The 56,560-nt window shown below is 45.7% G+C and overlaps 1 long non-coding RNA gene across 1 annotated transcript; it reads right to left on the reverse strand.

The window, feature by feature from the left end:
• Nucleotides 1-28,150: 28,150 nt before the first annotated feature.
• Nucleotides 28,151-50,865, reverse strand: LOC137880801 (uncharacterized). The gene is made up of 5 exons (XR_011103832.1): nucleotides 50,774-50,865; nucleotides 49,388-49,466; nucleotides 46,760-46,916; nucleotides 35,845-35,906; nucleotides 28,151-28,590 (listed from the first exon to the last, which is right to left on the reverse strand). It is a non-coding gene; the product is annotated as an uncharacterized lncRNA (long non-coding RNA).
• Between the last annotated feature and the right edge of the window lie 5,695 nt (nucleotides 50,866-56,560).

A 56,560-nucleotide genomic window follows, 5' to 3' on the forward strand; every position in this document is an offset into this window, starting at 1 on the left:
CAGAACCGTGTGTGTGTGTGTGTGTGTGTGTGTGTGTGTGTGTGTGTGTTGTATTCTTCTGGTTCCCATGAAGAACACAACAGTGTTTTTATATAAAACATGTTTTTTAGATGTTTTCCTTATAGTTGATAGTGAAAAAAGAATGGATGACATGCAAGGAATGTCCCTCGCCAGAATATATATATATGTATATATATACATATATATATATATATATATATATATATACGTATATATATATATATATATATGTATATATATATATATATATATATATATATATATATATACATATATATATATATATATATATACGTATATATATATATATATATATATATATATATATACATATATATATATATACATATATATATATATATATATATGTATGTATACATATATATATATATTTTTGCATACAAGTGTGAACTTTGTTGTGAGACCCGGCTCTCGTACGGAACGTGTGTGTAGGTGTGTGTGTGTGTGTGTGTAGGGGTGTGTGTGTGTGTGTGTGTGTGTGTGTGTGTGTGTAGGTGTGTGTGTGTAGGTGTGTGTGTGTGTGTGTGTGTGTGTGTGTGTGTGTGTGTGTGTGTGTAGGTGTGTGTGTAGGTGTGTGTGTGTGTGTGTGTTTATAAATGTGTCTGCCAGAAGGAAAAACTGTAGGTGGTTCTGATCACCGCCTTGACAGCCTGATTTACAAGATTTAAACAAGCGTACATCCTTGTGACCACAGTCTCTCACACACACACACACACACACACACACACACACATACGGAGAAACACACACACACCTGCACACACACACCTGCACACACACATTCCACAATGAGCACACTGGTCTGAAACACTGCCAGGCCCCAATCATACACACTATGCAAACACACACTGTACACACACACACACTGCCCTTCTCTCATATTGTTGTCTCTCTCTCACACACACACACACACACACACACACACACACACACACACACACACACACACACACACACACACACACACACACACACACAGTCCCTTGGTTTCCCTGGGAACGCTGTTTATCCCGTCCATTTAGTCCATTTAGCCGTGTGTCCCATTAGCGCCAACCTCCATCTGTCTACCGGGCCCCCAGAGGAGCTCCAGTGTGTGTGTGTGTGTGTGTGTCTGCTTGCACAAGTGTGAGTAACTGCACTGGTGTTTATGAACGTGTGTGTGTGTGTGTGTGTGTGTGTGTGTGTGTGTGTGTGTGTGTGTGTGCTTTATGCTCCCCTCCCCAAACTAATCAAACATCAGATTAACGTTCATCAATCCCCACCTGCAGCAGCGACGCCGCGCATAATCATCCCGTCTGACCTCTCTCTGGTTGGCTGGCCGGCAGCCTCCCCTACCCACCAATCACACCCCCGCGGCCCGACAGGCCCGGCCGACTCGCCGCTTCCCGCCCCAGCGTCCAATTAGATCGCGTCGACGAAGCGACCCCGAAGGTGGAGGAGAGCGGCTCCCGATTGGACGTTTAGCGAGCCGGCTAAACGGCGCAGGCAAACCTTTGGTTAATGAGATCATTACGTCTTTGTAACGCGGTAATGTGAGGAGATGTGTAATCATTCTGGGCCTCGCTCGCTGTCAACCGGATTTCATTCACTACGAAACAACTTGAGAGGGAGACGGGTCGCCACAGTAAACTCAGCAGAGGTGTCTGTGAGCGCTGGAATGTTTCTGGCTTCTAGGCACAAAATGGCTGGAGACCAACAATGTGAACGTCTGCTGTTCATACCAGCTGTGGCGTTAGTATTGATTGTACCTTGTGAGTCAATGTGTCATCATGGTGCAATGTGGTCCGGAGACCTCGACTGTATAGCGGGAAGCTACCGGAGAACCGTCTTTAGGTCTAGAGGTCGTCACGCCGCAGCATCACAAGGGTTCAAGATGCGGTCAGGAGTCTTTACAGGAGAGTAGAGGAGACCAACATGAAGGTTGAGTTTCAACATGGGTGTGGCAAGGGTGCCAGAAGTAGGGCCTAGGAGGTTTTTGTTACTCGTGCGTCATCATGATCTCTTCATCTCTTTTTCCTCACCATCTGTCCTTCACTCTTCTTTCGTGTATCCTTGCCTCCTTCCTTCCTTCCTCCCTCCCTCTCTCTGTGCCGGTGAAACCCGGGTGTAGAGCTGCAGAGCTGCTCAACGAGGCCCCATCTCATTAACAACGGCCTCAGCTCGCCAATACACACAACTCATCAACTGAGAGCGTGTGTGTGTGTGTGTGTGTGTGTGTGTGTGTGGTGCGTGTGTGTGTGTGTGTGCGTGTGTGTGTGTGTGCGAGGAAACTAACACCGTGTTCGTGCGTGACAGGGGAGTCAGCAACTTTAGCGCCAAGCCCTGCAGGCCTCATCTCGAGATCTTTTTTTAACAAGGAGCCGCTCAATCAATCTCGGATCGATAACTATCTGGAGCGCGCCAACATTCAGTGTGTGTGTGTGTGTGTGTGTGTGTGTGTGTGTGTGTGTGTGTGTGTGTGTGTGTGTGTGTGTGTGTGTGTGTGTGTGTGCGCCACGCCGACTAATTCAGACATCTAGGCGTAGCGCTGATCCTGTCGGGGCCTCGGTTCTGTGCGGTTTGCCAGCTGTGGAAATGAAGAACCAGCGGCGTCTTTGGCTGAGCTATCGCCGTCCAGGAGGGAACGCTGGCAGAGACGGAGAAGTCAATAATATTGGGATAAACAAATATTCTGAGACGGAGAGAGAGAGAGAGAGAGAGAGAGAGAGAGAGAGAGAGAGAGAGAGAGAGAGAGAGAGAGAGAGAGAGAAGAGGGGAATTCAAGAGCAGAGTGAAGGAAGCCAACGGTTTTGCCAATAAACAAGCCAGCGCAGCACTATTGCAGATTGCCGTAGAGCTTAAGTATACGGGATAGAGGCATTAGAGAGTCGGCCCCATCAGAGCAATGCAACAAGAGCTGATCGTGCATCTGTGTAGGTGTGTGTAGGTGTGTGTGTGTGTGTGTGTGTGTGTGTGTGTGTGTGTGTGTGTGTGTGTGTGCGCAAGGATGTGTTGAAAAAGATGTGCGTTCACATTTAAATGCTCAATAAGCTGGTCTGAGTGTCAAATGGTTTCTCTATTATTCATTGGATTGTGTCGGCGGACATGTCCATCATTCAACACACTATAAGAGCAAACGTCTGGTTTCCAGATGTGCTGGATGGGACTGAAGGGGCGTCCACAACGTAGCGTATTGACCAACATGCTGATGGGGGAGAATGGATTTTATCCCTCAACTTTCTAGACATATTGTACAAGCAGCACAGTTCCATAGACAGACAGTAAAATAAAACACATACGTCTTCGTCCTTTGCATTGAGCCTGGTTCTCGTCTCGTTAGCGTTTGTATTATTTGTTTGTTTACTTGTTTGTCTTTTGTAACTCGACAGCATTATTAATGAGAACCCCTCCAGGTGAAATAACGCTTGATGAGGAGATGAAAGCATCCGAATGAACGCCTGCACATCAGTTGTCCTCGTGTAATCCCTTTATGTTCACTTCATTTCAGCCGCGTATGCTCGTGTGTGTGTGTGTGTGTGTGTGTGTGTGTGTGTGTGTGTGTGTGTGTGTGTGTGTGCGCATTGTAATTTGTTGCCCTGCAGCTTTGAGTAGCGGCTCATTATCTGAGCTGATTCCCATCTTCCGTCCCTCAGGGCCGTTACAATCACAAAATCATCGATTCGCTCCGCTCCCCGAAACAATGGATGGTGGATAAAAAACCTTGATGGAATAGATTCCCAACCTGCCTGCTCATAAAACTTAGTTAATGTCTGTGTCAGAGCAGCGGCGTTTGTTCACTTTCTTTCGAATCTCTCGGTCTCCGTCTTAAAGTCGCAGTACGGTACTTTCCCGGTGAGAGAATCCCAACGTGAACTCCGGATCCAGAGTCCTGCCGGGTTCACCAGGTCACCGACTCTCACACAGCTTCTGGGTTTAGATTCGACTACAGCCTCGTCCTTTTTACTGTAAAATATCAAGATTCTGTGTAAAACAAATCTACTCAACGTTGAGACGTTTTGCGCAACTGAACACGTTTTAAACTTTGAAGTGGTTTACCGTACTTCTAAGTCCATGGTTTCCAACATGGTGTTGGGACCGACCCAAAAGATCACAAGTTAAACCTGAAGAGAGAGAAGACCATCAGATGTTCTACCTCGGAAAACTACATTTTTTTAAGACGTGCATGCACGAGTCGTAGATGTGCAAAAAGAGAGAAAGTGTTCCACGAAGATTTAATAAAGGATCACCGGCCCGTAAAAAAAACCTTGAGGTTTAAACATGACTAACCTCCCAGCGAGGTCGAGAGGCCTTAAAGGGTTGTTCTGTTGTCATAGGATCATTCTAATCATCTCTGCGCATGTTTTTATGTTTATAATTTAGTATCGACTGTCTCATTCTGACATCTGACGTCCATTCATCGGGCCGACACACGCAGCGTATCTCCACTTTTATGCCTTTTCTCCGTGGCAATACTTTCCCGGTAAGTGGGGAGGTCACCGGGTTTATGTAGTCTCGGTGCAGGATGTGTGAAGAGTCCCACACTGACTGTGAGACAGTGAGACAGTGAGACGCTGGAAAAAAAGCGGCATTGAAAAGACAGGAAATAGCTGCTGAGCACAGAGGACAGAGGACGCCAGATTCAGAGCAGCGTCTAAAAAGGTAAAGTACCACAAAGCTTTGCTCCTGTGTGTGTGTGTGTGTGTGTGTGTGTGTGTGTGTGTGTGTGTGTGTGTGTGTTGTGTGTGTGTGTGTGTGTGTGTGTGTGTGTGTCCACAAGTCAAACAGAGGTAAGAGGCTCTCAGGCTGGATGTTGTGAGCCAAAGTATCTGGCAGAGTGAAGAAAACCAGCGAGAGAGAGCAGATGATGGATCCACGCTGTGATAACACAACGCTGCTCCACATCACACAGAGTTCAAACAGAGCGTCTACAAGAGGAGAGAGAAGAGGAGCGGGAGGAGGAGGAGGAGGAGAAAGGAACGGCACCGGAGCCAAACTTCTATATTTGACGCTCTGGGAACGGGGTGACGACGGGGGGGGGGGGGGGGGGGGGGGGGGAAGGGGGGAGAGAGGAAGGGAGGCAGCCAGGAGATAGAGATAGAGATAAAGATACGCTAGTCTGAACCGCAGAGGAGACAAAGTGTTGAAGACAAAACACTGTTACTGGAAAGCTGAGAGAGAAAATGGAGAGAGGACGAGAGAGAGGAGAGAGGAGAGAGAGGAGAGCGGAGAGAGAGGGAGAGAGAGAGGAGGAGAGCGTGGAGAGAGGGAGAAAGAGGAGAGAGGAGGAGAGAGGGAGAGAAGGAAGTTAAAGTGGAGAGAGGAGCAGAGCGTGGAGGGAGGAGGAGGAGGAAGTTAAAGTGGAGAGAGGAGGAGGAAGTTAAAGTGGAGAGAGGAGGAGAAGGAAGTTAAAGAGGAGTGATTACTGTTATGTTGTGGAACTTAAAGACCTTTTGAAGTTGTGACAAAAGCGTTTGCCTCCTTGTATATCAAAGTATCCTATTACAATGATATCTAATGAAAGTTCATTTTGTGTTTTTTCCTACGTCCAGTACGATGTTCATGAGCGCACAAAGACACGCTGGCCCTTTAAAACAGGAGACAGTAGCAGATCTATGTGCCGAGGAAAGAAGTAAAAACCCATATTTTTGTGCCGCATAGCGACTTTTCAGCGCTTTTGTTTCCGAACCGTTAATAAACACAGCACTAATGCACCTCCATTCATCTCACTCTGAGCCTGGTGTTCACTAATACCAGAGACATTGTTGGAACAACCTCCTCTACACATCAGAGCTACAGCCTGCAAAGTAACCCATTTCATCACATTATGCTATTTGATCAAAGACTTTTATTGTGACAGCTCAAAGTAGCCCATTTCATTAAGAAAGAAACAGGCCTTTATATATATATATATATATATATACATATATATATATATATATATATATATTAATCTAAACTACAGCAAACCTTTACCACAGAGGTTTCATTTCATCTTCAACCTCTTATCCGTGGATCGGGTCTTGGGGGCAACAGCTCCAGCAGGTGGACCCTAAACTTCCCTTTCCCGGTGCCACATCAGCCAGCTCTGACTGGGGGGATCCCGAGGCGCTCCCAGCACCAGTTTGGAGATATATAGTCCCTCCACCTGGTCCTGGGCCTCCCTCGGGGTCTCCTCCCAGCTGGTCGTGCCTGGAACACCTCCCTAGGAGAGGCGCCCAGGTGGCATCCTCACCAGATGACCAAAACCACCTCGACTGGCTCCTTTCCACTCAAAGGACGACCGAACTTCTCACCCTATCTCTAAGGGAGACGCCAGCCACCCTCCTGAGGAAACACATTTGGGCCACTTGTACCTGTGATCTGATTCTTTCGGTCATGACCCAGTCCACATGACCATAGGTGAGGGTAGGAACCAAGATCGCCCCGGTAGATAGAGAGCTCTGCCTTTGCGGCTCGGCTCTCTTTTCGTCACAACGGTGCGGTAGAGCGACTGCAGTGCCGCCCCCCAGCTGCTCCAATTCTCCGTCCACAGAGGTCACACCTCAGAAAACGATCCTTTGGATCTCTTTTGGTCGTCGGCGGCACTTCAAAACAACGTCATCCTGCGGATCAGGAGTGTTCTGTTGTGAAGGTACTGTACGAGGACCGTGTGTTGTATTTGCATACCACCTCACATGAGCTAGAGTACATGAACGAGATACTGGACACTGGCAGTAATATGCCAAAATGTCCTCTGTTCAACCGGACGTCTCAATCTGTTTTTGTGGTTAATTAGCTGAAGACACAATCAGCTGCGTCTTCACGTCTTGCCCACCGTGGAGAAGCTGACCCGGGATGAGCAGCTGCCCTTGATTGTGTGCAGCTGCCCCCCCCCCCCCCCCCCCCCCCCCCCCCCCCCCCGTGATTGGGTAATTGACTGATGAGGAGCGGTTGTCCTTCCGCATGATTGGGCAATTGACTCAGGAAGAGGACTCGCTCTTGGAGTTTGATTGGCTCCTCTTGAGAAGCCTCCGAGTGTCACTCCAGACCGGACGAGTAGCGGATGTCGGCTCTCTGCTCGGCCGCAATCACCTTCCCCCCTCTCTGTGCAACTCTCTGTGTTTCAGAGCTTTCAGCCATGAGACTTAATATTCTCTTAGATGTTGAATATCGTAATATGGTAATTGTAATAAGTGTTGTCTTTTCCTGGTTTTAAGTGATTTGGTAAAAGATATTGGGATATGAGATGTCGGCCGTGTCGTCCAGCCCGAGGAGAAAGTGAGGCATCTTTGCAGCTTAATTGTTTCACCAAATTTGAAACACGAAAGCTGCATTCGCAAACTGAGATGAGAGTGAATACACAAAACGATGACAAAAACACAACTCCAAATGAATGCAAAGCCAAGTCTGCGACGAAAACAGCAGCGACTTGTTTGAAATCCACAGAGTTAAAGATTTACTCTCTTGCCAAACGAGTCATTGTGCCGGGACCTTCTTCTTCCAGATGCAAAGACATCATCTTCTTCTTCTCCCTCTTCTTTCTGTGTCACACAGAACTCCTCTCACATGACCCACCCGTCTCACCAACCCGCAGCCACTTAGAATAAGTAGACAAATGGATCCTTCCGGAACACCTCACACATCCTGACCAGACTACGATACGGGCCGGTCCCTCCCCTCAGACGCCTCCGCCGATGTTTACGACCTGTCCGCTCTGTCTGGCTGCCAGCGGGGGAGGGAAGGGGGGAGGGGATGGGGGGGGGGGGGGGGGGGGGGGGGGGGGGGGGGGGGATTCCGTCACAGCTCGCCACCCACCGTAGCCCGTTACAAGACAGATAATGGAGCACGGGTCACGGACCACGCCTCTTCGGTCTCGCCTCGCCGCGCCTAGTGAGACGTTTCACAAAGAAACGGCGGAAAGGAACAAGCGCAGTCACAAGCCTCCCGTCCGCACATGTACAGTCGCTACACACACACACACACACACACACACACACACGCCAACACCAACACGGTCCAGTGCTCGCAACCTATAGAGCTCCTTCAGTCAGTAGCTGGCAGGGCGGGAGCGGTGGCCATGGTGGAGTCACTGAGCTCGGAGGAGATGTGATGTGATGAGGTCACAGTGATTACATCACAGAGCTGGCTGGAGCAGGAACAGAGCCGGGTGGTCCGGCAGTGTGGGACCGGGGGACCGTCGGTACATATGACCCGTTATTAGACGGAGCTCCTGGAGGGATTCGTCTAGACCTTATCTGACGACGATAAAAATCACTACTGCGGCGCAAATTGATGGGGCTGACAGGTGTCCTCTGGTCCTCTGTCCTCTGTAAAAAACAAACTGTGTTAAATTGGTGACACCGCCGCTGTCGATCCATACGTGCATCCATTGTCAAGTGCTTCACCCTTGTGCTTGTACAATAATAATAATAATATAAGTAATCATTTTTCATGGATAAATGCATGAAGGGTAAAGGCAAAAAATGAATCCTGCAACAGCGTGAACTCTTGGGATTCCTCTCTCACTAATCTGAGTTCCTACAGTTTGTGGTCTTACTGCTGCAGGACATGGTAATGGATCTGTGTGTGTGTGTGTGTGTGTGTGTGTGAGCATTAACACCTTTGTGGAGATGGATGTGTGTGCCTGTTTCTTTGAGACGTCACCCCACTTATTAATCCAAACAGTGTTTTTTATGGACGGTCTGACCTGCATCTTGTCTTGAACACATGTGAGGTCACTACCATCACCGCGGGGGACATCTGCCCACCTGCCACAAGCATGTGTGTGTGTGTGTGTGTGTGTGTGTGTGTGTGTGTGTGTGTGTGCGTGCAACCCGGTCTCACGGGAATAAGTAAAAAAAAAAAAGGGTCATTACCAGTTAGCGATGCTTTACATGGTGGAAGCCACGAAATGTGTTAAAATGACACCCGTTAAATGTAATTACATCAGGGTCCATGTTTGCACCAGACTCGGCTAACTAACCTCCATCAGAGGAAATACAACACGGAGCCTTATTGCTTAATTATCTTCCATCGTTCAGAAGAGGAATCACTTTGTAAGAGTCCATGTCAAACTTTTAAAAGCTCTCATTTTGCTATCAAAGTCTTCACATTCATTTCATAATAACAATAATAACAATGTCAAACTTTTGAATCATCTTTTTGGATTATTAAATGTCATCATGTCTGCGTGGCAGCTTGGATCTCTGAAAGCCCTGATGGCTAAAATGTTAATAAGCCAGCTAATAAAAGGAGAGCGGCGGTATTTAGGCTGTCACGGCTGGCTTCTCAGCTGCAGGGGTTCCGTTGTTTGTTTTGAAGCACTAATAATGGCGGCGCAGACTTATAATTATGAACTTAGTGAGGTGAGGAAATTACTAGAGATGAATAGACAGCAGGGGACCAGATTGTTTGGAAGGCACATATCAGAGTCTGGTCCTGACGATGACGGGAGGTGGAAATGAACGAGCCTCCTTCCAAAAAAAAACACGGAACCATCTCCTGAAGGATGCATGAAAGGCAAAATACAAGAGGAACAAGCTGGAGTGTGTATCTTGATGAAGTGTTGCACAAACAAGCTAGAAGTAAACAGTAAGGTCATCTGTTCTGGTGGGTAACTTCACTATTACCCAGCAGCTGCACTGAATAGACATGCTTCCCACCCGTTTCCCCCCTCTCCACCTTCCTCCCTCCCTCGTCTCCTTCCTAACAGATGGTTAGACGAGTGCGGGAGAAATTCCCAGAGTGCCGTGGGAGGTGTTTCTCCATCTTAGACCTTTATTTACATCAGCAGCGTGAACCCGGCCGCCGCCGCCGCCGCCGCCGCCGCCGCCTCCCGTAACCCAGAGATCGCCGACCCCGTTCACAGTACATGTGCATGAACATGTTCATGCTACGGTGGTGTTGACTTGTTGGAGTTGGATCTTTGGGGGATTTAAAGCAAGTGTTGTGCGTGTTGCCTTCTACTTAATTTAACCACAACATCTTGATTTAAAGCTTAACTGGGCCGATCGTGTGCTTAATATTGCCGTAAGCCCAGAGTTGAACCTGTTTAATGTGCTAATATGCTAATGTGCTAATGCAGTAATGCTACGCCAAGACAAAACAGGACACTCGAGGAAACTTAGCGAAACATAAATAATAAACGAAATCTAGAACTAGAAATTTAACTAAAACTAAAATTGCCTCTTTGTGGTTGTTTGCCTCAACCAGTGAAGTTGCAGCCAACCGTCCCCGGAATTCATTCACATCAGCAGACATGTGTTCAAAGTGACATACAGTGGTCATTTCGCGACTAGAGACTATTTTTGATGTGAAACCTTCGCCGAGGTCGGCCTCAAGCGAACCCGGCAGTTAACGACCCCAGATTGTGTCCGCGGCAACGCCGCTGACGGTAACCACAACAATAACTATGAGACTAATGAGTCTGTTTTTCATCCCCGGAGTTTTTGTCTCCGAGTGTTTCTGTGGATGTGCGTGCAGATGTGTTGTGCTGACCGATGACTACCGCCGCCAGCTTCATTAAAAAGTTAGATTAGTGCTGTTTTAATGAGAGGCGGCGGCTTGTTAACAAACAGGTCACACAGAGAGAGAGAGAGAGAGAGAGAGAGAGAGAGAGAGAGAGAGAGAGAGAGAGAGAGAGAAAGAGACAGAGACAGAGAGAGACAGACAGAGAGAAAGAGATAGAGAGAAAGAGAGAGACAGAGAGAGAGAGAGAGAGAGAGAGAGAGAGAGAGAGAAAGCTGGAGCTTGCATTCAATTTGTTTTGATGGTGTTCATCTTAAAACTGTGTGTCAGCTAATTTTTTTTTAGCTTTTTGAGCAAATGCCAAGACCGAGAGAACAACCTCTGATGACGTCACAGTGATGTCATCAGAGGTCGCCTGGCGCCGTGTTTCTTAATGCGTTACGATCTAGACATTCCCTCTAATGAACAAGTTGCATGATGGGTAGAGTAGGATCCAGAGTGTTTTATTGGAGTATGGAGTTTGGACCATGCATAGTAGGAAACAACATGTCAGGATATTTCAGCCTCAAAGTCCCCTGAAATCTGATGGAAGTGTGACTCTCCGTCAGTGGAGTAACCTCGCTCATGATGGTGTTACTACTTAAACACTTATGGGTTTATCTCTTCAGCTGAAAGGTGTTTAAAAGGAACGATGGTGAAATACTCCCACTAGCTTTGGAATATCCTGCAGGATCAATAAAATCCTCTCATCATCACTTCACAGACTTTTTCCGTATTCTATCTTCGCCTTGAGACGACACCACACACACAACCACGTGTGACATTTAGCTACACACTGAAGTAAAGCATATCCTGTCAGTAGGATGCTCTGAAGCAACAGGTAGCGTTGTTTTACGACGTTTGGGTGACTTTAGCTGTAAGGCTTCTTCTTCCTCGTTGATTTCAATTTAGACAATATTTATGTGTGTAATAACTCGGTGGGTGATAAACGCGCACGTTTTATTCCACAGGCTGAATGTTACGACGGGCTGATAACACCGTGTGAACCCTGTGGACATGAATCACTTTTATCAATAAAAAAAAAAAAGATCAAAAACATCATGTCACTGCATTCACTGTGATGTACAGTATGTACAGTGTATACAGTATATACAGTATATACAGTATGTACAGTGTGTACATTATGTACAGTATGAGTTTAAAGCATCCAGAAATCACCGGGACACGACCGACACTACAAACTGTCCTCAGAGGTTCATCATGTAGAGGCTTGAGCTGTTTCAATACGTCATTAATCACACTGACAGGTAGTCCTCTGTCTCTCTCTCTCTCTCATACTATGACTCTCTCTCTCTCTCTCACACTATGACTCTCTCTCTCTCTCTCTCTCGCTCTCTCTCTCACATTATGACTCTCTCTCTCTCTCTCTCTGTCTCTCTCTCACACACTATGACTCTCTCTCTCACACACACACACACACACACACTATGACTCTCTCTCTCTCTCACACTATGACTCTCTCTCTCTGTCTCTCTCTCACACACTATGACTCTCTCTCTCTCACACACACTATGACTCTCCCTCTCTCACACTATGACTCTCTCTCTCTCACACTATGACTCTCTCTCTCTCTCTGTCTCTCTCACACACTATGACTCTCTGTCTCTCTCACACACACTATGACTCTCTCTCTTTCTCTCTCACATACTATGACTCTTCTCTCTCACACTATGACTCTCTCTCTCACACTATGACTCTCTCTCTCTCTCTCACACCATGACTCTCTCTCTCTCTCTGTCTCTCTCTCACACACTATGACTCTCTCTCTCTCTCTCACACACACACCATGACTCTCTCTCTCCTACTTAAGTGCAGGTATGAGGTTTGAGTACTTCATTTACCAGAGTGTTTTTATTTATTGAGACTTTTGAACTGGTTGTTTAACAGATTAACAATATGCTTCAACATACATTGGAAAAGATCATGAATTATTACAATTTTAATGTTCTTCTTTCCTTCTTCTCCCTCACCTTGTTTTACTGACTTTTTATTCTACATTATAGTCGACATTGTTTATCCTCCTTTTCCCACTTTCATTCCCTTCTGTCTTGAACTGCTTTGATGAGAATGAAAATCAACTCAAATCTAAGTTGGTATTGCTGCTTTTACTATAAAAGTTTTGAGCTCTTCTTCTTCCACAGTCGAAGAAGAGCTAAAATCTTTTAGAGCACAAAGTACAAACATCTCAATTCAGAATATGTTAAACTTACTGGGGAGCTTAGTCAGGGATTAACTCTGGAAACGTCAAGCTTCTTTCAGCTGTCAAGTCCCCCTCTCATTTTGTGACTGTCCTCTCTCTACCTCCACACCTCTTCATTAAACGTTTGTTAAAAAGTTTGAATAGTTCAACTTGAGAGAGAGAGAGAGAGAGAAAGAGAGAGAGAGTTCTGTTTTAATGAAGACAACAAAGCTCTATGCATCATTAAGTCGCACATAATTAAAGAAAGAAGAAACTCAAGTGTTTGATTAAAAGAGCTTTTGTCTGAAAAACACTCTTGAATGCATCAACACACATGGACGGACACATGTACACAAACAGACAGACACACGGACTCGACAATAAATACACAAACACACACACAGAGTATGAAATAAAAACACGGCCCTCTCTTTTTTTTGAGGTAATGATGCCAAAAGCAACGGATGAGGGCGGTTTAACTTGATCAGAAAGCACTCACTCACTCACACACACACACACACACACACACACACACACACACACACACACACACACACACACACACACACACACACACACACACACACACACACACACACACACACACACACACACACACACACACAGGCCTGGGTCCCGATGGGGGGTTAATGTCATCTCCGTTTGGTTGATTGTAGTGGCTTTTCGCCCCTGGAGACTTTTCCACTAGTCTGCACAGTTACACTCTTTATCTGCTCTTCATCTCCACATGCAGGCAGAATCAAACACGCCGACAAACACAGAGTGGGACAATCCAGACGGAGTGAGAGACAAAAACACTAGAGGCCTCTCTGATTGTTAAATGCCCTTCAAGGAAAAAAAGACACAGGCGTCATAGTTGCAGATATTTGGTGGAAATTACATTCTGTTTCTTACATCGCCTTCGACCAGCTCGGACTAGCGTCCAACAACTCTCCGGCTGTGTTCCATTGACTCTCATGCAGTTGTTTAAGATGTTCTTCATTTTAAGGCCTCATGCTATAGTCATGGTTAAACGTTGCGATGTGATACTCGTCACACAGGGAGGTTGGAAGGACAGGACAGCATTTCTGAAACGTCACATTTCTACGTAAAAACCATATGGAGTGAACACTAGCAGAGTATGTTAGCAGAGCACGTTAGCAGAGCACGTTAGCACATCATATAGCGTTAGTAGAGCACGTTAGCAGAGCACGTTAGCACATCATATAGCGTTAGTAGAGCACGTTAGCAGAGCACGTTAGCACATCATATAGCGTTAGTACAGCACGTTAGCAGAGCACGTTAGCACATCATATAGCGTTAGTACAGCACGTTAGCAGAGCACGTTAGCACATCATATAGCGTTAGTAGAGCATGTTAGCAGAGCACGTTAGCACATCATATAGCGTTAGTAGAGCACGTTAGCAGAGCACGTTAGCACATCATATAGCGTTAGTAGAGCACGTTAGCAGAGCACGTTAGCACATCATATAGCGTTAGCAGAGCACGTTAGCAGAGCACGTTAGCAGAGCACGTTAGCAGAGCACGTTAGCACATCATATAGCGTTAGCAGAGCACGTTAGCAGGGAACGTTAGCAGAGCACGTTAGCACATCGTATAGCGTTAGCACTTCTATGCTACACGAGAGGAGAAAGCAGAATGCTATTCAGGAAGACATGGCTAATGAAGCAGTTTGAGGGTTTACAAGGGCAGTTTAAAGCATGTCAATTACGTGTGTGTGTGTATGTGTGTGTGTGTGTGTGTGTGTGTGTGTGTGTGTGTGTGTGTGTGTGTGTTAAATCTACTGATCATTAAGTCCATCCGCTGCTCCCGTCTTGATTATTCTAAGAGAGACGGTCTGAAGCGTCTGTCTATCACCTGTTTCTCTCTCCACTGCACAACCATAATTACCTCCTCGGGCAATCAAAGAGAAACATGTGGACTCTCACGGCCTGAACAGACCTTCTGTTCTAACCAAGGCTGTCCTTCTTTTAAAAGTACACTATTTTACTTTACACGATTTCTGCTCATCTACATTACCTGACAGATGATTTTCACACCACACTCTAAACTATAATGGACTAAGGAGGACTCTCTGAGGGCAAGACCAGAGTGTTAATCAAATCCTGAATGCCAGACACAGATTGAAAGAGTAACTACCTCGTATGTTTTAAATTGTTGAACATCAAAGAGGATCACAAATGATCCTTTGAAGTTTGAAAAACAGACGTACACAGTAATGTTTTTGGTCAGAAAACATCCACATCACAAATATTCGTGGTTTTGGTTTTAAATAAGACTCCGAAGTCTCTCTGCGCTCTTTCACAGCCCTCAGTGGAGTCTTATTTTCCGCCATATTAAACCAATCACACATGTTCGATTAAGAACCATTAATTTGCCGAACTGCAATCCCACTTAAGCCATCAGAGGGTTTTTAAATCACGGCCAATTACCCTGCCACCACAGCACTCTGCCTACATTACCGAGCAAATCAGTCAGTCGGAGAGAGGCCCTGTCCCATTACAGTCGAGCGGGAGAAGAAGTGAAAACTGTACTCTGCTACGACCTGTCCAAGAGGTGAGCAACAGCATCGGCTGTCATCGTGGCGCGTTGTTCACGATGTCGGCGGTTCTGTCTCACACACCGACATGCCCGGCCAATTTCTACTCATAAATAAAAAGGTGTTTGTATAATAAGTGCATTTTTGTTCTTCAAATGTGTCAGACGTACACATGGAGTGTAGTTCTGATCTTTAAACTACAGCTCCAAATGCGATACCATTGATCTGTGCTGAGCAGAGTGGCATGAGCCTCTGCTCATTGGTTGGAATGACCACAAGAGGAACCAAAGCAAGGAAGTCCTGGGTTTGGACCTTCTGGGCATGTCTACGCATGGACGCTGAATGAGCTACCTACTAACTCAAAATTAGCCTCGTTGTGAGCGCGTCTTTCTATGTTTACGATTCATGTGACTGAGATGTGACCTATCAAGATTTCTCCCCCCTAGAATATATGTCCTTATTTGAGGATTCTGCACTTCCCGTTGGCACGTAACACAACGCCAACTTTCACTGGCAACGGAAGAAAAGAGGGTGCTCTATGTGTTTGTAGCTACTGTAGAAAGTAAGGGTGTGGGGGTCAGGGTGGAGGAAGGGTTGTGAACCCTTGTCTGACTTTCTTGCTGGAGCTCCAACATGTTCCCAATACTAGATTGTCACATCCCAATGTTTTGTCAAACCAGTTAGCGTCTCAATAGAACCCTTAAGGGTACCTTTTCAATGGACTTCTATGGTAACCAATGGACTTCTAAGGCTTTCAATGGACTTCTATGGTAATTCTATGGCAATTTTAAAACAAAGAGCAGGTGCTCGGGTCATCCGATCAAATGTTTAACTACAGCAGCAATATCGGACACTTTGAGCTTTGTGATTCCCGTCAGAGATCCGAGGCACAACACACATATTGGATTCAGTCCACCATCTGAAACATATTTTCTCACTGCCAATTCCATTTCTACGTTTTTGAGGATATTCCCAATATTCATTTCTTTCATAATAAAAAAAAAATTTCACTGAATTTGTGAAAAATCATGTTTTTTTCCATCACTTTTGCATAGCCAAAGGCTCAATAAGATGCTAATCGAAGCTGGGATAACAGAAGCTTATAGCAGTTGTTTCCACACCTCTGCTGGTGTCATCACCAATATTTCACACAAGCTACTGGAGGACGATTAACCGTGTTTTCAAGTTCAACATCTGTCCAGAAGATATCTGTCTCATTACAACTCAACAAGTCCTTACAACTTGTAAAAAAAAATGTAGTGTGTCAAATGCATATTTGAAAATGTACAATACAGACAATACAGAAGTGATGCGCTACAATGTCGATGCATTGCAAGGAACAACAGGGTTTATTTTAGTCAGCAAAAGGACTGCGATCCTTTGAGTGAGATGCTTTTCTTCAATGCTTCAAAGTGGTTAAAAGTGAGAAAAGCCACGCCTTTGATTCACACACGTCGTATGTAGGTGTTGAACATGTTCATGTTCTTTTCCGCCTGTTGTCTCGGTGAAGTTAGAAATGAACAAGGAACCGATAAGTACGCCAGCAGACTGTGAACAGGAACGAGAGAGGAGGAGGAGGAGGCAGAGAGGCAGAGAGGAGGTGGAGACGCTCCGCTCACAGATTCTCTCATTAGAGACGTTAATTGTTTTTTCTGGCGGTGGAGTCACTGAGGACGTTCTATGTGGAGCGAGTGAGCAGTAATGTGCATCTCTCCGCCTGCAGGTCTACGCAGTCAGGTACTTGTTGCCGGTTGCCATAGAAGCGGTTTGTAAGAGTACTATGTGTTGACTCTTCAACCTCAATGCTCTCCTGTCCTCCAACTTTAAACTAAATCCACTTTTAGTTAGTTACAGTTAATCTTGGAACCACTACTCTCATCAGAAAACAGTAAAACACAAATCAAGTCTGGATTTGTAAAGAAGTCGGAGTTTGTGTGTTTGACAAATGCAACAAGTAGTTGTAGTAATAGTGGTTCATAATTAAAAACAATAACTGAAAAATGTGGCTAAAACATGTTTGGTGTAGAATCATAAGTTTAACACGTGATACTAAAACAAGATGACGGATAGAGTTCTGTTCCCGGTTTTGTCATGGCAGGTTTTTCTTTCCATGAAGAACAGTTAGGTCCATGTTTTGTTTGTACATCATGAAGGTTTCCTTTCCAGCCACAGAGTCCAGCAGGTTTGGTTTGACTCATTACGTCCTCCTCTCGTGTTGATGTTGTGTTCATCAGTTCAATTGATGCCTAACTCTAATGTCTTTGGGGACATTACATTGACTTATATTCATTTCCTGGAGACTTAGCCTAACCAGAACTGCTACCAGCCTCATCCTAACCCAGATCATAACCTAAGCCTAATGTACCCTCACCCTGAAACCAAGTCTTCTCCCTAAAAAATTAAGGATTTACATTATGAGGACATGCATTGTGTCCCCATAAGGAAGGTGAGTCCCCACAATGGGAGTGTGTATACCGATTGATGTCCCCACAAGGTCGGTTGAACACAAACAAACAAACAAACAAACACATAGGGAAGGGAAGATGAGGACAGGAGGTTTTGTGAAAGGATACAGAAGGTGAACATGCCTGAGGATCAAATGTGTCTTTCGTTTGCTATTCTCACTCACTCACACACACACACACACACACACACACACACACACACACACACACACACACACACACACACACACACACACACACACACACACACACACACACACACACACACACACACAGATGATGAGCCAGCCCTGGGGACTAAGCTTTGGTTCAGATGTTAAACTTTGAATGAGTACCAGGTCTCAGAGTGGTATCACAGTCGCAGTGAGGACGTATGCCGGCGTTTAGTCACAAAGGACGACTCGGTCGAGTAGAAAAATGCAAATCCGTCTTGGCTTCCTGCAGACGGCCTCAGGAGGAGCCCTCATGAACACAGACGGTGGACAGAGATGCGTTGTAATCTATTCTCCTTCTTAATGGACACAACGTGAGACCATTTGAGGTTTAAGTACAGAAACATGCAGCCACACACACACCTGGCACTAGCATAGTCTACACCGACCATAAATTATGTGAATGCTGTGCGAAAAAAAAAGTGCTTAGTAAGCAGGAACATTACATTACAATTAAAAGGGGAGTCAGCGCCTCGGGAGAAAGATTGTTGATATTTGAACTCCCCCCCCGCCCTTCTCTTTATATATCCGTGGCCTTTCGAACGTCCTGAGCACGAGCACAAACGCCCCCCCGAAGCTGATTGAAATAGCGCCGTGCGGCTCGGTCCGCGGCGCTTTGCTTGTTTAGCATTTACAGAGGCTGTGGTCGGAAAGCGAGCGGACCGCGAGGAGATATTCGCTGAACTTGTATTGGATTAGAATCTCTGGCCGCGCCTTTAAAAAGGATCATTTTGACACAGTGAAACCTGGCAGGGGTTCCAGGATCAGCGAGGCAACGGGGAGCGTAAAGGTCTCTGGACGGACACTAGCTGGGGATCAATACGTCGCACCGCTCGGCGCTACGCAGCCATGTTCAAAAGCTCTTAGCTAAAGGTCAACTTACCGGCTTTTTACAGAGCCTTTTGAGCCAAATGCAAAGGTCTTCATCAGCGGATGGCATTTGCTCAGGTGTCACTGGTGATGAAGACCTTGAGATGCGGTTGAAAGCTCAAAGAAAAAGTAAGTAAGCGGACCCTAAGATGGGATGTATTTGTCAAAATACAATTTCATGGTCAAAAATGAGACTCATTGATTGTATTTGTCTGTTTTTAAAAAGGCAAAGGAATTTAATAGATTTAGTAAAGACTGTTCACCAAGACGTGTTCCTATCATATCCCATTACAACAGCCATGTTAATTCATCCCTCATTCCGCAAAATCACATTTTGAAAGATTAAACTTGAGAGGTGATTAGTCTAATTGCAGATCCTTGATACAACAAACTCACACCAGTAAGACAATTTGCACTCAGAGTTCACTGTGTTATGCACACTGCTCTCTCTCCGCGGACAAACCTCATTACTGTGTGTGTGTGTGTGTGTGTGTGTGTGTGTGTGTGTGTGTGTGTGTGTACAGCATCTCATTTAATCCCCACAAGCTATCTGGCTTCCACTTTGTTCTAAAGCAAAAGGGTTCCCTGACATCCACCCTGGTGTGTGTTGAAGTTTGTTTTCAGTTGAGATACATGATAAATAATGTCTTGCACACTAAAAAGGTAAAGGAATGCTTCTTTATTGACGTTTATTGCTGTTTTTGTAAGTCTGCACTTTTTCTTGCATTTGAACTAAAGAGTTTTAAACTTGATTCACACAATTCAAGGTGATTATATTGAAGAAGAAAAGAGAAAATGGAGACCAAAGGGTTGAAAACCCAATGGACTGAAAAATGCATTAACCTGGATGAGATCTGTTATTGATGCCAAACAAACGTCAGAATATCTTCACATGAATTCAGATCAACCAAACACCGTTTTGTCTTTCTGTAAAGCGACGATCACAGAAAGTCTCTCACCGTACACAACCAGCAGGTCTCGGACTCGAAACGCCGCCGACACCAGTGACAGTTTAATATCTTTAAAACACACATGACTTTTATGTAATGTATACAGTAAACACCTGACATACAAGCTAAGCTAACATCAAAGTGATGCTGAGGCTTTGCTTACAGTATTTTGATGAGATAACACCTGCAGTAAGTCCACCATCACTTTAAAACCCAGATCTAGAATCCAGTATCTATATATATAGCTCTGATCCAGTGTGTGTTCAAAGTTCTGCAGAAGCACCACTGTGTGTGTGTGTGTGTGTGTGTGTGTGTGTGTGTGTGTGTGTGTGTGTGTGTGTGCCTTCAGTTTATGAAAAGCTTCTTAGTGCAGGATTAGGATCATCATTGTTTACTGGTTTATGATAGGACAAGGATTACGTGAGTCCAAAGATACGTTTAGCAACACATAGCAGAACTCACACACCCACACCGGCCCGGTATGCAGGGCGAGGGGGGGGGGGGGGGGGGGGGGGGGGGCTTAAAGACCGCTGCAGCGACTTCTTCTGCACAAGTTGAAGTCAAAAACGTTCGTCGGGGGGGGGGGCACGATTGGGGGCACGATTGAGTGATGAGGTTTGGATACTGGTCTACTCTCGATACTGGTCCACCATGGCTCCCTAACCGGTACCAAGTGTTGTATTAGCCTCAACCTGCCAACATGTCCTCTGCTTTGTCAGGGACGGATTATATTTGGGCCCAAATGGTAATAGTCCAAATTCTGGTAATGAATCACTAGTGGTTTGAGGTGGAGTTGGTGCGAAGTCAATAACTTGAACGAAATGTTTTCGCACAAAACTGATTATTGCGACTATTCCAAACTATCATGCAGCCTAAATGTAGGACTGTGTGTTGGGTTAAAGCGTCAGTACACATCAAACACACACACACACACACACACACACACACAGTGGTTTTGATATCAGTCGTCTGTCCATATGGACATGCAGACGCCCCCAGAAGACAGACAAATAGCCAGTTGAGTAAAGGTCTGGGAGTCAAATCACCGATTCAAGCGTAGAGCTGGTAATAGCAGGCGGACCGCCCATTCCCACCTTGAGTCAACATTGGCCGTCAGTCACAATGACGACCGCGAGCAGATTTCTGGCATAGCGGACGGAGATGAAGACCCAGAGAAACACAGCGAGGTGGTTGAGTGGAGGGAGATGTATTAACACAGACGGACGGCCTGCGGCGCTTTCCGGTAGAAAAATCCTAAACGGAGCAGACAGACAAACACAACCAAAAAAAATAAAGTATCTCAACCACCATATGGCTCCGGGGAGATGTCCTTGCTGTGTCCCTCACAAACACCCCCCCCCCCCGCTCTCTCTTCATTCCTCTCCCCACAACCCCCCCCTCCCCCCTCCCTGTCTCTCTCATTTCAGCGCTTTTGAAGTTTGCCGGTGGCGGCGTGGTGCTGCTGAATCCCTCTCTGAACACCGGCACCTTCAAGCTAATCTGGATCTGCATGCGACGGCGACGGCGGTCACCTGGCGCCGCGCTGATAGCGGCGAAGCGTCATTAACATTTAGCGCATCTCATGTTTTTTTTTAAAATTCCTCATTCCCAACGAGAGGAGGAACAGAACTTTGAAATATTCCACCGAGAGTTTCCAGCCGCTGTCGCTGTATACATTAGCATGTCAGAAATACTCTGCAACACATACGTGTGCATGCAGAGAGAGAGAGAGAGATGAAAGGCAGAGGTTAAGGCAAAATCACAAATAACGCTGCGTGTGCGTTTGATGAAAACACACCACGGTTGTTTGGGAACAGAATATTGTCTTGTGTTTCATTTTTAAATACCACGGATATTCAAATTTAAAGTAGTCATTCTTTCGGTCAAACTTTTCTGCAGTTCTTCTTCAGAGAAGAGCAACAAGCCTAAAGCAAAACGTTGCACACAATTAGTCCCCCGTTTATGAATTACAACGATGATTTCTGCCTTTCAGACGTTGGAAGAAATCTTTGGCTAACTTGTGGATGAACATGTGTTATCCTCTTCGCTCATCCGACACAGTGATGCATCACACAGAGGCTGAAACATCACCGGCAGGAATTAACGGCGGAAGATTAATAATCACAGAAAGATAAGCAATAATAAAACAGTAACGCATAATCTAGAAAGAGTTGGGAGTCTGCAGCCGGGCTCTCTGCTCTGTGAGGCTGTATTTTGAGCTACATGCTAACATCATGCTAACGTTAAGACAGGATGCCACAGCGATAATAGATCTAAGGCCTTTAATAGTTCCCAGTTCATCTAATCTGCATGTCTTGTTGGATAAAACCATGACGTCACCCATTTGTTTGTGGACTTTCGTTTTATAGCCTTTTGAACGCACATGTTTAGGAGACTACAGTGTTTGAGTTGTCTTCCATGAACTGAAGACACACGGTGAAAGGGTTAAAGTTCTAAAACGAAAAACACGGACAACTCACAGACCGGACAACGTCTCTGGTAGAGACCTGTCAATCAGCGTGTAGCCCCGCCCCTAAAGCATCCCCTGCTTTATGGTCTGTTTGACTCTAAATGGAGCATAATGTACTAAATGAACATCATGCTGTATTGAAGAAGACTGTAAACTAGAGACTGAGACCATAAACTCATGTTTACAATGTTTACTGAGGGAATAAATCAAGAGAGAAGTAGAGTCATTTTAGACTAGACTTCTATACAACCAGAGGAGTCGCCCCCTGGTGGACACTAGAGAGAATGCAGCTTTAACTATAGCTGTTAACTCTTAGCTAACAGCTAACAGCTAACACGAGCTGTATGCCCAAACCTGGCCAGAAGTAAATACAGTTTCCTTCCATGTCGTGATTTGCCCATCCATCAAGTCACAGATGAATGGTTAAATAGTGGCTAAATATTAAGCCGCGAATGTTAGCAATGCTCTCAGCAAGCGTGAGTCAGTCAACCATCACATCGAAGCATCTTTAATGATAGCTGATAAAGCACGCTACGATAACCTTAGCACTGAATCAGAGGAATTGTTTCGTAACTCAAAACCATTGTGAGGAAGATACGGGAAGTCAAAGATGTTCTGAACGAACCGGCAGAATTTCTAGAACTCGACAAACTGATGCTCGCGTACATATACAAAACATGAGCTAATGCTAGTCAGTAGCTGCTAGCATGTAGCCCGGTCTCTGCTCAGGTTCTGCACTGGTTACAGGCAAACAATAGCGTCGTCTCACGTTACCTCAAGCCTGCAGGCTGTCTGGCTGTAGCTTCAGTTAAACTACATGTTGTGTACGATGTGGAGAATGTGTCAACTCTTGTTTTAAGTCGATGTGATTTGCTTAATTGGTCAAGGCCTCTGACTTTGCGTAAAACTTATTTTTTGGCTATATACTGTGTGTTTGTGCAGCGGTATAAGTTGGCCCGCTTGTTAATGTGACTGTAGAGATCGTCTGTGTGTGTGTGTGTGTGTGTGTGTGTGTGTGTGTGTGTGGTCGGATGTTATTGCAAATGCAGCATGGTGGCTTGTTTTGTGTGTGTGTGTGTGTGTGTGTGTTCCTGTCTAGTCCCTTTGATTTGTTTACACAGCGGCCATCCCCACACACACACACACACACACACACACACACACACACACACACACACACACACACCCAGCTATGCTTGGCCACATTAAACCTCTTCTCCTAGTCTGTCACCTCGATTAATGCCAGCTACAAAAAAACACACAACACACACACACACACACACACACACACACACACACACACACACACACACACACACACAGAAACACACAAGTGCTTTGGCATTCACTGGTCCAGACATGCTAATCTCTCCAGCTGCAGATTGGGAGTGTGTCGTTGCCAAGGACTGAGCAATCAGAGCCCAACATCATCTCTGCAGAACCGGAGCAGCGCTAACAGTAACAGTTACAGCAAAGAAAAGCCTTTATTTGGAGAAACAAACAGCCGCTGGAGCAGACAGTAATCACATTGTAAGCTTCTTTATATCAAATTGAGTTTGCTTTGTGTATCCGTGTCCAATATTGCCTACTTACTGTCTTAATAAATGCCCTTTGGTTCAATAACTCCGTAATTTTGACGCGATCTTTCATTAAAATGAACTTAAGCACCTTTCCTCATCGCCCAGCAGCTGGAATCGCACCGTGAGAGACCTCAGGAAAGCGTCTACAGCGGCGTAATTAGTTCCACAGGCCAGCTCACCGGATGCATTGCATAGCGCCGACAAGTCTTAAGCAAACATAACAGCCTTAAAACTTAAACTTTAATCAAGCTCTCTTCATTATGCCGCGAGTTCTCGCCCTCCTGTAATTCAGAGCGGAATATCTCCGAGTGCAAAACCCGTAATGAGCGCACAGGGTAAAAGAAAATGACACCATATGTTAATTGGAGAGCAAACATCTAATTTAAGGAAAATGAATGTGGGAGAAGGGGGGTAACGGCGAGCTGCGTACGGATCGGTGCGACGCGCTCAGAGGGAGGCCCGTCTGGGTCTTCGGGGGGGGGGGGGGGGGGGGTCTCAGCCTCAGGACAAACTTATCCACGGCAACATCTGCCGCTGATGCTCCGGAGAAGAGACTAATGAACGAACAGAGACACCCAGTGATGGAGAGAGACAGACGGACGGGAAGCTTTAGTGTCCATCGCCTGTCAGGCAGTGAAAGAGACGAACGCCGAGGCTATGACTTCACATGACTCATTATCAAATATCAGTTGTATTTGTATGTGTATGCGTCTTTATTGTTTGTATGGAACTTCTGCAGTTTCTGTGCTCTTATTTAAATGCGCTCGATTAAAAAAGGGTCGACTTTGTACGGCTTGTGTTGTCGTATTTATTTGAGCTGAATTGACGTTTATTTGTTGTTAAATTAATCATATTTCAAACTGCATTACTGCTGCGTCTATAAACACAACAACATAAATGTAAATTCAAGTTTAACAGCGTGAGAAAACATCGTGAAAAATCTCATTTTTGCTGACCTCCGATGTTTTACCGTGATGTAGGAGTGCACTCAAAGCTCGCGTCGGTACACCGTGACATCACCGCTGGGCGTGGCTTCATGTTGAAACAGTACAAACTGCTGACCACACCCAGACACAGTGCCTGAACCGCTGCTGTTCAGTCTGCAGTCGGTGCCTTCAAGGAATTCTGCAGCCTCAACATGACCATTTATCAATGACTCCCTCTGTGTTAAAGAAACACGTCTTCATCTCACATTCCTCCAGAGACGTCAAATGTGTTGGTCCTCAGGGGTCACTGTCTGAGGACCAACACATCCACCTGACAGGCTGTAACTTCAAGGGTTAGCGCTGTAGGCGCTGTGGGGCTATACAAATATTGAGATTTATATGAACTAAGCTCACAATGCCATAACAAACGTTCTGTTAAAAGTAGATGTTTGACCCGACGGATTGAAGGTAGAGCAGAAGAGAATGATGAAAACTGGATCGGTCTTCAGACCTCGATCTTGTCCTTCTTTCTAGTTCTTCCACTCGTCTTTTGACTTATTTATCTAGTCGAGAGGCAACATTAGCTGTAACCCCACAACACACACACACACACACACACACACACACACACACACACACACACACACACACACACACACACACACGCACGCGCTCAGTCTTCGGAGGGTTAACCCTATTACAGAAAGAAGCGCTGCGCAATCTGTCTCTGCGCATCAGCATTAGAATTTCAAAGTAGCTTTTGATTGTTTGATCTCATGAACCAAAAAACGATTGTTGGTTATAAAAAGAGCTATTGGGGGGGGGGGGGAGCAATTACCATAAAGCTGTGGTTCTATTAATACCCGGTGTTCTCTGTAGTCTTGTGGCTGGTTGTGATTCATAATTAACAGTGAAGGAATCCCATTTTCACCTTCTGCTTCTGGTTCCCCGCTAGACCGGCTCTCTGGAGAGCAGCGAGTCAGAAGAGTTCCTCACGCTGCTGCAGAAGAGGAACGGGAAAGAGCGACTCTAGCTGCTAATGCTGCAATCTGACAGAACGCACAACAAGGCTGTCGCAACAAATACTCTTTACATTCAAAGGAAACTGCACCGTTGAACAAGTGGCTCATGTTATTAAGCTGTTTTTAAATCGTCTCAGAACTGTTCGACCTGTTGAGGTGAGAGAACAACATTCATATCTACGTATTAAACGTAACTATTTGGGCGATTGGACCCGGTCTCACGCAGAACTACGTCCCCGTAAAACTAGTAAAATACAAGAAATGAAGCAGATCTACTTGGAGGAGCAGAGAAGCAGCTGCACACAATCCCTGTGTTACAACACCAGCTGATCGGCGCTAGCAGCTCCTGCACATCACAATAACTGCATCTATACATTAGGTCAACCCGGCCGTATTGACCACGTCTCCTCCGAGGCCCTCCTGACAGCTGCAGTTTGTCTCCATGATAATCAGGCCGGCGCTAAATACATCGACGCGGGGAGATGATGAAAACACAGCACTGGGCTCCATTGATCAGCATTGTTAATTTCTCGCTCGGCGGTGCGGAGTAAGTGAGGCTGCGGAGCTGGAAGACAAAACCACTCTTCATCTGCGTCTGTGTCTGTGTCTCTCTCTCTCTCTCTCTCTCACCGTGAAGCTTCTGTCACACACGACGCAGCTACAGAGGTCACAGTGAACCGTGACCTCTGTAGCTGCTTTACCTTCTGAAGGCCAGCGACCGCAGAGCGACGGCTGATCTGACGCTCTGTGGTCGAGGTCTAGATTTAGTCCAGGCAACTCAAACTAGAGGAACCTGTTGTTGTGATGACGAGACCTAACAGATACATGTAAGGTTGTTCAATCATCAAGACATAAACAATATCTGTCTGGCTTTTCTCTTTCCCTTCTGTTCATCATTTCCATCATCTTGTTCCAAAAACCAGAAGCTAAAACTGCTCCTTGAAAACGACTCTTCTTGACTAATTGAACTAATTACAGGTGGCGTTTAAGAACATATCCATATTACACACATATATATACATATATATATGATTCTGTTTATTTGCGCAGATGAGCAGAACATCTGTGTGAGACTGTTTGTGCTGAAGTGTTCTCAACAGTAAGGTTCCATGTGTTTGTGAAGCACTGATCACATGACTGGGTGTGACACAGAGCTGACATTTTCAACATTTGTCTCCGTGTTCCCGTCGTAGTGACGGGGCTTCTCCGCCGACACTCGGCTCATTAGCATAGCATAGCATAGCATAGCATAGCATAGCATCGTGGCTCCTTCAGGTGACGGCATTTTTTTAGGGAAGCTGTAAAAAGGGTTTCCTGTAACGTAACAGCTGAGTGGTGAAGACAACAAGTACATTTTCTTTTTTGGGGGGGGGGGGGGGATGTCACCGTCTCCCTCTAAACTCGGCCGAGAACCATTACTGCTTTCTCTTTCCTCACTGCTTGAGCTGCCCTAAAGCGGAGAGATCACGCTTTGAGGGCATTCCATTGTGCCGTTCCAGATGAATTAATTATGTGATGAAAAAAAAAGAAAAAGAGTAACATAGGACATAAACTGTAGATGATGAGAACAAAGTAAAGTTTAATTAAGAGTTCCTACAGCGATGGTTTGTCCCTCACAGGCAGAGGTGTTCATCTATTAGATCCTCCGTTATCTAAGAGGAGGGCTTGTAAAAGATCTGCCCTCAGGAAGATGGAGAGGGGAGTGAACGACGAGGATGAGTAGCAGGGAATCTGGGTAAATAAACCGACGGCGCAGTAAATGCAGCATTGCGGTTGTGCTGCGATATGAGACCGGCGCTCATAAATAATGTAGCCGAGTGTCGGCCGGGCCTGCCGGGAGCCGGAGCGACGCAGAAACGAGGAGGAAACAAAACACGGCGCTACGTGAATAACACACCACACACACACAGAGAGCGGGTATCACCGGCGAGCACGAGCGCAAAGGACCTCTTATTCCACCAGCCCATTCTTCATGGAAGACCGTGAAGGCAACTTGTAACACGTCGGCAACATTCAGATGCCGAAAAACAAAGTGTTTTTCTGCATTACGGCAGAACGGCAGCAGAGGCAGGAGGAGGGACCTGAGACCAACAAGTGTGTTTAAGCACAATAGCTCCCCGTGGAGCGCCTGTGAATTACACCAATAAAAACAGACTATTATCTTCGCCGCTCATAAGCAACACTGATTCCTCCCTGATGACTCAGACGCACAACAACTGGAAATAAAACGGCAAAAAAAAATAATACATTAAAACAAGTGAGGAAGTGACTGCGGGTTATTACTGAGAAGAGAGCAGATCCAAAACAAGGCAAACTGTGGCGCTGGCGAATATAAACAGGGTGTGTGTGTGTGTGTGTGTGTGTGTGTGTGTGTGTGTGTGTGTGTGTGTGTGTGTGTGTGTGAGGGGTCAGGAGTGAATATGAAATGATGCAGCATCTGTTGAGTCTTTAAGTGATATATCACTCCATTCCACTTCGTTTAGCATCACTTCGTCGGAGTTAATTGGTTCATGAGGAGCACTAATTAAGGGGGATGGCCTTGTTTATTGTCACGGCGACGCTCGTTAAGCGGATGTATCATTTTTTTTCCCCTTCATCTTCTTCAAGACCGGTGACATTAACCCACCCTTCACAACCACAAGGGGGGGGGGGGTATTTACTTTCATTTTTGATGTGGCAGCTGTGTGTAGCAGAGTGAAGCACACACACACACACACACACACACACACACACACACACACACACCCTACCTCTCTGCGTCGTGAGGCCCAGCAGGTCTGTTTGACTTTCCAAACCACAGCAGCGACCAGTAACAGAGACAGGAAACAGCTGGAGAGAGAGAGGGGAGAGAGGAGGACAATCGATCAATCAAAAACAAAAATCAATAATCTCACATGAAACAATATTCACATCACAAGGAATGCGACGGTGCAACTAACTGACCCGGCGATGCACCACTCTGTCTTGTCCAGAGAAGTCCGGTCACATTAAAATGTTTCTGATTCCATTACAGCACCAGAACATTCATTCAATATCGGAATAAGAGTCCAAATCTGACATCAAATCATCCCCACAGATACTGGTCTTCAACATGTTCTTGTGTTGACTCACGGGAGGAACTGAACTCTGTGTGGGATGCTTCAATAGTGCTGCATGAATACACAAGCGTCATATTAAAAAAAAAAGTGAAACTTGTACTCGTGTTATCAGCATATTCACAAATATGTTTGGTGAGTCTAAGGCGTAAAAGATATGAAAGATGAGCTCAAAAACATATTTCAGCTTCACAAACTGGACAATATTACTCCTTATATATATATATATATATATATAAGATATAATAGTGTGTTGTTTGCTCACTAATAGAGCTGACAGAGGAAGCTGCCGTTGACAAAAACATGAATGTTAATGAAACATATATAGCGTCCTTTGTAGTTGTGCCTATGGAAGTAGGTTTTGGTACATCCCTCAAACATTGTGCTCCACATTATGCACAGATAACACAGTAATTAAAACAGCGTGTACTTCATGCTGGTACTACTGTGTAATTGGCCTTAAAAGAAAGAAGAAGAAAAAAAAAAACATGAATCGCACAACCGCAACACAATCACAGAGCAGCATCTTCACACCCAGTTACCGTCCTCCAGCTCCGGTCTCCGGAGAGCGGAGACGACAAAAAGGGAGGGGGGGGGGGGGGGGGGAGTTCTCGGAGGGGTTTTGTGGCGAGATACGAGGCCGCTGTGACCACAGACAGCTGGGGGGGGTTTTAGGACAGCAGAGGGGGAGCGAGAGGTCAACTAGCAACACGATGCTCTCCAACAAAGAACAAGGTCTCATGTACACACACACACACACACACACACACACACACACACACACACACACACACACACACACACACAGCCTGAGAGCGTTCACTGTCTGGAGGGCAAAGTTATCTGGCCGAACACAAAGCTCCTCTCTCAACCAGAACTTCTGACGAGAACTCAAAACAAGCGCACCCAAAGATTTAACAACAGGAAGTCCCCGAGAAACTGCTGAGGACAGCAGCTCCGGAACAATCCTCCTCTTCATCAGTCCATGTGTGTGTGTGTGTGCGTGTGTGTGTGTGTGTGTGTGCGTGTGAAGACGACAGCAGCACTGTAAAGGGTATTAGTGCCGTAATGAGCGTGACATTTTCGGACCCGGTCTGCTGAAGAGGCTGCAGTCATGACCTCCGCTGTCCACAGCCGACCCCTCATTCTGACCCGTCACAAGCAAGGAAATCCCCCCCGGTGATGAGGGCGGGATGCTCAATGCTGCTGCTGGATGAACACCATCCGGTTTAAAGACTGTGATGGATGTAATGGACTTGAAAACGCCCTGACAAGGTAAATACGTACTTCACAGATGGGATTTAACCAGAACTGATGACGTCACCTCGTTCTGTTGTCAACAACGAACACGTGTTTCAGTCCATGAGGAGTTTCAGATTCTGGTAATGCCACTTAAAGCCCATCTTGTGCTCGGGTTTCTGATTAGGCCTGCAGTCCCGTCACTGTGCAGCTAGTTACACATCATTTAGCCCGAGTTTGATTTGATCAGGTGTTCACAACATCGCCCTATTCGAACGCACTTAACGTGATCAACTACATCTGCAGACTTTCACAGCACTGTGTTGATCTGAAGAGGTTCTGGGAGGCACAGAGGAACGATGTCATCCTTCAAAGCTGGCCTCACCGTGTGTAGCGACACCTGCAGAAACATCATGCGTTGTAATTTGTAGGTATCCCACAAAATCATTTAGTTATCTACATAATCGTGAACATATAAAGACTGTATCCCAAACTCAGTACGCTTTGTTGCCTGAACATAACCTAACCAAGAAGTGTTGTCGCTTAAACCTGACTGAGTGGTTTCCTGTGGAGACGGAAGTTTATTTTGAAAAGGCTGTACGCACGTACCGAGAGAAGAACACGTGTGCCGGCTTTCGTAGGAACTTGGTGATGGAGAGCATTAATGAACGACGTATTCAGAAGACGAAAGAATCAGATCGCGGGTACAAGCGGCTCAAATGGGTTTCCTCAGGAGGGTGGCGGGCGTCTCCCTCAGAGATAGGGTGAGAAGTTCGGTCGTCCGTGAGGGACTCGTGAGGGATGTGGCACCGGGAATCGCAAACGAGACACTTTGCTTCCGCTCATCTTCGTTAGCTCACCAGATGTGTCGCCCCCCCCCCCCCCCGTGCTGAATATATACAGTCAGCGACTCCCTCGCCGTGATTTTTCCATCCTCCTCCAAAACCAAACCCTGAACCGGCTGAGATTCAAATCCAATCAGGCCCGACGTTCTCCATTCCGTCCATATTACCTCGGCGCGCCATTAATGGGCCGCAGGGCACGAGCTTAGCCATCTAGCCAATGGAGCGGAGTGGCTAATTGTCGCTATTACCAACGCATTAGGGAGAGGGATGAAGCGGGCGGAGGCGGAGTGGGCTGGGAGTGTCCTGTGGGTTTGTTAACACTCCACTGGGCCTCTTGATAGGTTCAGGTTTAAGACCGTTCAGCCACAGGTAATAGCAATCGAACTGATTAAGCAGCCAGGGAATGTGGTCCGTGCGAGACTTGTGTACATGATTGTGTTCCTGCTCTTTTAAGTGGTGCGGTGGCTCGGTTTGAACAAGCAACAGCAGACGGTCCAAAAGCACAAGACGTATCTCTCACACACACACACACACACACACACACGCACGCACGCAGGAGAACACAATGAAACATCTGAACCCCAGCGGGCAGAGCGAAAAAAAAAATCAATAAGCTATTCGTTGAACATGAGCCGCAGATAGCTCACAATCGGAAACAGCTTTCCATCTGCACAAACAGCAAATCAAGTCGGCGTAGAGACGGGCCAAACGGAGGCCTCCGGTCCTGAGAGAGGAGCTGCAGGTTCTGGTCCTGGAACGTGTTCTACATTTAAACTTGTGAATCTGTTGGTCACCCTGAGGAGCTGTGTCTTTTCCAAACCCTTTGTATATTTCTATCTTTGCGTTTTGGACTTCAGTATAAATGAGGATTGTGAATGGAGTGAGTGAAAGTTCATCTGTGAACCAGATGGCTCCTTTACATATCTAAACATTCTAACAGACTCACTGCTATCCCGCTCCACAGAGCTGCTGCCTTAAAAGAAATGGACTATTTTTTTTTTTTGCGGGAAGAACTGAATCAACTTCCCATCGTCAGTCAAAGTGTCCAACCAGCTTCCAGCTTCCCATGCGGCACAATTTGTCCACAGACCAACACAAGAAAAGATCTCAGGCAGCCAACAAACGTACCTGTAACCCTTCCTCACATTCAAGAGGGTCAAGGGTCACTGAAAATCTGAAGCAATGATCGTACTTCTGACACCTTCTGCGAGCTGCAATTACAACGCACAATACACTTTTTTCATTTTCTCTAACAGCGTGAACATCCGTGACATTTTCACATGACGGATGTTAACAATGAGGGACGCCACTAAATGCTCTAAAATGTCAGTCTGACAGGCAGAATGTGAGACTGGATGAACCAACCTTTTAATGATTCTGATTGATTTTTGTTTCTTTCCGTTCAGCCACCCGTAAGAGAAGAGCTCATGCAAATGGTGACAAGATCATCAGAGTCAGTTGCTACGGCGCACTCAAAGCAATTAGCTCGTCTGATACCAACGCTTGAACGCTGCCTTTAGACGCACTAGGTAACCGTGTCAATGTAGATGCATAGTGTCCTTTCAAAATAAACTTCTGTCTTCGCAGGAAGTAAGGCTTAGCCATCCAAACCACGTAGTGCGGTTCAGGAAAAGAGTGTGGTTGACTTTAATTTCTCACTTTGTGAGTGGGTAGTTACTTCACTACAGAGTAGTGTGACTTTCTTGACTAACGGCACTATCGTGACTCTTGTGACTAACAACACTATCGTGACTCGTGACTAACGACACTATCAAGACTCTCATGACTAACGACACTATCGTGACTTTCGTGACTAACAACACTATCGTGACTCGTGACTAACGACACTATCATGACTCTCGTGACTAACAACACTATCGTGACTCTCGTGACTAATGACACTATCGTGACTCTCTTGAGTAATGACACTATCGTGACTCTCGTGACTAATGACACTATCGTGACTTGTGACTTTCGTGACTAACAACACTATCGTGACTCTCGTGACTAACGACACTATCGTGACTCTCGTGACTAACGACACTATCGCGACTCTCGTGACTATCATGACTCTCGTGACTAACGACACTACCGTGACTCTCGTGACTAACGACACTATCGGGACTATCGACTCACGACCCAAAACGTATATGTTTACTTTAAGTTTCACACGTGACGTGAACGCCTCTCTCCTGGCGGTATAGTCCTGTGATAGTTTGTGAATTTACCGCACGTCACTCCTGCTCCTCCATGTGTGTGTGTGTGTGTGTGTGTGTGTGTGTGTCTGTGTGTGTGTCTGTGTGTAAGTGCCAATGCTTTTTTTGTATATTTTGAGACAAATAAAAGATATTTGAATGAACGGACTGACATCTCCACAGAGAATCCTGGTGGGAGTGGACGTTGAGAGGGATGGTCATTTAGAAATGAAGTGGGCGAGCTCGGGGAGCCACTTAGTGCCGAGTAGCTTCTCTGCTGTTTTGGGAAAGAGAGAGAGAGAGAGAGAGAGAGAGAGAGAGAGAGGAAGAGCGAGAGAGAGAACTGATTGCTAATCAAGCGAGCGAGAGCTGGGAGTAATTGGACAAAGCTGAACTGCAGTGTCACCAATTAGCATTGGAGACTGTGGAGAGCGGAGACGTAAATGCTGTTTAATTACGGCCATTTTCCTTATTTCTCCCCTTCATTTAGAGATGAGATGGAACACATGAGGAGGATGGAGTCAGGGACAGGAAGGGGAGCGGAGGAGCGTTTTTTAACTTTTCTGAATCTTTGTGGGAGGCGATTTCACAGCTAATCAGAGACACAAGAGGTGGAAACTTTATGCAGTTAATTTTTCTGAAAAAAATAATAGTCAATATTTAATGAAAAGGCCATTACAGCATTGCATTTAAAGTTAAAACTACGGTAAAATAAGGCAGCGCTGACTTGTTTTCACACGGGACGTGAAAAGCGGTCTCCTGAGTGAAAGTCCTGTGTTTATATATTTTAAGCCTTCCATCCCAGTGCTAGACTGCATCTCATAACCATGATGCCTACAGGCTACCCCTCACACACTACACACACACACACACACACACACACACACACACACACACACACACACACGGAGCCATGACTCAGGCTCTTTGGCATCGTGACTCCTGACCGCAGCAGCACAGTGCAGCCAAAAGAATTACAGATACCCACACACATCCATGTAATGTAGAGCTATACATGCACACAACATTCATACGCCTGCATCTCTGACATGCACACATCCTGAGACACACAGGAAGATGGAAAATTTCCTCACCAGCTAGTCGCTAGCATCGCCTGCCGTGTGGTGCAGGGCAAACAGTGTACAGTGGGTTTATCGGCGCTCACTGAAAACAGCTGCCTGCAGCTGGAAATGGAGTTAGTTGCGGAGGTAGTGTTCACTTGTGTGGGTGTGTCACTACTACATCGATTACAGGTGTGTTTGATTAATGCAGGTTTAAGTAAAACAAATAAAACAGCTTCTGTATTATAATGTTACTGAGCCTTTTCCCACTGTGGTGATGCTACTATTATATAAGTAAAGGACCTGAATACTTTCTCCAGATCAGAAAAAAACAACACGCACATCGCATTATATAACCACGGCAGTAAAACAACAACAACAACAAAATAGAAAACAAAAAAAGTCCTGTAGTTGTAGCACATAACCTTTTCTCACTGAGAATCTGGTGCAGTGCAGAAGAGAGAAACTCATAAACAGAGCAGTGACTAACCCCTCCACACACACACACACACACACACACACACACACACACACAGGCAGAAAACACTACACCGAACTCTTCCGGCAAAACTTGACACTGTCCCCTACTGATGACATCATCCCTCTGTGCTGGCCTAAAGGTCGCTGATGTCCGGGAGCCGGCCCTGGGCACTGAAACGGCTCACTTCCTCACATGGCTGCACAGTGACACACACACACACACACACAAGCATAAACACACACAGTGAGCCGGGTTACATACCCACCCACACACACACACACACACACACACACACACACACACACACATATATACACAGGAAACTCGCACAGCTGAACACACACACACTTGTCCGGTGTCGTAGTTGAGTGGCAGAATCTCGCCTGAAGACACCAGACTTCATTCCAGACTTCTTCCCCAAAAACACTCTCTCATTAGATCCCCGTCCTGTCTGCACGGCGAGCTGTAACACACACCGGAAGAAAAACAGACGGCTTTGTCTGGCTGTAAACGGACTAGGAGATGGGAATCGTTTTTATATTTCATTTACCTCATTAAGAACGAATCTTATCAAACGACGTCCTGCTTCGAACAGAAACAACGACAGGATGTTGACGAGTCTAAAGGGAATGTCATCCAAAGGAAAAAGAATCCTGACTTTGTGTCAGTGGCGTCATGCAGACAGTCCCAGGTATATTTGGTCATGATGTAGATCTGTTGCTAATGCTAGTCGCATCAGTTTCTAACCATAGGAAACTTTGAGGAGCTTTGAACACGTTGGTTTGTTGTGTAAAAGATCCAAACGCCTCCTCGTCACTACTTCACCTCACAATAAAATTCTTATGATATGAAAATGCATCTGTTGTTCAGAGACTGGCTCGTTTGGTGTTCTGTAGGTCAAAGGGTATCCAGGTTGTGACACAAGGCCCTCAACTAAATCCAGGATCGTCGCTCTTTCTCGGCAACCCAGCTGGCAGCTAGGAGTTGCCCCGCACTTGTGTTAGCTGCTGTTGAGCAGATGTAGCAACAGAGCTGGGGGTCGAGCGTCTCGCCCCGGGGCTGCTGCCACATACTGGACCTCAGTGGATTCAGGTCGTCCCGTGAGGAGCAGCTGGACGCTCTGCAGGAAAACACCGAAAACACAGTAGGCAAGATAGTAAAACTCACCTGAAGAAGGTGACGAAGAACTGCACGAGGTCCATGATGCTGTTGTGCTGAGAGAAAGCAATCTGTTGAAAAGAGAGAGAGACAAAGAGAGAGAGAGAGAAAGACAGAGAGACAGAGAGAGAGAGAAAGAGAGAGAGAGAGACAGAAAGAGAGACAGAGAGTCAGAGAGAAAGAGTCAGAGAGAGAGAGAGAGTTAAGTACATAGTGCAAAGTTTAATGTCTCCAGTCCAAATATATAAATACATAAATTGCACTCGATAAACTTTAATTGAGGTGTGAATATGTCCTCATGCTGCAAAGGATTACTTTACACCAGTGATGTTTACAAACATTTCATTTCTGCATTATGAATATACCTCAAACATGACAAACAGCCTCCGCAATGTCCCACAATGACTTATTCAAAAGACCACATAATCAAAATGTGTGTGTGTGTGTGTGTGTGTGTGTGTGTGTGTGTGTGTGTGTGTGTGAGTGTGTGTTCTTTAGACAGGGGAACCTCCAACTCAGTCTGACCTAAATTACTGATTCTTTATTTATTTATTTCTCTTCTTTGAACATTTTCTGTCTCAAAATAGAATAATGAGTAACTGTGTCAGCGATAACTCTCAGTTTATGAACTCTTCATGATGTAACATCTACCAGGCAGAAAGGTTCCACTGACATAGATCAGGCCAGAGGTTCACTACCAGCTCTGAAATGAACGTGAATGTTTTCAACTTGATTGAGGGACAACTGTATTCTATATCTGCCGTATAGTTTTCCACGAAAGCAACCAAAACACACTCCCCAACATTCAGAGAGTCACGTGACGTCGCCGACGCGATAACACACACACACACACACACACACACACACACACACACACACACACACACACACACACACACACACACACAGGCCATACGGTTCGTAGATTATTATCAGATTAGCCTGTGAGAAAAATCACAGGAGCCGTTTGTGCTCTCCGGTGTTCTGCAGCACTTTGTTCAATTGAACCCCGACGAACACACAGCGCCAATAAACCCCCCCGACCGCACCATCCATCATCATCATCATCATCATCATCATCATCATCATCTTCTTCTTCTTCTTCTTCTTCTTCTTCTTCTTCTTCTTCTTCTTCTTCTTCTTCTTCTTCTTCTTCTTCTTCTTCTTCTTCTTCTTCTGTGCTGGGATGCTGGTGCGGCCCTCTGCTGTCCTGAAACAAGCATCTCAGACACCCTGCAGCTTTATGTTAAAGGTGTTTAGTCACGCAGATATTTGAAGATATTCTTTCTGTAAATCTTCTGCCTCCACCCAAATATAGCGGAGGTGAGTGTGACTGTGTTTAAAGTAGAACAATGTGTGTGTTGTATGAATCGGATGAACTCATTATCTACATGTGTTCATATGTTGGTTAATATAAATATATATATATATAAATTGTATTTATTTCCCATGTATGTTGGAACTACTGTACGTTGCATCAGTGACTAGAAACAAAACAATAACTAATAAACATGTTTCCACTTGTTTCATCAGCATACACCCACATATTCCTCCCACCTCCCCTCTAACAACACAATCTACACCGTGTGTGTGTGTGTGTGTGTGTGTGTGTGTGTGTGCGGCGCTGCTTCAGAGCAAACTTTGGACCCTCAGCCATGAAGACTCCTGAACAGCCATTGTTGTGAACGTCGGAGTCTCCTCGTGTCGAGAGCATCATTTATTATTATTTATCATTTATTATTATTTATCATTTATTATTATTTATCATTTATTACAGACGTGATTGATTTTCTGCCCACGAAGGAAGAAAACAGAGAAAAAAGTTTCCTGCTGGAAGAATCTATGGACGCCATATTGACCGGTGTCAAAGTCGCACACACACACACACACACACACACACACACACACACACACACACACACACACACACACACACACACACACACACACACACACACACAGCGTCACGCCTCCATCGATGGCAATGGAAGTGAGGGACATCTGTCGTTTTAAATCTTGTAAAGACACAAATGTTACAATGTATTCAAATGTGAGTCAAACAAGACGCATGACAAAGGTACGAACGTTAATATTCATAATGGAAAATACCGCAACCTGCGTCGAGTGAGAACAGAAGAAAGGAACCGTTGACTTCAGCCTCCAGATCACCGTGGATGAGGACATCAGCTGTAACACAGGGCTGTCAAGTCTTTACTGTAGAAAGAGCTTCTAATTCATTCCTAAACGCGAGGCAGCTGTTTAACTTCAGACATGTCAGAAGAAACCCGGCCTGTCAGGCAGACCTGCGCTCTGTTATTCATGTTTCACTTCCAGCTGAAGTGTTATATTTCATTATAATTGGCTTTAAAAAAAAAAAAAAAGTCTTTTAAGACAACGAGAACGCGGTGGAGCCGAGGCCACCGACGTGCAAATTAGCACGCGACGTCGAGCGGTTCCTCGTGACGGGTGAACCGCCGACGATCCGCTGCAGCCGCCGCAGACTGAAGGAGTGAAAACGCTCAGATCACAGGCAGCGACAGCAATACACTTCAAGCTCGTTGGACGGCTTTAAAACGGCTCTAATAGCCGGGAAAAAAAAGGGTCTGCGTCTTTGTCTTTTCGGTGAATCCTCTTGAGACTAGTTGGGAGGGGAAGGGGAGAAAGAAATGGGGCAGAATGGGCTTAAGAGGTTTACTGGCATTTGTGCAGCAGGTAAAATGGCCTGACGGCGAAAAGGCTGCAGAAAAGCTGATCTGGGTCCAGAGGGACGCGGCGTTAATACAGGCATCAGGGAGAAAAGAGCCCGGCTCTGCATTCAGGCTTCCAATGCAGCAATTTACATCATTACCCCCCGACAGTGTGAGGAGTGTTTCATGAGTGCAAACACACACACACACACACACACACACACACACACACAGAAAGAACAGAAACACGTACAAGCTGCAAGAAAATGGACGAGCAATAAATATTCACAATCACAAGCTTTCACAGTGGACATTATACTTGATATAGTAAATTAATACACACAGTAAATTCCTCCTAATCTATCTCTGCTACACACACACACACACACACACACACACACACACACACACACACACACACACTTCCCAACGCCACCCCAACTTCAGCCAACAGCCATCATTTAAATTTACAACAACTGCAGTCGTTAAACAACTATATCAATACGCTGTTTAGACCACACCCTTTCCTGCCTGATCCACACCACTGCAGAGCCACACACACACACACACACACACACACACACACACACACACACACACACACACTTAATGCAATCCAATACAATAGTAAAACATAGCTCTGTCGTATACTGTTCCATTCGTAGCGAGACGGTAGAGGTGGTAAATCTATTCTATGGTCCTTTCAGAAGCCGCAACTTTCATCGTTTTGTCAAAACTAATTCCGTCTCTTAACACAATTTATTGTTTAGAATTAGAGAAACGAGTGCGTTCTTTAACGGTTGCATTTACAGCCAAACATTATGTGACGATGAGGAGCGTAAGACATCTGATCGTGGTTCGTGATCACACTTGTGAATCTATTTAAAACAAATAAAGTTTTATGTTCAAATGGTTTGAGGAATGCATCTGAGATTAAGAAGGTTTCAGGGTCATCTGATCCATACATACATCATTCAGGTATGAACCTGCAGTGTGAAGACAAATCAACGCTGCTAAGAAACAATCACAAAGTGACGACTGTGACCTCTGACCGATAGTTGGTTCTGATTCAAACAGCATCTAGAAGGAATGCTGCAGAGAGAAAGAGGTCAGAAATTTGTATTATGGACTAAATAACATGTTTTTTCCACATTGCTATTACCACAGGAGAGAGTGAGGCTACCAGAGAGGGAGGCAGAGGTGAGAGAAGAGGAGGAACGACGACGTGAAGATGCTGCAGACCGGTCATTACCGAGGTGGGCCTCAGGGTAGGAGCCCAGCAGCTGTGACAGCAGTGGGCCGCCTTTCATTTCCCTAACCCTGAACCAAGGGCTTGTTAAAAAGCTGGGATGAGAGAAAGTGTTCGGCTAATCAATAAGGGAAGGAAGAGAGAGAGAGAGAGAGAGAGAGAGAGAGAGAGAGAGAGAGAGAGAGAGAGAGAAAGGAGAGCAACAAAAAGAGAAAGAGAGCAGGGGAAGAATGACGCAGGTAAAAAGAGATGAAGGAGGAGGAGGAGGAGGAGGAGGAGAGACGCTGAAGCTCAGGATCAATGCAGAGCTGTGAGGAGGAGAGAGGAGGAGAGGTGGTGGAGAGGTGGTGGGTTTACTGCTCCAGCCTAATCCTCATCAGAGCTGCAGGCTGCTCAGACACACCGGGTAGAAGACAGAAGACAGAAGACATGTCCACCACTGGGTCAACACTGACATGATGTCCATGAACGTCCCAGGGACTGACGTGTATTTACCGCACGCTCTTCCTCAGCGTTTGCATATTCATGGAGGACCTAATGACCAAATTGAGGCAGTTGCCAAGTGCCCGCCTCCACCTACACGATATGCAAATGAGCCCCCGGCTCTGCCATATGTGTGCACTTGTTAGGAGAGCTCAGCGATGCGGCTCCGTTTAACAGCTGCTTAGGAGCCACTGCTGCATCAATCTGCAGCTCAGACAGCGGCGACGTGTGCGGTGTGCAGCGCAACGTGATCCAAACTCAGAACGACTGGACCGGTGTTTAGAGACCTGCAGCCGAACCTCTCGGTACCCGGTCAGAGCAGACACAGACGGGGTTAAACCCACCTGTCGGTGCCTGAAGCTCGGTGACGTGGTGACCGGTTGCAGGGTGGTGAGCTGCACGCTAACATGCTAGTGCTAACTGGACGTTGAGTGTTTACTGTCAGGCGCTTTCACGAGCCAACATCTGGCCAGTTTAAACACAATTCTGTGCGGTTCCCTTTTTGAGCGCATGCAATCGTACAAAAACAACAACAGGACCCAGACCGCTTTGTGAGCGGTGGTCTCCGGATGTCTCCAAACACAAACACACACACACACACACACACACACACACATCATCCTGTCGGGGCGTTAAACATGTTGAGTGGGAGAGAGGACATGACTTGGACTTCTGCAGAAGTCCGCCGGTGGTGGAGATTCCGTTGGAGACGCAGATTGTTTTACCCTAAAACAAAACCCCGCATGCATCCATCCACACACGTCCCACCTAATCTGTGCTGATGTAGCTGATGACTGCTGATGACTTCCTGTCTGGTTAAATGGGGAAGCACTCAGCCACCGTATGGAACATAATACTGCCTCAATGAGACGCATCAGATAGAGCCTGCTGCTCCTCTGTGTGTGTGTGTGTGTGTGCTGGTCAACTTCTTTTTAAATCCAATAAAGGACACTTTATCACTGACATGATCAGAGAGGTGTGTGTGTGTGTGTGTGTGTGTGTGTGTGTGTGTGTGTGTGTGTGTGTGTGTGTGTGTGTGTGTGAGATATCTGATTAAGAGAGGCATCCTATTTAACGACGGCAGGCTCAGAGGATAATAAGTGACTGAGCGGCAAATCAAATCAGCCGACCAATCACGACCGAGCTCTGCTGTGACAGAACGGGCGCTCACCTCTGACAGGAGGCTTTTAATCAGCCGGCCTGCAGGCCGCGATGCATGAGAGAGAGAGAGAGAGAGAGAGAGAGAGAGAGAGAGAGAGAGAGAGAGAGAGACAGAGAGGGAGAAAGAGAGAGAGAGAGAGAGACGGATGGAGAGAGAGAGAAAGAGAGAGAGACAGACAGAGAGACAGAGAGAGAGAGACAGAGAGAGAGACGGATGGAGAGAGAGAAAGAGAGAGAGACAGAAAGAGAGAGAGAGACAGAGAGCAAGAGAGACAGAGAGAGAGAGACGGATGGAGAGAGAGAGAAAGAGAGAGACAGAGAGAGACAGAGAGCAAGAGAGACCGAGAGAGACGGATGGAGAGAGAGAGACAGAGAGAGAGAAAGAGAGAGAGAGAGAGAGAGACGGATGGAGAGAGACGGATGGAGAGAGAGAGAGAGAGAGAGAGAGAGAGAGAGAGAGAGAGAGAGAGAGAGAGAGAGAGGTGGACGGAAGCGGACGCGATGAAAAAGGAAACAGTGTTTGTTCAGCAGAACATGTGTTTTGTGTTTCCTGCTGTCGATTGTCATTTAGCGCCTCAGAAGCAGGAGGAGTGGAAACAAAGGGCTGTTACTCTCTCTCTCCTTCAGATAACACGTTCTGCTAAATCACAAACAGAGATGTTTGTAATCAGAAACAGTCACAAGTTATACGATCTGTGGCTAAATTATCAGTTGGTTCTTTCTCAACACAGAGATGAAGAGACAAACTGGGTTATGTTCCCATAACATCAATAAGACATGATTTACGGATTAGAGAAGAATCCAGGCGAGTCCTAGTTTGTGGAAAAAACGGTGTCAAAATGAACAGAACAGACACACATGTGACATATTTCTAGACTTTCACAATTAAAGAATGAGATATTCAACATTTGCTGAACGTTATGATATCATAAAAGTAAAGCTCTAAAGGTCTGAAGGTCAGAAGGTCTAGAACCACTAATGAAGCTGTTAGATGAACGCTAATGTTAGATGAACGGGTGCTCCTCAAAGTCACGGGTGATTGGACGGGTCTAGGAAAGCATTCGGAGAACATTCACTCAAACTTGATTTTGAATAATTACACATTGTAGTGGGGATATATTGGATATATTGATTCTGCATTCCTCAAAACCATATATACACACAAATTCAAAACACGTAGGCGTATTAAATAGTTTTTACAGTTATTATGATTTATAATCCTTCGAAAACATCTTGCGAAGGATTACACACACACACACACACACACACACACACACACACACACACACACACACACACACACACACACACACACACGTGTGCGTCCTTGAAAATCTTCAGAACTAAGAAGTCGGTACCTCGGTAGAATTCGAAGGATTTGAAACAATCCTTTCGGCGGTTATTCGATGACGCGGCATCCTTGAAATTTAGCCAATGAGGGGATCCTTCCTTCACCATCGCCTAACAGGCCTTAACCACCATTAACCACCATTAACCACCATTAACCATCGTTAACCACCGTTAACCACCGTTAACCACCGTTAACCACCGTTAACCATCGTTAACCACCGTTAACCATCGTTAACCACCGTTAACCACCGTTAACCATCATTAACCACCATTAACCATCGTTAACCACCGTTAACCACCATTAACCACCATTAACCATCATTAACCACCATTAACCACCATTAACCACCATTAACCACCGTTAACCATCGTTAACCACCGTTAACCACCGTTAACCACCGTTAACCATCGTTAACCACCGTTAACCACCGTTAACCATCGTTAACCACCATTAACCATCATTAACCACCATTAACCACCGTTAACCACCGTTAACCACCGTTAACCACCATTAACCATCATTAACCACCATTAACCACCATTAACCACCATTAACCACCGTTAACCACCGTTAACCATCGTTAACCACCATTAACCATCATTAACCACCATTAACCACCATTAACCACCATTAACCATCGTTAACCACCGTTAACCACCATTAACCATCATTAACCACCATTAACCACCATTAACCACCATTAACCATCATTAACCACCATTAACCATCATTAACCACCATTAACCACCATTAACCACCATTAACCACCATTAACCATCATTAACCACCGTTAACCACCGTTAACCATCATTAACCACCATTAACCACCGTTAAAGAGTGAGGAACAGAAGCTGGAGACACGTATTTGTCTGAACAGTCGATACAACATTCTGGTGAATGTCGTGTCGTGGCGGTGAGTGCAGGAGAGCGAGGACGGAGAGGTGCAAGGTCAGCGTGACAGAACCAATCAACATCTGTTCCAGCAGAACGACCCATTCCGACACCTCACCGCCCCCCCCCCCCCCCCCCCCCCCCCCCCCCCCCCCCCACCCCCCCCCACCCGCCTCACCGCCAGCCCTCGACTCCCGGCTGACGTCAGGCCGCCGCCAGGGAGACACTCACGTACTCACCCACTAGTGTGTGTGTGTGTGTGTGTGTGTGTGTGTGTGTGTGTGTGTGTGTGTGTGTAAGGACAAATGTTCGACCTGCTAGGTGAGGATATTTGTCCACCATTTACACCAAATCTGAATTAGTTTGAGCTTTAACTTGTCTGACATTCACCTAACTGTCTGTTGTGAGTCGCTTAGTTATCAAAATATTCTAGTCATCATGGCCAAACCTCTTTGTGATCACACTTTGAGTCAATCTGTTTGCATTCATCATAAATGTAGAAACCCAAACGGTTGCCATTTGGGTTTCTACATTTTATGCTTTTTTATCGAAGTTGGTTCTAATACGAAAAACTATAAAAATAGTTATTTATTTCCACAATGGTGCACATTTAGATATGTTTTATTCTTCCAGGATAGTCCCGCTGAGATTTAAAATCTTTGTGCAGCGTAAAACTGCAGCATAAACACGATAAAGCTGTGGTCAGGGTTTAGTTAAATCTACGTGCCTACATGAATATAGTCAAGGTTTACTGCACATAAGAGCCGGGACCTCTAGCTTAGTACATGTCCAAAACATTCACACTATTAGGGTTCCTCCTCTGGGGAACATGAACACTCACAGACCTCCAGGACATATGTTGTGTATCGGTGTATATCAGGACGGGTCATTACCAATTCTCAGGACACTTTCTCATCCTCGCCCCGCTCTGGCGTCGGAAAGCCACCGAGGTCACGGGACCGGACGCCGAGTGCTCCTCGTGTTACACGCGAGACGGGCCTCGTCTACGTGATTATCGGATCGCCTTTCAAACCGGCAGATAATGCGGAGCTCCGATAATGCGGCATTAATGGCAAAACGCATATTAGGGGAGCGATGGAAGGACAAAGGAGCCGTGACGAGGTGCGGGACGCTCTGCGGTAAACGCTGACGTTCACGGGGGAAACGGACCGGTGTCACGTTTCCACTGAACAAACATGTGCAGAACTTTAAAACATTGGGTCTCAAAAGAAACACGTTTGGTAACATTTCACCATTTCAACGTTTGACCTGTGCAATAATATCTTCTAGTTCCTCCATCCTGTCACTTCTTGCTCTCCATCCGTCAGCGCGCGACAGTCGTCCTAAAATATCACCGGCAAAAGTCTACTTCCAATTTAATGGATCATAAGGCTGCGGCGTGAATAGTTAAGTGTGCGGCGGCGGCGGCTGGAGGTTTAATCCGGTGCTGCATAATTGATGGAGAGACACCGGGAGACTCACAGATCATTAAATGTGAGAGCAGATTTGCCAAACACTTTTCAGAATAGTTTATGCTCGACGTCCTGTCAGGACAATATGTTCTGCAGAGAGACAGCTGCTGGAAGCTGGAGATGATGAAGACCATGATGGTGATGATGCCTGACGTACTGCAGGGGATTCACTGTATGGATGTTCACTGTATGTATGTACAATGTATGGATGTATAATGTATGTATACTGTATGTATGTATTATGTATGGATGTATACTGTATGTATGGATACTGTATGTATGTACACTGAATGTATGTATGTATGTATACTGTATGGATGTATAATGTATGTATATATAATGAATGGATGTATACTGTATGTATGGATGTATACTGTATGTATGGATACTGTATGTATGTACACTGAATGTATGTATGTATGTATACTGTATGGATGTATAATGTATGTATATATAATGAATGGATGTATACTGTATGTATGGATGTATACTGTATGTATGTACACTGTATGGATGTATAATGTATGTATGTATACTGGATGTATATATACTGGATGTACGTCGCTTGCAGAACATTTCCTTTTCTTTTTTAGTTTCTGCCGATCACAACATTTAATAAAAACAGTTATATTATTATTTTAAATAATTGTAAAACCGATTTTTGGAACCTTGGAATAATTACATAATTAGGGGCAACATTTTTTACATTTAAAGAAATATATTTTCAGATTTTTGTTACATTTTTAAGAGTGAACCAAATGTCACAATAAAGATAATAATAACCTTTACCATACTTAAAAAAAATAAAATTGGAATATTCCCTTAACAACAAATATCTATTTGACAAACATCTGTTTACTGAAAAATAAATATATCAAATGCCAAGTTTAAGTACCGTATATAGTGTTTAAGTGTGTGTGTGTGTGTGTGTGTGTGTGTGTGTGTGTGTGTGTGTGTGTGTGTCTAACCCGGTTCATTGGAAATAAAGAACGCTCTTGCATTCATTTTGAATATATTTGTGTGGCCTGCACAAAGCTGGAAACATCAGTTATTGTCCTCTGCTGTGATGAACAGACGTGCGTCTCGTATTGTGTAACTCTCTGATTGCTTGGATAACACACACATTAAAAACACAATAACATCTATTAGGGAGCGCGTGCACGACGCACTGAACTGAAGTGTTCAAACACATTACACAACATCTTGTGTAAGATGTAATAAAACAAACTAAATATATTGTAAATCATCATCATCATCATCATCATCACGCATCAAATCAGCAGCAGACTTCTCTTTCCGAGGCGACATACTGAAGCCGTTGAGCCGAACAAGAACAAAAACACGTTTTTAAGCCGTTAAGTCTCAATTTGTATCTGTCCCTCTGTATCCTAGTGTTCTTATTCTAATGTTGAAGTGTAGCTGCGTTTACATACAGTAGGTGTACAACTGGAACAATTAGTGGATTAGTGGCACAGAACATCGGCTGATTGGGTCTATCTCTGCTGCTTTGTTTCAGTTTAAGGTGAATATAATAATAATAATAATAATTCACTGTTCTAGATTGAACATTGAATCCATAACATCCCCTTCATCCCCCTCACAACCCAAACCCCGTGAGTCCTTCTCTAACCTGGATCTTGATTGGCCAGCTGAAGTTGGACACGTAGACGTAGAAGGTGATGTTGTGGTGAAGTCTGAAGTTGAACTTCTCGCACGAGAAGCTGTCCCGGTGCTCCTTGATGTTGGTCCTCGCTATGATGGGCATCTCCTCCCCGAGATGGTGCCGGCTGCGAGAGACCGAGAGCAGTTTGAGTGAAAATACACAGGAGCAAAGTGAAGGAGGCAAGGACCCTTTAAAAAAGGGGACAGGAAACACAAAGGACTATTTGTTCAGTTACCATCAGCCGCCGCTTTTCTAAAAAGGTAAAAGTAAGAAGAAGGTGTTTGTTGTCTTCAAAAGACAGCAGATCAGCATCACAGCAGCTTGTGGCTCACAGCGTTCCTCCTTTCCAATGAGGAACGTCACCGGAGGTCCTCTGTTGAACCCAACCAGGTTCTATGATCCGTTTACACTCATCGCTGTACATCTCCGGTTCTACTGAAGCCACGTGGACTACTCCACAGATCAGAGCGGGAGTGTTAAAGGTGGTTCACTCACTGTGACGTCTCTCTGGCTTTATGTTATGAGTGTGTGTTTTGAGACGGTCGCTCAATAACTGATGCACTGTAACTCACACGTGTCCGATTTATTTGTCACGGAACTTTCGTAGTTATTCTAACCCAACCGTGATCTTTTCTTAAACATAACCAAGTCTTTATTGTTATTTTTTAAACTGCATTCATGTAACGTGTCACTGGGCGTTTGTAGGAGACAGCATGAAGATTAAGGAATAACTTTTCATAACTCGTGAAGCCTCATCAATTATCGCTTGCAGTCAGGTATGACCTGGACCAGGTCTTTCTAGCATCAGGATCTTGTTGGGGGGGGATCTTGTGAAGAGACCTGGATGTTTTCTGATGGACACACACACACGAGTAGTAATACAATACTGAACATGTGGCGTAATGACTGAGACTGAAGAGTAGAAGTGACAGATGTAGGATTGGTGAAGGAGTCAAACGGAGACTGTGAGGCTGTGAAGATGTCTTTAAGCAGAAACGTGGTGTGAGAGCAGGTTGAGTGACTAATGTCTCTCTGCGCTGAGGTGGTCCGATTTCAGCATCCCTATGAGCACGATCAGCAGTTCTGTGTTAATGGCGGGCTTTTTCAGTCGTTGTGAATAACATTTTCCCACCCCCTGCTTTATCAGGGCTATTAAACACTCTGTAATAGTCTGCACACACACACACACACACACACACACACACACACACACACACACACACACAGAAGGCCCACAGTCCCAAACTGGAGAGGCTCTGGGCCCCAAGACGCCGAGTGGTGAAAGCAGAGTGCTTTTATCTTAATTGAAATCAGGAGGGAAAATGTATAAAACAGCCTAATGCCAAAATTCTAAAATAGCTTGTGATGCTGGTTTCGTCGGGAGAGGGAATCCCCGGGAGGCGAGCAGGAAGCGGATCCGACCATCTCGCTTCAGGACGCTCGGCCGCCAATGAAAGACACCGAAAGTGAGACGTCTCCGCAGAGAGACGGAGCTTCAGAGACCAAACAATTAACCACCGTCTCTAATTCAAAGCAAGTGACATGTTGTATTACAGCTCACTTTCAGTGTCATTAGAAGAAAATGTCCAATTAAATTATGATGGACGATGACTAAAGACTTTTTCTTCACAGAGGATATTGCTGTTCTTCTAGATGTAATGAGTCTCTACTCTGCTTAAGAGAGATACAAACTAATTAATGCTAACAGCAGAGTTAAGAACAATGTGTGTTGTGTTCAACGAATCCTCAAACAACGGTTCGTTTGACCGTTGCTCCTCATTTTTCGTCCTGCAGGACTGTGTCAACTTCCTCTCGTTACACACATTCGGTCTTTTCAAAATAAACTTCTGTAAAACTACTCTGTTACAAAACAACTTTGTTAGCTTTAGGATGAGATCAGCGTTTGGGTTAAAATAACAACAGAAGTGATATCAGTGATATCTATGAATTACGGAACATTACTGTTCGTAGGTTTGTCTCTTAGATGGACCAGCCTGCCTGACTGTGATTCCTCACGTTTCACCAGCTTCGTTGCATCTGCTCTACAGACCTGAACATCACAACTACCCGTCTGTGGCTCGTCTCGCTATATGTGTACCACAGGGATCGGATGTGTGCTGCGCTTCAGGGAACGTCATCAAGAGACGAAACAATACATTCATCGATCGACTTCACGCTGAAAACGATCGTCTCGTAAGGCTTTTGAACAAAAATCAAACAAAAGGGACCTTCAACACACTGTAACATTAGAAAACTAATGCAAATTGAAGCCTCACAAGCAAATACATCTTTTTCACGCAAACAATAAATGTGTGGAGACACGCGCAGCCTTCAGAAATGGCAAATCGCTCCCAACAAAACGGAAGCTGTTTCTGTGGGACACTGAACTAAGCGGTTTGGACAGGCGCTCGTTGTTTGCGGCTCATAAATATGAATGTTTTCTAATATTATAATGCGTGTCCCAGCCGTGTGCATCGCTTTTTGGTGTCCCGCGGAAACAGCTCCCGTTGTGCGCCTTTTCAAAATAAAAGTGTTATTACATCTAAACACTCAAGGCTGCGTCTATTTGCATAAATATGTGAAGACGCTCTCTACCTGTTGAGCTCAAGGACCAGGTGATGTTGAGGTTGAAGTTGTTGGAGGCGTTGATGGACATGTCGAGGTTCTTGTTGGCCTGCACAAAAAGACAAAAGAAGCACATGAGGGTCCTGAGCTGGACTTCAGAGGCAGCACCAGTTGGATGAAGTGATTACTTCTGGAAGTGGAACACTGAGTGATGACGGCTCCAGGTGCATTCAATGCAGAGCGAGCTCAGGCTGCGTCGTCGGCTCATTCACAGCCTGCTGGGGTTTAGCAGTTCATGCAGTTGTTGGACGTCTTCCTCAGAGTAAATACACTTTTACTTATTCCCCCCTCCGGCCGGCCGACCTTTTTGCACTTTCGTGCGCTCGTTCACTCCGGTCCAACGGGAGAACTACTTTCTGAAACATTTTTAACTCGAGCCTCTCCATCTCCGCCTCGGCTCGTGTCACCTTGGGCATATTTGAATCTATTGGCCTATTTTTGTGTCGTTCTACTGATTTTGTCTGCGATGCTGCCCCGATATTCAACTCTGAGTCGTATCTGAACACGGCTTCAGGCTCTGAGAAGGAAAAGCTCAGATAAAACTCAAGCATGTAGATTCCTCTCACTGTAAACAGCAGATAGATTCGTAGAATAAGTGCTTCTTTTAAAAGACAGCAAACTGGTGATTAAATTGTCCTGTTCATGTCCTGTTAATGTCCTGGTCATGTCCCGTCCATGTCTCGTCCATGTACCGGTCATGTCCTGTCCATGTCCTGTCCATGTCCCGTCCATGTCCGGGTCATGTCTGGGTCATGTCCCGTCCATGTCCCGTTCATGTCCCGGTCATGTCCTGTCCATATCCCGGTCATGTCCCGTCCATGTCCCGTTCATGTCCCGGTCATGTCCAGGTCATGTCCCGTCCATGTCCCGGTCATGTCCAGGTCATGTCCCGTCCATGTCCTGTTCATGTCCCGTCCATGTCCCGTTCATGTCCCGTCCATGTCCCGTTCATGTCCCGGTCATGTCCCGGTCATGTCTCGTCCATGTACCGGTCATGTCCTGTCCATATCCCGGTCATGTCCCGTCCATGTCCCGTTCATGTCCCGGTCATGTCCAGGTCATGTCCCGTCCATGTCCCGTTCATGTCCCGTCCATGTCCCGTTCATGTCCCGTCCATGTCCCGGTCATGTCCCGGTCATGTCTCGTCCATGTACCGGTCATGTCCTGTCCATGTCCTGTCCATGTCCCGCCCATGTCCGGGTCATGTCCCGGTCATGTCCTGTCCATATCCCGGTCATGTCCCGGTCATGTCCTGTCCATATCCTGGTGTCCCGTCCATGTCCCGTTCATGTCCTGTCCATGTCCTGTTCATGTCCTCTTCATTATCGCTTGTGTGCCTTTGGGTGCATGCGTTACCTGTTCAGGTGTAGCCATGAAGTTGATGCTGGTGTAGTGTCGATCATCTTCTTGCAGAAGACTGAAGGTGAACTGGTAATCGATCAACAGGTTGTCTGGGCAAAGAAAAGAGAGACAGAGACAGAGACAGATTCAGTCCATTAGCAGCGCTTCACTGCAGCTTTATCTGCATGCGCTTCAGTTATAATAAACACCTTCTTTTCTGGGGATATCTTTCAATCTTTGGTGTGTTCTGCCAGAACGCCGATACCAAACAGAACTTCCACTCCGTCTCGTTTTATTGACGGCGCCGTGAAGCGCCGACAGATTTATGAAAAACAACGGCCAACGCCGACCGTGAGTCGATAGTCAATTAGATGAATGAGACTACAGAGCTGGAGTTCAGTTCAGAGATCTCAAGCAGTGACACAATAAACCAGTGCAGCACACACACACACACACACACACACACACACACACACACACACACACACACACACACACACACATTCGTTTTATAAATATGAACGCCAGCGCTTCACAATGACGACGCCGTCTTCCCTGACAGACAACCGGGCCGATCAATAGAACATGAGTGAGAGTCTAAATAATCATGTTCTATCAGACGTTTAATCATTGGTGAAAGCGGCCCCCGCTGAGAGGCTGGAAGCAGGACAATGGCCAACGTATAGAGGGGGAATCACAGGGACTCAACATCTGGATAGACAGCAGGAGCCACGCTGGGTCACCTTGTCCGCCTGTCTGATGGGGGGGGGGGGGGGGGGGGGGGGGGGGGGGGGAACACCGAGGAGGAGGAGGAGAGAAAAGGGAACAAGAGATAGAATAGAGAAAGCAGCTATGTGGCCGTGAGAGGATAACGGGGTGAGAGGATATTTTCAAACTTAATCAGCGTGACTGCTGAGTGCTAACCCCTCAGGGTAATCCAGGTGTGTGTGTGTGTGTGTGTGTGTGTGTGTGTGTGTGTGTGTGTGTGTGTGTGTAGGTGTGTGTGTAGGTGTGTGTGAGAGTGAGAGAGAAATGCATCCAAGAGCAGCTCAGGCAGGCAACATTTATTCTTTTATTCACATCTCAAAGAAAAGTTGATGTTCTACTCTGGGCTGTTAGACAATCAATTAAAGTCAAAATGTAGAAAAAGTGTCCAGACATTTCTTTCCAATTAGAAAATAAAATAAAACAACACTTTTGTGTTTTCTATTCTGTGTTTCGTTGCCCAGTCTGACACTGAACATTCTGTAGTTTTTGTAAATTAAAAAGACTGATTTGCAGTCTGTCAACCTTCGTCACAAATGAAGGACATTGTGCTCTCCATGCGTCTGAATCAGTCTTAATGATGGGAACAATGACTTTACAAAACACTGCCGATTGGCATAATGTGTCAGTGTGTCAGGGTGAGTCTGTTACCACACACGGAAATTGCATTTATAATGTATTTTATATTATTATTATTTTGATTTCACCTTTATTTAGCCAGAATAATCCCATTATGAATCTCATTTCCCAAAGATATCCTGGTCAAGATGGCAGCTATTAAGTTTCACACAAGTACCAAATAAAACAATTCACATTAAAGAGTCGACAGACTTCAAACAAACAACTTTGTTTTTAAATTATTGCAAGCTTATAAAATATTAATAATCAATACATGTCTCTGTAGCTCACACCATCTTGGCCTTTTTGCAGCCAGTGAAGAGGAAGTGACCATATCTGGACTGAGGAGGAGTGACGTAGAGACCTGTCAATCACAGTAAGCCCCGCCCTAAATCATCCCCTCTTTATGGTCTGTTTGACTCTAAATGGAGCATAATGTACTAAATGAACATCATGCTGTATTGAAGAAGACTGTAAACTAGAGATTGAGACCATAAACTCATGTTTACAATGTTTACTGAGGGAATAAATCAAGAGAGAAGTAGAGTCATTTTAGACTAGACTTCTATACAACCAGAGGAGTCGCCCCCTGCTGGACACTAGAGAGAATGCAGCTTTAAAGCACTTCCACATTGGCTTCGTTCTCCAGAACCAGAGGTCGCCTCCTGATCCAAACCCTCTGTAGCTCCAGAGAGGAGCCGTTCAGCACAGAGGACTGTGTCGGCATCACTGTGCTGCTACAGGCAATCTGTTGCTGTCTGTCACTGAGTGGCAGCAGTCAGCGCTGGAACAGCTTCTTCAACATACCGAGCAGAACAAACCATGAGAGATGTTTAGTTATCGCTTCTCCTTTCAGCTTCACAATCCCGGGGCGTCACCGAGACGAAAGCAAATTATGTTCGACAAACACCCTTGTTTTGTTCAGCCTTCGTGGCAACAGAAGATATCATCAGATCAAAGACAACATTTTTCCCCCAACATCTCCCTCCCTCCCTCCCTCCCTCCCTCCCTCCCAGGCAGACGTGCTACTGCTACTGCTCAGTTGTTTATCCCATAAGGGTCGAAAGTACAACTTCAGAGTATTTGGGGTAATACTTTGTATAAGGGACAGGATTTATCTGTGTGCATGTGTGTGTGTGTGTGTGTGTGTGTGTGTGTGTGTGTGTGTGTGTGTGTGTTTGCATGGTTGTCTGAGTTTGCGAGAGTGTTTACAGGTGTGCGCGACGGCGTGGCTAACCAAACAAAATGACAACATACAGAAGAAACGAGCCGTCACGCCCCCGTCCCTCTGCGCCTTCCCAATACGTTTGATTTCAAGGCTGTTAGATCGGGAGCACCAGCCAGGTTTAAAAGTTCATCTCAGCTAATTACGAATCCCATCTGAGAAATCTGACAGCGGTTTCACTTAGGCAAAACTGAATTACACGCGCGCTTGTGAGAATTCTCTGCTCTGGATGAATCGCATCAAGGTATCACTAAAGGCATTAACGGTCCCCAAAAGAAGCGAAATAGAAAGGGTCCACGGCAATTTCTCAGGTTCACAGATGGGTGATCTCATTACCATAATATTGTAAGCTGATTCAGCTGATATGAAACAAAACACTGGTGATGGGGAATGAGAAGGCAGAAGAGAAAGCCCTCAACCGGGACGTAATCTGATATTCCGGCAGTCTGCTGCAGAAGAAGGCGTGAACTCACCTACAATGTCACTTTGTCAGAATCTCTTGCCGAAGTTTCATTTAACGCTTGTTAACAACTCATTATTTCCCATTTGCAACACCTGCCTGACGGAGCGCGGGGCAGACGTTACAGCGTCACCTCGCTGAGGAAACAAGTCAGAACCAGGGGGAGGAAACGCAAGGACAACGCGGGAGGTCAAGGTAACCTGGAGGTAATGTATGCATGAGGTCAGGTGACCCCCGGTTTATTAGAAACCCAACTGCTCCTTCGCAACAAAATTATCTGCAGGGATGGCTCGTCACAAAGCTCACAATCACCAGTTTCTCACCTGGAGACTGTTTGCTAATGCCAAGCGCACGACGACGTGCCAGAATAAACACGGAGATCGATACTTCTTTTTAAAGGCGGTGCGGATGGTGTAATAGAGGGAGCATCGTCACAACTGGTTAATAAAAAACGGCACAGATGGAAACACCTGCGCACTCATTATTCCAGTCTGCACAGTTATTAAAGGGGAAATGTTCTGATCTTCATCCGGTCACAAGGGTTCAAAATGGTTCCCACAGTGCGGTTAAACCAAGCAGTAACGCATGCAAATAGATAGTTGTGTGAATAGATGAAAGGGAAATATGAAAATATTGAACATACAACTATAAAGCGAGGAACCTCCGTCCGTCTGAGTGTATGTGGGTCCTTCGCGTACCTCGACAACCGTGAATATGGTGCAATTTGGACATGCGACACGTTTAATATTAATGCATTCGAATAAACAAGCGATTTGCACAGCAGCAGGGGCGGAGCTTCAGGGCTCTGCGGACTGAAGGTAGCGTGTCCTCCGCAGCGAGGCCGTCACAGGCCGCTGCTCATCGACTGCAGTCACGTCTCGTTGCTGGACGTTGGACGTGCCAACGATAAAACTAAAACTCTGCACTTCCCTGGAGACAACAAGCGGTGAGTGGTTCACTGCACACGGCACGCATCCAACAAAGGACACGCCCTACGGACGGCCAATGCGCACAAATCATTGTAAAAGATTAAGAAGTAAAGTTCACACCAACATTCCTGCTTTCATTGGAATCCATGGTTCCACGTTGATAGGCTCTTTTCACAGCAGCCATTTCGCCAGGTGTAATTGCGGGGTAAACGCAGGCGTAATTGATAGAAACTGATAAAGGTCTCGTTCTATTTAGCGTCGCAGCCATTACAGTGAGCCGCCATGCAAAATGCCAGGGCCCCCAGCCCACCTAATAAATGGAACAGGGCCATAACTCTTTTTTTCCCCAATCACACCTGTGTTTACCCTGCAATTACATGTCACAATGGCTGCTGGGGAAAAAGGCCTATTGTGTACATTTCATCTACTTCTTGTGTGTCTTCCCAAACACTGAATTAATGCGTATCAAACTCTTACTGAAACTGATTCAAACTTTAGTCAAAATATGAAATAGTCCGTCTAAGTAAAGGGTTACTGTTGGCCCGATAGGACCAATTAATCCTCGATGGATGTGGGCTTCCAGGACGACTGCCTGTCAGCAAATATTGAGGCGTCCTGGACTGACGCCAGACCGCGGTCTAATGAATGGCCTTAGGCCTCGAGCGTTGTTGATTGCTGATCACTGTTACTCAACTACTTTGAGGTTTGAATTGGCCCCGACATTCACAGGCTTATATTTCAATTGTCTTTGATATAAGTTTAGCACGAAGAGAGTAACATTTAAATCATACTTAGTAGAAATTGGGAGAATGACAAATCAACCCTCTTCATTTCTCGTCATTAATCAGTCCTCTTCCGTGCCGTCCGTCCCCGATTGTCATTTTAATTGGGATTGTGAGGCCGTCAGTAAATATTGGAGCCACTGCTGTTCGGCCTGACTGAGCTTTCCAAGCACGCCCGAGGGCAGCGAGCGGCACCGACTCTGGACCGACTGGTGTTAGCTGGTAATCCAACTGACTGCCGGTCTCTCCGGTGGAGGCGGCGGGACACTCGGGTGGCCGTCCCTAATTAGACGTCCCTTGTAGCTGACTGAGATGGAATATGACAGTGGTTCATTAAAGCATTGTCCTGGTGGTGCTGCCTCATAAAGGCCAGCCTGACTGGGGGCAAACTCATTAAACGGCAAAGTTGCTTTTCATCAATTGACTGCTGGTTAAATATGACAGCGCTAACTGAACCAAAGCGCCGCTCTCTGTGCTTAATCCCCGAGTGAGACGAGGAGCGCGGCCGTCAATAGCTGGACGCTCGCGTGCATCAGCGTGATGAAAACGTTTCATCAACGTGGATTTCTCAGCAAGTGTCTTTCTGTGTTTTTGTTCATTTGCAGTGTTGTACAATAAAGCCGACTGCAGCCGTCAAGTGGAGAGCTTGAATGATGATTTCCCCCCCCCCCCTTTATTATAATCAACCTATCCAAAAAACTGCTTTTGGATAGGTCTAATGTGCTTTTTCACATGAGACCCCTTCATTTCAAACACAATGCTGCCGTAGTGTGATTGAACACATACATTACACAGCCTCTGACTACAATAGTGCAGTTATGACTGACATTGAAACCGCTACAGAAATGGGTAAGAAAAGGAGAGAGCAGAGTAGACTACTAAACATGTCTGACTCAGAGCAGATGTCAAGGGGGCCAGACTTTTGATATGTTCAACACTGAGTGGTTGTTTGGTTTAGATAATGGTCTTCTATCCACCTTCTAAAGGAGTTTAAAGCAAGTGCTTAACCTCTGTTCCTGGTCT

Source organism: Cebidichthys violaceus, unplaced genomic scaffold (assembly GCF_023349555.1).
Source record: "Cebidichthys violaceus isolate CVI_PGR_0920_01 unplaced genomic scaffold, fCebVio1.0.p SCAF_290, whole genome shotgun sequence".
Lineage (NCBI taxonomy): Eukaryota > Metazoa > Chordata > Actinopteri > Perciformes > Stichaeidae > Cebidichthys > Cebidichthys violaceus.